The 71,903-nt window shown below is 31.0% G+C and overlaps 7 protein-coding genes across 15 annotated transcripts; 4 read left to right on the forward strand and 3 right to left on the reverse strand.

Moving 5' to 3' along the window:
* The first annotated feature begins 1,146 nt into the window (after positions 1 to 1,146).
* LOC114164450 (amino acid permease 6-like) lies at positions 1,147 to 5,458 on the forward strand. The gene is made up of 7 exons (XM_028049126.1): positions 1,147 to 1,394; positions 1,596 to 1,829; positions 2,518 to 2,611; positions 2,697 to 2,911; positions 3,008 to 3,150; positions 4,163 to 4,390; positions 4,856 to 5,458. Exons 1-7 carry the CDS (start codon positions 1,292 to 1,294, stop codon positions 5,279 to 5,281), a joined length of 1,443 nt encoding a protein of 480 aa, XP_027904927.1. The 5' UTR covers positions 1,147 to 1,291; the 3' UTR covers positions 5,282 to 5,458.
* A 4,731-nt stretch (positions 5,459 to 10,189) lies between these two features.
* LOC114163340 (KH domain-containing protein HEN4-like) lies at positions 10,190 to 15,727 on the reverse strand. 6 transcript variants are annotated; one of them, XM_028047596.1, is made up of 9 exons: positions 15,497 to 15,712; positions 14,617 to 15,317; positions 13,854 to 14,288; positions 13,512 to 13,766; positions 12,908 to 13,213; positions 12,130 to 12,209; positions 11,895 to 12,003; positions 11,100 to 11,256; positions 10,190 to 10,205 (listed from the first exon to the last, which is right to left on the reverse strand). In XM_028047596.1, the coding sequence occupies exons 2-8, from the start codon at positions 15,310 to 15,312 to the stop codon at positions 11,113 to 11,115; spliced, it is 2,025 nt and encodes a 674-aa protein (XP_027903397.1). In that variant the 5' UTR covers positions 15,313 to 15,317; positions 15,497 to 15,712; the 3' UTR covers positions 10,190 to 10,205; positions 11,100 to 11,112. The 6 variants fall into 6 exon arrangements, with proteins under 6 accessions (XP_027903397.1, XP_027903396.1, XP_027903395.1 ...); XM_028047595.1 differs by lacking the exon at positions 10,190 to 10,205 and adding an exon at positions 10,597 to 10,839; XM_028047594.1 differs by lacking the exon at positions 10,190 to 10,205 and adding an exon at positions 10,597 to 10,871.
* Positions 15,728 to 35,090: 19,363 nt separating this feature from the next.
* LOC114163097 (inositol-tetrakisphosphate 1-kinase 3-like) lies at positions 35,091 to 40,789 on the forward strand. 4 transcript variants are annotated; one of them, XM_028047180.1, is made up of 11 exons: positions 35,091 to 35,530; positions 36,045 to 36,126; positions 36,300 to 36,332; positions 38,237 to 38,357; positions 38,484 to 38,576; positions 38,814 to 38,933; positions 39,037 to 39,213; positions 39,696 to 39,751; positions 39,836 to 39,920; positions 40,219 to 40,348; positions 40,424 to 40,789. In XM_028047180.1, the coding sequence occupies exons 1-10, from the start codon at positions 35,334 to 35,336 to the stop codon at positions 40,305 to 40,307; spliced, it is 1,053 nt and encodes a 350-aa protein (XP_027902981.1). In that variant the 5' UTR covers positions 35,091 to 35,333; the 3' UTR covers positions 40,308 to 40,348; positions 40,424 to 40,789. The 4 variants fall into 4 exon arrangements, with proteins under 4 accessions (XP_027902981.1, XP_027902980.1, XP_027902983.1 ...); XM_028047182.1 differs by adding an exon at positions 36,538 to 36,653 and having other exon boundaries at positions 35,373 to 35,530; positions 40,219 to 40,789; XM_028047179.1 differs by having other exon boundaries at positions 40,219 to 40,789.
* A 6,487-nt stretch (positions 40,790 to 47,276) lies between these two features.
* On the forward strand, positions 47,277 to 49,478 carry LOC114163010. Its single transcript, XM_028047054.1, has 2 exons — positions 47,277 to 48,135; positions 48,473 to 49,478. Exons 1-2 carry the CDS (start codon positions 47,513 to 47,515, stop codon positions 49,215 to 49,217), a joined length of 1,368 nt encoding a protein of 455 aa, XP_027902855.1. The 5' UTR covers positions 47,277 to 47,512; the 3' UTR covers positions 49,218 to 49,478.
* Positions 49,479 to 54,678: 5,200 nt separating this feature from the next.
* Positions 54,679 to 55,637, reverse strand: LOC114163699. Its single transcript, XM_028047993.1, has 2 exons — positions 55,411 to 55,637; positions 54,679 to 55,363 (listed from the first exon to the last, which is right to left on the reverse strand). The coding sequence occupies exons 1-2, from the start codon at positions 55,635 to 55,637 to the stop codon at positions 54,679 to 54,681; spliced, it is 912 nt and encodes a 303-aa protein (XP_027903794.1).
* Positions 55,638 to 56,140: 503 nt separating this feature from the next.
* Positions 56,141 to 59,579, reverse strand: LOC114163700. The gene is made up of 3 exons (XM_028047995.1): positions 59,081 to 59,579; positions 58,533 to 58,980; positions 56,141 to 56,372 (listed from the first exon to the last, which is right to left on the reverse strand). Exons 1-3 carry the CDS (start codon positions 59,577 to 59,579, stop codon positions 56,141 to 56,143), a joined length of 1,179 nt encoding a protein of 392 aa, XP_027903796.1.
* Positions 59,580 to 68,577: 8,998 nt separating this feature from the next.
* LOC114162714 (ergosterol biosynthetic protein 28) lies at positions 68,578 to 71,733 on the forward strand. The gene is made up of 3 exons (XM_028046674.1): positions 68,578 to 68,812; positions 70,764 to 70,970; positions 71,367 to 71,733. The coding sequence occupies exons 1-3, from the start codon at positions 68,698 to 68,700 to the stop codon at positions 71,432 to 71,434; spliced, it is 390 nt and encodes a 129-aa protein (XP_027902475.1). The 5' UTR covers positions 68,578 to 68,697; the 3' UTR covers positions 71,435 to 71,733.
* The last annotated feature ends 170 nt before the right edge of the window (positions 71,734 to 71,903 follow it).

Genomic DNA, 71,903 nt, shown 5'->3' on the forward strand with positions numbered 1-71,903 from the left:
GAAGTTGACTCATTTATTTATTTAAAGTAAGAATGGACAGTGATGTGAATTCCTGAGATAGGTTTATATATTATATTGTAGAGCTATGATATGTTGACCAAGTGTTTTTATTAAAGTTTTGACAAATTTTTCATATTTAGGTAAAAAAATATTATTTTATTATTTTATTTTAATTAAAAAGTAAAAAATTAATCAACTTTAGTTTTATTTTTAGAAACTTTGTTAACTTGGTCAAAATTTTATTTGGCAAAAAATAATTTTCCTATACTGTCACTACCAAAATAATGATTTTTGGTTATGTGTCTGTCCATATCGCTGTTAATAATAATCGTAATCCAAATTAAAAGTCACAAATCAATTGATAATATCACAATCCAAATTAAAAGTTTATCTCGGTGAGAAATTAAAATGAGCAAAACATAAAACATAATTCCTGTATCGAGAATCTTCTGAAACATTCAGATCACTGTATCCTTAAACAACAATAATTCTGGTAAAAGGTGGCTAAAAAACGAGTTCAGTTCAGACAGAAAATGAAGGGGTGCATGTGCCTGATGCATTAGGTTCTTCAAGTTCATCATAGCCCCATAATTATTTATGTCAGGAAAATGGAGAAGTTAGGTCACAGCACATATACATGTTTGATAACCAAATCAAAATTTTATAGTTTGCAGAGTGAAATAATAAGAGAACTTAAAAAGCAAAACAAAAACTGAGAGAACAAAAAGGTGAGGGAATCGAGTGCAACGGCCATGCATGGTGCATTAGTCAGAGGGATTTTTGTGGCACTTTCGAGAAAAAACATTGTGAGTGGTTGCCATCAAAAAATTCTCCAAATGGATGAACCAAAACAAACAATGAACAAATGTGTGGGGACCCAGAAATTTGCCACCTTCAATGGTTCTAATACGCGTCAAAAATTCCACTCTGAACCTCCAACTCACCATTAACGCAGAAAAGCTCTCAGATTTTATATATATTACCTTTATCAGCTTCCATGGCCCTTTTCTTTCTCAAAGCATGTCACTTTTCTTTTCCATAAATTCCTCACCAATGGTTTTACCACACGTGCCACAACTTCCACCAAGCACACTTCTTTGACTTCTTAAATTAACCCATTATTTTCATTATTTTCTCTCAGACCATAATTAATGCTATAGTTAATGCCCTTTTCTCTTCTCTGTGCTTAATCCAAACTGTTATAAGTAGTGCCAAACCTCACCAACTATCACCAAACAATCACACCCTTCTTTCTCTATTTCTCCCTTTTCGTTGTTTTCACCACAGAAACATGGATCCTGAACGGTTTCAGAAAAATGCCATGTACGTGGAAACCCCTGAAGTTTTTGACGCTGAGAAGAACTTCGACGATGATGGACGGATCAAAAGAACTGGTACGTGTAAAATTGAACTATCATCACAAAACCCGATCATACATAAAATATTCTATACACCTCGTATCAGTATATATAAAATGCTTTTGTGTACTGTGACGCTGTGCGATCAGTTTTTGTTTGTGATTGAGTTTTGCGTTGGAATATTACGTGGAAACTAATTAAGATTTGATTCTGATTTGTTTATGGTTGTGTCTGAAGGAACGTTGACGACTGCGAGTGCTCATATCATAACAGCAGTGATAGGATCTGGAGTGTTATCACTTGCATGGGCGATCGCACAATTGGGTTGGGTGGCTGGTCCTGCGGTTCTCCTTGCCTTCTCTTTCATCACATACTTCACATCAACTCTTCTCGCTGATTGTTATCGTACACCTGATCCTGTTCATGGCAAGCGGAACTACACCTATTCCGACGCTGTCGAATCCGTCTTAGGTAAAAAAATTCAAACTTTATCACATCCATGCAATTCATCCAATTGGGTAGGCTTTTTTTCCGATTCTGGATCACTTTTGAACACCAAATTATAAAATGGAGTTGTTTTACCGTGTATTTACGTGTATAAATAGATTAGGGTCATGTTGTAGTGATTTCTGACGATATTATAGGTTAAATCGTTATGTTCAGAATAGTTATATTGTGAATTATGAGAGAAGTAAAATCGCTAAGATCGATTAGGATTCCTCTTTTCTAGATCTAAAAGAAATCGTTATAAATCCTAACGACATTGAGGTGAAGTAATTGGAGTCCTGGTAATTATTTTATTATCAATTTATAGAGATCGATCGCTATGTAGCATAACGATTTCACTTTTTCACACAACTTGGCGACTTATGTCTAGATGTCAGTCTGAGTCTGGCTGTCTTCACTCTATTTTGTAATTTTTTAATCAATCAACCCTATTTTTGTAATTTCTGGAAAAAACTGACCCAAATATGAAAATTAACTAATAGGGTATATAGGTTTTTCAATTTTAAATTTCTAATAGTGTTGGATACTGATATTTTGACATTATCTCTCACTATTATTTATTTTCTCTTTTTTTAAATATAAAAATTAATTTCGAATAACTTACTACAACTTTAACTTGTGGTATAATGTGTGGTTTTACCGTTTTGGGTAGGTGGGAATAAAGTGAAGCTTTGTGGATTGGCTCAGTACATAAATCTGGTGGGTGTAACTATCGGATACACAATAACGGCTTCAATCAGTATGGTGTAAGTAAATAAAATGCAGTTTTTAATTAACATTATCGAAACTTTGGAGTATGTGATCAAAGATTGTTCTCTTCTGGTGAACCAGGGCTGTGAAAAAGTCAGACTGTTTTCACAAACATGGACACCAAGCGAAGTGCTCCACTTCAAACAACCCTTACATGATCCTCTTTGCGTGCATGCAAATCGTGCTTTGTCAGATACCTAATTTCAGCAAGCTCTGGTGGTTGTCTATTCTTGCAGCAGTCATGTCTTTTGCTTATTCCACCATTGGACTTGGCCTCTCTATTGCTAAAATTGCAGGTAAAGTATAGTAGCAATCATAAGTTTAACTAAAATTTGTTTGTATAACGTAGTAGGATGCTAAAAAACAATGATCATGTTTGCTGAATGGTGAAGAGGGAGCACCTGTACGGACAACCTTAACCGGAGTGCAAGTTGGTGTGGATGTTTCAGCATCGGATAAGGTGTGGAGAACCTTTCAAGCTATTGGTAACATCGCCTTTGCTTACGCTTATTCAAACGTTCTCATTGAGATACAGGTAAACAATTATAACTTATATTCTCTTATTCTTATCAAACATTCTGCTTTTGCATGCATGAATCATATATACATTTTAATCATCCGTATTTGGAGAAATATGAGTAATCTTAACGAATAAATTATATATCTACTATATATTTTTTTTTATACAAGTAGATCTATTAAATATAGAAAAGATTTTGGAAGTGGTAAAGTGTAAGCATAAATTTCCATGCTTCATTACTATTGCCATTTTTTTTCTTACGAATCATGATTTGAATGCATGCATAATTCAAGAAAAACGTGAAAGTATGGCAGGGGTGGCGAATGGCTTGGTTGGTTTATTGGCCACTTGTCCATTATCAATGATATCAACAACGAAGAAAAAAACGTTTTTCTATTGACTGAAAACCCTTTTATAATTAGAATAGGTGAACTAAATTAAAAAACAAAACAAAAATTGAAAAATGATATTTTTAGGATATGGTATAAGAAAAAAATGGGTATGTTTATCATTGTTTATATAAATTAATAAACACTTTCCATATGTGTATAAACATTGGCACGTTTTGTGTGAAATGCAATTCGTTACTTATCCATTAAAGTGGCAGAATCTATTCTAATCGAAACTAAATATTCTCAATCTTTTTTGTATCTATTTTTTAGTGGAAAGCACACCATATATGATATAATGAATGTCCTTTTAACCAAAAAGCCATTATTATTCTATCATGGGAAAGATACAAAGTCAAATTATGTTATCTTCTCATGATGTTCGTTACTCGGCGTTTATTTGTTACCATTTACCACTTCACTGTAGTTAGTGCAACACTAAAAAAAATCCTTTATACTGTTCATAAAAAGTAAAGACAAGATTTGAAAAAATCTATCTTTTATATATTAAGTGTTCATCAACGTTTTCTGTGTACATGTGTAAATATCCGCTAACAGTGAAAGAAGAATTACTATGATTTGTTTCTACCTATAATTAAGATCACATTTTGGTTCCACCCCATGAAATATAATTGCAGGATACCCTGAAATCGAGCCCTCCGGAGAACAAGGTGATGAAAAAATCAAGTTTGATTGGCATCTTGACAACAACCTTGTTCTATGTACTATGTGGCTGCTTAGGTTATGCAGCATTCGGAAACGATGCACCAGGAAATTTCCTCACTGGCTTCGGCTTCTACGAGCCCTTTTGGCTCATAGACATTGCTAACATCTGCATAGCCGTGCACTTGGTCGGAGCATATCAGGTAACAACTACATTGTCTTCTCAGTATTTAAAAATACACTCATACTCATATATTTGAATTTTTTTAGAATAATAATATTTTCAGAATTTTGATAACTTTTTCTTACAATCTAACAACATTATCTTCTGAGTATTAAAAATACACTGATATTCATATTGAATATTTATTAGAATAATGATATTTTGACAACTAAATTTTGACAATTTTTCTAAATCTAGCATAGAATTCAAATTCATATTTCATTCTACCACACTCAATTGTTTCACATCACTTAGAAATTAAGGTCTAAGATTATTTAAATACTCTTCTTCCTTCCATCCTCCAAAACACTTTTTAAGGATAAAATTGCAACAAAGTTGATGTTTTAAAACGGACAATATTTTATATGCATGGTGATTGATAGCAATTTTATCATCAGAGTTGTGATCGAAAGAGTATATTAATGAATGGTGTTTTATTTGTCAGGTTTTCTGTCAGCCGATATTTGGGTTCGTAGAGAAGTGGAGTAAGGAAAAGTGGTCGAACAGCGAATTTATTAATGCGGAGCATGAAGTGAAGTTGCCATTGTGTGGAATCTACAGTGTGAACTTTTTCAGGCTGGTGTGGAGAACAGCATATGTTATCGTCACTGCTGTGCTAGCTATGCTGTTTCCATTCTTCAATGACTTCCTAGGACTGATTGGTTCGGTGTCGTTCTGGCCATTAACCGTTTACTTCCCCATAGAGATGTACATTAAGCAGTCAAATATGAAAAAGTTTTCCTTCACATGGACATGGCTGAAGATCTTGATCTGGGTTTGCTTGATTGTTTCCCTTATTGCAGCTGCTGGCTCTATTCAAGGCCTCGTCCAAGATCTCAGGAAATATAAGCCCTTCCAAGCCGAGCAATAATTGTTTTTCTCAAACTTTGTTTTAATAAGTTGAAGCTTGGGAATGGGATCATGTATTGTTATCAAGTGCTCATTTATATAACAATATATGAATAAATGGCAGGAAAGAAAATTCAAAGTGTATGAAAGTTACATTCTCATTTAATGAATGCACTCGATTCAGTGGAGTGTGCACTAAGCTTGTGTTGTTTTTACATCAAACGCATTTTGCTTGAAATTTTTATGTCGATGAGATATAAAACAATTTCATAATATATAAAAGAAACGTTAATCTTACCTCATACACCAATTTTCTTAAAATCTTATTTAAACAGCACAGTACAAATTTGGAGTGAGGAGACTCGTATTCACTAACTGGTGAAGAAATCATGTAATGGCACGAGTATAATGATGAAGTTGCAGTGGACAACTATCAGAAACCGTGATTCACATGTCAGTGGAAAACAACCTAACCTCCAGATCGCAGGACCTATCCTTGTGGGAACCAAGTATGCTAACAAAGTCCTTTCTCAACAGTCAACTCATACTCCATATGTCGATCATTTCCAACACTTATTTTTCATGTTTATTTCCTCCAATATCTCAAACAGAATAATTTAGAAAAAAAAAATTGACAAAATTTGATCGATAAACTTTTGATAATGTATATGTGATATCAATTTAATGAATGAAAGAAATGTTTGATATAACTTGAAAAAAGAGAATATTTGGTGTTGTTGAAAAGTAAACTTAGTAAAAAAAGAATGGTCAAGAGGTGTCCAAAGGCCGACAAAACTGGCAATCTGGCCGTTTGGTCTAGCTTGTCCTTAGTCCACAAAAAGTAAGTTGGGGTCCGTCACTATAAAACGAGTCAAAAATTGTAATGTGTTCTATTATAGATGGATCAACAAATTAGTCTGTCACTTTTTTTTAATTTTTATTTATGAAATTTGTTTGTATATGTATTTATAAATGAATATTTAAAGCATATTTAATGATGTAATATTTTTTAAGCTTTTAATTGATTGATTAATATTTTTAATTGGATAAATTAAAGTAATTATTACATTTACATATTAAATTATTTTATTACGACTAATAATTAAAACTTAGTTTGTGAGTGTTAATGCTTTATATTATAATAATATTGTATATTTACATCTTTACAAAAATATAACATAAAGATTTTAATCTTTTTAACTATTTTTAATTTAAAAAATAAAAATAAAATCAGGCCAACAAGACAGGGTCAGGCCAAAACAAACTAACGGGTTGAAAATGTCAACCCGATCCATCTAATTTTGACCTACTGACCCATCAAACCCAGCCCACTTCGCCCATAGTTTAAATGAATTTAAGACTGTAAGTCAAACAGGTTTAAACACCCTGTGTTCAAAAAATATTTATTTTCTTTAGGCTTAATAATGTTTTGAGTCCATAATAAATCTGCTGAACTTTCAATTGAGTTTTTATTAAATTTTTGTGATCTATTGAGTCATCAATATTTTAAAACGTTTCAATTGAGTCCCTGCAGTTAAATGTTTGTGTTAGCTTTATGATGTGGTGCTTATTTTGCACTCTTGTACCCTTTAAATGTTACCACGTAATATTTTGTTACAAGAGATCGTAATGACAAGATTTTTTCCAACTATTTACTGTATTAAAAAAAATATTTTTAAACTTAATTAAAATAAAAACATTAAATATATAACTATAAAATTATGAAATATAAAATTATGAAAAATTAAAACTAAAAAATTTAAAATTTTTTAATTTTTTAATTTTGTATTTTTTTAATTTTACAATTTCATAATTTCATGATTTTACAATTTTTGTAATTTTATAGTTTTATAATTATATATTTATATAATTTTACATTTTTGTAATAATGAAATTATATATTTTCATGATTTTGTAATTTTAAATTTTTTTAGTTTTTTTTTTTTATTTTATAAATTTTTTTTCACAACTTTTAGTTACATATTTTGTATTTTGTTTTATTTTCTTATTTTGAATTTTATAATTTTATAATATTAATTAAATTTAAAAATATTTTTTATTAAATACAATAAATATTTGGGAAAGATCTAGATCATCACGATTTTTGGTAGCAAAATGTTATGTAACTATATCAGGAAGTTAACAGCTAAACATTCAATAAATTACAAAAATTTATTAGACACTCAATTAAAAATTAAAAAATTTCAAATTTATCATAACTCAAAATAAAATTAAAATTTTTTCTTTAAATACGAGTGAAATTGAATTCAACTTAATTAATTCACAAGTTAAACAAATTTGAGATGAATTGAAAATGAGTTACTCATAAATAACAACACAACCTTAATCATTTTGAATCATTTTAAATTACTTTTTATTATAATTATTTCTAATTATATAAATTGAAAATTTAATAATATTTTCTTGACACTTTAATTTTATTATTATTTAATTATAATGTTTGTTAACTAGTTAAACACTTTTATAAATTTTTATAAATAGACAATTAAATTTAATTTGCTCTAACTATATTGCAATAAATATATAAAATTTTTAGTCCAAAGTAATTTAAATTAAATTAACCCAATTTGGAATGCACTATCATGTTGGCTTATTTTGAAACTCCCAAATAAGTATTATACAGAAAATTGTAATTTTGGCAGAAGAATTGAATAAAATAAAACATTAATACGCTGCGTTCAGGTTTATGTAATATTCCCTTGTATTATCATTAATGTACTATGTACATGGACTAATATTTAACGAGTAAAATATGGTTATATGCACAATTTTTACAAAAATTGGGACTAAATTGAGACAAAAAATAAAATATAGGGACTAAATTGAGGATGAGAAAATGACAACTCCCAAATAGTGACACGTGGCACTGTCAGTGTCACATGGCACGATGTCTGCTTGACACGTGGTAAAATTTTAATTTTTTAAAAATTTTAAAAAAATTAATAAAAAATAAAAAAAAATTCAAAAAAAAATAAAAAAATTCAAAAAATCCAGAAGCTGACACGTGGCACCCCATTTAACACCGTCACTCCACTACTAACGGAAAGGACTTGATTGGGTCAAATTTCCCAAAATAGGGACCAGATTGAGATAAAAATTAATTGAGGGACCAAATTCAAATTTTGCTACGAAAATGGAAATTAAAAGTATAATTTAATCTTATTATTAATATATAAGAATAATACTATTAATAATTATTTAATATTATTATTATTATTATTATTATTAGTAATATTATTGTTATTTTAAATGTGCAAGAACTAAACAGTGATCAAGTTTCAACCAAGAACCACTTTTAAACTAAGTTCAACAGGGATCAAAAACATTTTTTTTTCAATTTTTTGTGAAAAACATCGGCTAAACTAAGGCTAGTTTTTTATTTTATAAAAAAAAATTAAATAATACATACTATTTGTTATTTTTAATGTCATTCAAAAATAAGAACATAAACAATAATTTTGAAAATGGAGATCAGTGACCATTTCTAAATTAAAGTCAAATTTAAGGAAGAAAAACATATTTATTTTTCCCTTATATTTGATAGGGAAATAGAAAAAAAAAAATCAAACATTGAAATTCTAGAACAATTGCTTTTAGAGAAACTTGAGTGTTTTTGTTACAAACAAAAAAGGAGAGACAAAAGCATTTAATTGCAGGCTGGGCCCAACGGCCAGTCCGCTCAACACACTACAACTATGGCAGCTTCTTAGGTTAAACCTTCCTGCACCCCTTCAAAATTTCACCTTCCACCCGTCAAAAACATTTGCCGAAAAATGTTTTCCGTACGAGGAGAGTAGTTGATTTCCGAAAAAACATTTCTGGTATGATTCATTATATTCCGGAAAATAAATTTCGGAAGTGATAAAATAACTAATAGGGTGTAGAAAGAAAATAATATGGTGCAGGAAGTAATACCCAGGTTCTTATTGTATTTCGTGAAATGAGCTATTTATCTTTATCTTTTCCTTCACCTCTACCATGCCTCTTTATCCATCTTCCATCTCCACCAACATCCTTCCTTCCTCAATCTCCATTAAAGTCCTTCCTCTACCGACACCACTTTCTTCTTCCTCCATCTCCACTGACGCTATTCCACCTCCGACACCCCTTCCACTAGTAACATCCCTGTCTGAATTGGATAATCTAAAATTGTGTTCCAAAACATACAATTCAAAATACAACTTTTTTGTTTTAAATTTTAGATTCTGAAATGCAATCTTTGTATTTCAAAATATAACTTTTACATTCCAAATTGTTCATTCCTAATCTCCAAATTATATATTCCAAAACTCAAAATGAAAATAGACTAAAACTAGAATTGTAAAGTGTATAGAAGTGCAGGAACAAAACGAGCTGCCTAAAATTATGGACTACACTAAGTAATGCTGCACTTCCCATCTAACTAGTCAACAACCGATTAATTTTCATCAGGTTTACCATGTCTACCTGAAAAATGAAGGCAGTGTTTGCTAATGTTTTCATTTCATTTGAATTCCTTAACATTAACAGATAGTTTTATTGAAATCAAATTTCAATTAAATTATTAATATATTTAGTTATTATAACCAGATTTCATAATTTAAATTAATTTTGTGAAATTATAAACTAGAACTTGTTTCTTTTTTTCTTATTTTTGGGCAGACACCCATTTGCTAGAGGTACTAGGATTTTTCATCCCACTGTTAGCAGGATAGTTTTGCGGCGACCTGATTAGAAAAATGCGTCTCCCACCTCATCTTTCAACTAAAACACCAAATAAATAAACAGTTACAAGGAGATACAGCAAAAACAATCGACTTTGAGAGAACATGATCCTTTAGCTGTATAACTACTACAGGGAAGGCTCACAGTAACATAATTGATTGTTTCTTAAATAAAACAACCTCAACATTTTTTTTTTCAATTTCCCTTTCTCATTGCTTCAACTGCATTTCTCAATCAGTATAGATGTAGGCAAGGAAAAAGGGAATGCCGATGTTAGAAGTCGATTTCATGCAAAGACGAGAAAGTTTCCATTTAGTCAACAATATATAATGTTAAAAACATAATAAAGTAAATTTTCATTACATAATTAACTATATCAATTTATTACTATTTACGTTTTTAATTATTATCATATAATACTAAATAACTAAAAAATATATATTAAAATAAAAATTATTGATAACAAATATTTATCCCCCTTTCCATTCATTTTCCCTATCTTTCAACTAATACAAACAGCTTCACTTTTACTTATTTTTACTCTTTTTCTCTCTTCTTTTCTTTCCTTTCTCACTACTTTCAATCATCTAATCCAAACAAGACATTAAACTCTTAGGATCATGGTAATAGTTGAACTAGTATCTTGTACAGCAGATCAAGTGATTGTACAGAAGAGCAAATGATTGTATCATTCTTTTGGCATTGTCCAAATGCAGAGAAGAGACAGATAATTAGTATTCTTACATGTCCAAGATTAGGAGTAATGCATACACCAATTTGCTTGAGCTAATTATACCAAAGAAGTTGAAACCCCTTATCTTCGCCAAGCCTCAAAACAGTGCTCATTCACTTGACCTAGGTTTTCTGTGAGATTTAGAAGGCTTGGACTTGGGCAAAATGAAATCAATTAAACACAAGTTGTAACTTCATAATTTGAAAAATCAAACCAAATAAATGCACATAAAAGCACATAGGGGGGCATAGTCATATTTCTATAGGATAATATTTCACAAATTATACTACATGCCTACTAAAAATTAAGACAGGAAGAAAATTAAGCAGAAAAGCTCAAGTACAACTTCCAGACTAAAGAAACATACGTATTAGTATATTACCCAAATAGAGAGGTCAACCAGACTCCCTCTCACTCATGACAAATGCCTGAATAAGACTTTGGGCTGCATGAGTTTGCTCAGGGGTTCCAGATATTATAATTTTAGTTTCCACAGCTCCGGGCTTTGGATCAGTTATAGTAATATTTGCATCAGAGATCTGTGTAGATCACATTGTAAATGTCAAACTTCGTAAGGAACTATAGAATGATATCATCATAATCCCTCCCACCATCCAACAAATTATGTTCAAATTAAAAGTAAGGTTAACAAAATTTTCATTGTTCATTTTTACTTGTCATGTTGTGTTGGGTAAGAGATTAGGATGCACTTCTTTAACTTGAATGACTAACGGGAGAAAAATGTGCAATTTCTCTCATTTTAAATAATTAAAGCATTTAAGTGTATCAAAAATGTAAATCATCCAAAGGACAAGATCGCTTAATTTTAAAATAGATGGACATAATTGCTAGAAACAACTAGAGGCACCAAAATCATCCAATACAAACTAATAACAGAAGTCTTGTACCAAAAAGTGATTTCGGCTACATGACAAAACACGACAAACTTAAGGGTCCAAAAGAAGAAAGTTCCTTGAGCATAGTAAACACATACCGATGTATGCAAGAAAGTATTAGTGTAGGTGTGGATGCATGTATGGCCAAGCAGCTTATTTAAATTGTAAAGCACTAAAATCATCTAACAACCAAATACAACAAAAACGTATCCCACTAGGTCTAACCATCAGATAAAATCTATAAAATTAACATCTATAATTATCAGATGCAAAGGGTTCACCTGAAGTATTTGTTTCAGGCATTCACCGTCTTCCCCATATATTACAGGCACCAGTGCTCGAGGAACAACAACTTCAACAGTGGTACTTGTGATAATTGGTTGGCTCCCCCTGCAAGGGGGAAATTACCTCAGTATAGAGAGATAGAGACAATAGAAGACAATTTGAAAATTCGAAAGAAAATATAATAAAGAAAACAAGCTTATTGACAGTGATGATGCAATAGACTAGACAAACCCTGCAAATCCTGAAATTCTTCTAGGAGGACCTCCTGGAAAGTCTGGCAAGCCAATGCGGGAGCCACCTTCAAGTACCCCCTAGAAATCAGAAAACCAACACAGGTAGGCATATCAGTGCATAAAAGAGAGATTCTAAAGAGTGGCATGTCATTCCTTCTGAAGGTTTACATTTGGGAGATACAGACAAGCCAATTTGGCCTGGACAACTGGATATTAGTCCAAAGTCCAGTCCTCTACTCTTCTATTGACTGGTATTTATCTGAGCAAAGCTTACATAAGTCTCAGGCTGTAGCTTGGCAAATGGCCCCAAAATTAGAAATAAAATCCGTGCCAGATATTGATCGATGTTGCAACTTCTTGCAATGCATAAGTAAATAAACAGATTTGAGTTCATTATAATTATTATAACTATTAAAACTGTAAAAGAAAGTGTGCAATTTTGTTTGTATTTCTTAATTATTTAAGTCACAACTGAAAGAAAATATTTTATAAAATAAGAAACTTTAAGCAGTTCAGAATTAAAAATCAAACATGCCTTCACTTGAAAAACAAAAATATCAAATATATTACAATTATATACAATCATCAATATTCATTTTGATGTCAACCAAGCCTGTAAGATCATCCCTCCCACCCTCCCTTATCCATTTCAATTTTTTATTTTAACTACACCAACTTCAACATGTAGCCCAAGTGTTTGATGGTAATTTAAATGACATACAGATACAGTAGCGTTTAAGCCAAAATTGATACAAAAAGTAATAAGAGTCCAATACCTGAGGACCCCAAAGCTTCCTTTCCGATATGTGAGGAGGAATGCCTGGTCTGTGTATATTATTCAGAAATGGAGGACGGTCATCAAGAGGAAAACCCGCATAAGGTGGAGGACCAAGGTCAGAAAACATCCCAGGAGGTGACAGTCCCCGTCTTCCTAAATAAGGTGGGAATGGAGGAAGTTGATCCACAAATGGAGAATTTGAAGGATAATTGACAGATGGATGTGAATCACGAAAGAAATGATGTCTTAATCTAGTAGTTATTTGCATAAGAGCATCATGCACTGCCTCAATTTCTCCATTTACCTGTCAGAAAATATACAGGAAAAACATTAAATAGCACTAGAAGGTAAAAAATGTCTAAACTAACCAACATTGATCGCCAAGCATATGAGGTGCCAATCAATGAAATTATTTACACTACCATGTAATCAACAAGTTAATCTGACTCCTCATTTTGAAAACTAAAGGAATTCATAGTATGACCATATCCACTCTAGTTTTCCCAAATAAATCTCAAAAATTCTATTCTCTTATAAAATTGTGAATCCAAGGATGAGGAGTTTGATTTAATCTTTAAATAATTACAAGATATAATTTGCACCTGAATTACTTCTTCATCTTCTGAAGCACACTTTGGAACCTTATCCTTTCCTAATATTCGGATATGGGCCCCTGATTTCTTCCTCATTTCAGTTATGATGGAACCACCCTTGCCGAGGAGACAGCCTATTTGATTGGAAGAAACAAGAAACCTTGCTAACATAGTATGTTCTTTGGCATCAGGTATAGGCTTGGCTATTCTAGTTTGCACTCGAAATACAGCCTCTTGCACAGGGGATACTCTATCTTCTGGGTGCTGCAAATATTAATCTAACTTAAGTGAAAAACAAATATGGCTCCGTAACAATAGCCCAAGATGAGAAAATGGAAACTTGAACCATACCGCTGGGCCAGATATAACAATAACACAATCATCTGAATCTGGAGGACTTTCTACAATCTTGATTTCACTTACTGTCTCTTGCTGAAGTGTCTTTATGATTGTTCCACCTTTACCAATTACATTTCCTACCCTTTCCACAGGACACAATAAACGAAAAGTAAGCATTTCCTGCATAGGTCTAGTGCGACCATGAATGGCAGCTTCGTGAAACTTGGAAATCAATGGAGGGGCAGAATGAAAAACAGAAATATCATGGGCAGCACCAAAAGGTACTCCTTGACCACCAAAAGACCGGCTGTGAGATGGGAATTGACCAGATGAATGAGAAGGCCCGTTAAAATTGGTGGACAACTCATGATCCCGTGGTGGATTTTCCAATAGTTGATGAGAAACAGATTGAAGAGCTTTCCTGACAACATCTACTCCTCCTGAGATCTACATCATAGCATACATATAAAAAATACCGTCGGAACAAGTAACTCACATGAACAGGTCTTAAAACGAGTAAGCATAACAAACAAGCACCAACATGGAAGTTATAGAACCCCTTTTCTGCACATCAGCCTCAAATTAGGAATCACTCAAAATTCACATGCAAGTATCAATCAAATTAATTTCAGGGTTCAGAAAGTTAACTAAATAACATTTGACAAAGCAAACATTCCAGCCAGATATTTTCTACTTCAAATAAAACTACCTATGGTACTATGATTTAATTAAATAACCCTTAACCGAAAAGGGATAATGGAACACAAACATCTACCTGAACTATCTCATCAGAAGCTGATGCACACGCTGGAAGTTTGTCTTTTGGAAGGATCCGAATATGTGCACCACTTTCAGCTGCCATTCTCTTAATCACACTACCACCCTTTCCCAGAAGGCATCCAACTTGAGTAGTAAGAATAAGTAACCTAAAAACAAGGGAAGAAGATTTATTACTTTCTTCATCCCCTTCACTCGTCTCTTCTACTCCCTCAACCATTCTCTCAAAAACTAATGATATAGCCTTCCGAATGGCCGAATTCCCTTTTTCACTGGGAGAATCTTGAACGAGAACCGAACTTTTATCTTCTTTCTCTTCATTGGCATCACCATCACCACCATCCCTCTCCTCCTCGTCCCCTTTCCCCTCGATTCCAGCATCATCATTGTTAACCTCCTTTACCTGCTCTGCATGAGCTTCTTCAGCTTCTTTATCAGAACCTGAGATAGTGATAACCCTTTCATCACACCCAGGTATAGCTTCCTCAATCTTAACCTTCACACCACTTTCTTGGCGAATTTGTGAAATGATGGCACCACCTTTGCCAATAACACTGCCAATTCTTGAAACGGGACAGAGCAAACGGAACACGGCACTCCCTGGAGAAACATCCAACGACGAAAATCCACCGGAAGATTTTTGGCGTTTCCCTTTCCCGTTGGGCTCTGCATTTGGCCTCTTAGAAGACGCCATTGGAACTGACAATGACAACACTATTCTACGTCAGTTTAATGCTATTTAACAATAATACAAGCATGGTTCTACAAGCATCAAAGTGTTAATAACATATCCTGTGAAATCATTCAATGATAGGAGTCTGTGAGGTTATAGAGTTAACATAAGCAAATAAAAGACGAAGAAGAACAAGAAAAATTACAGTGTTGATCTACGTATGTTGCACACCTTCCAAAACCCAGCGGAAACAAAACAGCGACGTCGTCGATGATGATGAACAGTGGAGACAACGGAAATGTGTCGCCAAAAAATTCTCCCTCTGCCTCTGCACTGTGACCTAAGCAATCAGTAAGCTCTTGCAAAGTTAAAAGTGCGAACGGGCTTCTTCTACTCGAGGAGCCCAAAATCACTAATTGGGCCTCCGCTTTTGGTTGCTAGAGATTTCGCCCTGGTTTTTGAATTGTATTTGTTAGGCTTTGTGAAATTGAGGATAAAAGGGTTTATTGGTTTTATCGGAAATCAAGCATCAAATCCGGAGTATTGGTCGAGGATGAGTTTATTTAGACAATGCTCGTACTTATTTAAAAAACAAAAATATTTATAATTTTTCATGTAATCTTAATAAATAGGTTTATATCTATTTAATCTTACAAAATAATGCTTGAATCTTATTTATATATTTTAATTTAATTTCATCAGATGTAAGATATCCGCATGCATTAATAGAGTTAATTTCTTTTATGTTTGAATTTATCATAAAAATATAAAAGCTTTTCTAATGATAATTATTTATACTGATAATGTGACTTATTATTGGTGAAGAAATTAAAGTTAGATCGGGATCCATAATTATAATGAAAATATACATAAATTAAGAGTTAGGAAGAACTAATATGAATATTATGTATTTTTGTTACTCTTTGAATAAATAATATATAAATAGGTGCAAATCTTATTTTATAAATTGGTTTTATAAGATTAAGTTTTAGATTTAAAGTTTAATTTTTAAAATGGTATCGAAGTTATCCGAAACTTACTATAGCAAGAGTTGTTATTTGTTGAATCTATTATATCATCTTTATAAGGAGATTTGTTGTTTTGGATTTATCGTGTCTAGAGTTGTCAAAATTGATTAAAATTCATAAGTCAACATGACTCACCACAGGTTCAAACTAAATTGGATTAAGAAAAAAATTTGCAAATTTTAGTACGGACCACAAATGAGTCCGGCCCACTGAAAATTCAGCTCACTTGTAAAACGAGTTAGATAATTTGTTGTGACAATTCTACATGTCGCATGTTATCGAATCATTATTAAAGTTTAGTTTTATACTTCAAATATATATTATTAAAAATAAGATAAATTTAAAATATATAAATAGATACAAATTATTTTATAAACTAATTTTGTACCGTTGAATTGACTTAAAGTACATTGTTTAATAGCGATTTTCTTTAATAAAATAAGTGAGGAAACATTGTTATGCACGAATCAGGACCTTCGAATCCACAAAGTGAATGAACATACCCAGAAGCATAACAGGTTTCTCCTTTCCTTAAAAAGATCAAAAGAGAAGCAAACCATCTTAACAGGAAAGGAGAAGGTCTTAGAAAACCTTCAATTCACTTTGCTGTGTGGTTTAGAAAACTACTATAGAACATTAAAGTTAAAATAAGTTCTATAAAGGTTTAGTGTGTTAAACTCAACCATGTTGATTCTCTAAAACTTTTTTATGTTACATCTTTTTCTGTCACATTCTCACAACTTTTAGCATGTGCTTACCTATCATTTATAGATTTTTTTTTTATATTATATATACTATCTTATAAAAAAAATGCAATTAAGTGGGAATGATAATATGTGCAGATAATGAAAAAAAAAACAAGAACATACTCTTAAAAGATGAGATTTCAAATCTTAAATCAGACCAAGTAGATATTTATGTGCAACCTTCTAATCACAAATGACAACGAATAATGCATCTGTTTAAGAAGAGTGACTTATCGAGATACAACAGGGGACATCTTTGAAACCAAAACATCATTTTGTTTCTTTCTACCTTAATTGTTTCATTGCATTTGGCATCTCACTTAATGTTGAAGCGTTTATAAAAGTGTTGTCAAAAGTGTTGTCGTATAGAGATGGTTAAAATTCATGATTCATAATGTGCCTAAGTTGCAGTTGTTTGATCAGAAACCATCAATATTCACAGCTGGTTCATTTCATTGTATGTCAGAGAAGAAGTGCAGATGGATACAACTTTGTTTATAGCAGTGATGGCCTTTTTTTGTGTCTGTAACTGATAAATTAACTCCACAGCATAAGTTCCATTTTTGGCGTTAACTTGTTTGTCGTGTAATTGGTTACTCCTTATCTGTTTGGAATGTTATAATTATTTCATGTTCGGATGTTGTAATTTGTATAATTCTAAGGTTTCCATATATTCTAATGTATAGTGATCCAACACATTATTTGTTAACATTACAACATTAAATTTCAAATGATTAATATCATACGTGAAATATTCAGGCTATGCAATTTATATATAGACTAAAATAGTTGAATTTTGTATAATTTAAAAACTAGTAAAAGTTATACTAAATACATAAATTAAAATTTTAATTATTTTTTTGTATTAGTTTATTCTAGATTCCAATTGTTAAATTGAGCGTTTTTCACCAAGTCAAAAGTTATAACTAATCATTACGATGCAACTCTTACTACTTTAAGTCGAAGGTCAAGATAAACCCAAGGTCAAAACGGATTGTTTTGAGTCGACTCATGTCAAATGTCAAGACAAGTAAGTTCAAGCCAAAAGTCAAGATAAGTAAGTCTGAGGCAAAGGTCGAGACAAATTGGACTGAACTAAAGATTGAGATAGGATAGTCAGGTTGAAGGACAAGAAGGATCGTCCCGAGTCGAGGATTGATACAAGTTAGTCTGGGTTGAAGGTTGAGACATGTTGATACAAGCCAAAAGTCAATATAGGTCAGCTCAGACCAAAGATCTATATAGGTCGACACAGGTTGAGACAAGTTGGCTCAAACTAAAGGTTGACACTGGATGATAAGGCCAAAGGTCAAGAATGGTTATCTCGGGTTGAAGGTTGAGACAAAGGGTCGGACCAAAGGTCAAGATTGGTTGTTCCCGACCAAAATTTGAAACAGGTTAGTCTGACCGAGACGAGTCATCTATGATCGAAAGTCGAAACAAACTAGTCAAACTCGACTTTCTTTTATGATAACAAAATAAATATATATATATATATATATATATATATATATATATATAATCAAATATAAACGATTTTTACAATAAAAAATAGTTTTATTTAATTTTTAGGTATTTTTATAATAAAAAATAGATAAATATTAATTTTAAAAAATGGTTAAATTTTTTTAAAAAATAGTGAAATTGAGAAAAACGATAAAATTTAAAAATATGGCACTTAAAAAATAAAACTTATAAGCTAATTATTTAGTCTGAAAAAACATTTACTTATTAAAAGATAAAATTAGAGAAAGAATGTGTACACCAAACGTTCGTTTTATATAATATTAGTGAAAACACACGTGTTCATCTGAGTTTTTTTTATGATAACAAAAAAACAATGTTTTTATTGTTATGAAAGTAAATTTAAATAATTTTTACAATTTTTTTAAAATAATTGTGAGTTTTTGTTTTAATTATTATTTTTATTATAAATAATTATTTTAGTTTAAAAGAACCATTAACTTTTAGAAAAGAAAAACAATCAAATAAAGAAGAATGGATAAATTATAATATATATATATATATATATATATATATAAAATATAATATAATATAATATAATATAGAAATATTAGTGAAATTATATGTCCTCTTTTCTTATTGTAGTTAACTAATTTAAGTTTAAAAAAACAACTAAATTTAAATAAATAATGATGTAAAAGGAAAACTAATTAATTTAATTTAAAAATAATTAAATCTAAATTAACTTTCATTTTGAAGGTAAGAAATATATAATTATTTTAATTTAAGATCACAATTACTCAAAAGATATAAATTTAAAAAGAAAATATACATATAAAGAATTCTCTTAATAAAATAATAGTGTAAACACATGTATTATTACGTGATTTGTGTTTACACATATTTTAAATATAAACAATATAATTAGTAGATGATACATTATAATGTTATTAAGTTAATAGTTAAAATAAATTTGTATTTACTAAAATAAAGAAAAAATGAGTGGAGAAGAAATAAGAAAATAAGTGTCAAAGAATAAGAAAAAAAAAGGAATGAAGATAAATAGTTTATAGAAAACATGTGAAAATATTTGTTAATTTTTAAAAATTTAATAAATAATTATATTATAGAAGATAAAATTAAAATTGTAAAATGTGGATACATGAAATTCTTTTTATATATAGTTATGGATAAAAGAATAAAGAGGGTAAAATAAATTTTTTAATTTTAAAAATATATATAAATTAATGTCATTTAAAATAAAAAAAAATAATTTAAAATCACAAATACTTAAAAGATAAAATTAGAAAAAAAAATATGTACTAAAGAGAATCCCTTTATTTATTTATATATATAATTTGAAAAAGTTTAAAATAATAATTAAGAAACCTAAAGAAAATCTAAAGACTAAAATGAGTTTATTACCATGAAAATTGCAATTAAAGTGAGGAACTGTAGGTGGATAATGGCATGTGAGAGAGGGCATTACACAGGAAACACGATCGAATATGAAAATGTAGTATTTTGAAGATGCTGCAGCCACTCAAACTTGGTGGTTCTCAGTGCATTTTGCAATAGTTGCTGTTGACTTCTCTTAAGTGTTCTCATGCATCAAGATTCTTCACCCTAATCCTTTCTTTTATACTGTGAAGACAGAACCATAAAAGAATACAACAAATAAACCCACCCCGTACCACTCATGTCCACTACTATATCTATTCAATTCAATTTTCTCATCCACATCACGTTTCTCAATATTCATTACTATTTTACTCTAAAAAGTTCCAACTTTGTCCATCATTTATCCGAATTTAGATTTTTTACTAGATTTTTTGTGTTATTTTTTTCCTTCAAAATATATTAATAATTACTGATTTATAAATTTTAAAATAAACAATGTAATATATTTTTAATATTTGACAGAAAATAATAAAAAAAATCTATTGGAGAATATAAACTCCCATTTGCCTCACATGCTACTCGTCGTAGTATTTGGGGTTTTATTTTTATCTTTTTCATATAAAACTCATAGTTCACCATATGATTAAATATGTTTTTTTCTGAATTTAGTAAAAATTAGAATTAATTCTTTTTCAAAACTTTAGACTAATTTAATCTTTCATATTTAAAAACTGGATAAATCTAATTCTTTTAACCAAATTTTGTTAAATTAATTTAATAATTTATACATGTTTCTCAACTAATATTGAAGTAAAAATGAGTCAAAATGATGTAAACAACTCAAATACTATCATAAAAAATGTTTGAAACGTCAAATAAACTTACAAAAAAATTATTAAAATGACTAAATAATACATTTTTAAAGTTGAAAGCTAAATTGATCTAAAATTATAAAGAAAAATTAATTTCAATTTTTACTACAAATTAAGAGACAAAAATATATTTAACTATTGCCGTTCAATGCAATAAATATCAAAGTGTACCGGTTTTCTACTTATTGAGGTGCATCTGAACCTTTTGGTTTATCCTAAAACTAGTGAAGCACGATGCTTTTAAAAAATTAAGATCACTTTAGCAATTTCTCATTGGGTTAAAACAAGTTGATAATAGTCTATTTAATGACATGTCAGGTCTAGTTAGGAAGCTTTATATACTATATTATAAAATTTATTTTGTAATGTATAAGTTAGAGTTTCTAAAATTCTATAGGCTCATTTTGAAAGTGCTGGAAGATTGTTTTATTGCAAGAAAAATATCTCTAGTTAAAGAAAGTTGATTATTTGAATTAGTCAATTTGTTTTAAATTATATTTGTTAAGTGCGAATTAACTATATTTAGGTTGATTCAGTATTTCTACATCTTGTGATGGAAAATAAATTTGATTTGATAATAATATTAGAGATGTTAGAATTGGTATTCTTGAATTGTACAACCACTATGTATATCTTCTATTATTTACCATCATGATCAAACATAATTTTTCACACACCATACGTGAGATTATGTATACGTTTTTTTATTTATATATAATAAAATACCAACAATTGTCATGAAATTATTTGATTGGAAAAAAAAAAACATGACTACCGAATAAAAGCCAACAATTGTCATGAAATTATTTGATTGGAAAAAAAAAACATGACTACCGAATAAAAGCATTTTATTTCTTTTACTGTATTATAAAAAGTTAAAGTAGAACAAAAAAATACTTGTATTGTATTGAATAGAAATTATTGTTACGCATCAGTTATAGATTCTTTTTAAATTTTCTACCGTATTTTGAATAATTCGTGGTATATATGAGAAGTAAAATGAAACAAGTTTAAGATGAATGATAATAGGGCTGAAAAAAAAGATTAAGTTTTGTTGTAAAATAAATTTCACTAGTTGACAGCAACTTTGAAGGAATAAAAAATAAAAATAAAATTCATTATTAGTCAATTACTCTTAAGGAATAAAAGTAAAATTTAGATAAAATAACAACCGAGTTAATAAAAATAATTACTGCTATTTGCTGGTGCGAAAATCAAATAATTTTAAGATCTTATTTTAATTTTCTATTTTATACAATTATTTGAAAATCATTAAATTTTACTATACATGCTTTTACATAATCTCGATGGAAAAAACAATGCCACAAAATGCAACATGTCTCTTTTCTCGTTCAAAATGAAAATCTTTGAGGATGTTTTACCCTTTATTTCATTCCTTTGTCATTTCAACAAGCAAAGACAACTAAAAAAGTGATTAGTAACAAATATTTCATTTGATTAGTTTAATCTTATAAGAATTGTTTGTTCTAAATTTACTGAAAAACATAAATAATTTATCTAATTGCGATTAGTTCGATCCTAATTTTAATCCAAAGCCAAACAAATCCAACCTACAGATTCCTATAAATTATGGTGTGTGGTTATCCAATGTACCTTTTGAAAAGCATCATATGAAAGGTGCCATAAAAAAATTTCGAAATACAATTATTTTAATTTCAGTGGTTCACAGAAAACACAAACCAACAAAATTTGGAATGTCAAATTTGCCTTTTTCTTTAATTAGTGAATTAGTGTTTGCATAAAGAAGGACAAAGTTCTTTCATGTCTTGTTGATTTACCTTAATTTGGAAGGACTTCTACTTAAGCTTTACTCACATGAACAACAACTCATACTTTTCATGCATCTAGCTGCCCACTTTTCCACTTTCTCAACATTTCATTTGTTAAGCCTCTTAGTAATTATTGACTATATGTCCTATTATGTTAAACGTGCTTATCCACATCGTATAAAACACAATAAATACACATAGATAATCACTTTTGTTAAAATAACTTTCGTATTGGCTTTCAAATATAAAAATGTATCACGTTACTTTAACATGTTTTTTTATTCATGCATACAAGTGGTACGGAATTATGAGCCTGAAATATAATATAAAAAATTACATATCGATTATTTAAAATTGTTTGGATTAAAAATGTTGGATTGATAATAATAATAATAATAATAATACGTCTTGAAAAGTCTCGTATAATCTAGATAAGCTAAGAAGTGAGTGTTAGTGCATATATAATGAGATCTAACTTCATGAAGTTTCTTATCCCAAGTCAAAGACATTTTTAGCTAGTGTTTGACTTTCCTTATTATCTTGTAGTAGAGTGTTGTGAGGTGTAGCTAAATTCTTGCTCTGAAAAGTGTGGGTGTACTTTGGGATCAAAGGGGGTTGAGAGTGTTTCTTGTATGTTGTACAAATGTGCACATACTACAATCGTGGTTTTTCTCCGTATTTGGAGTTTTCACATTATATTTTTGTGTTCTCTATGTTAATATTATTTATCTCTTAATAGTGTGATTCTTGGGGGTAAAGGCATTATTGTTCTTAATTGAAGATGTGTTTTTTTTTTCAACAAGTTGTATCAAAAGCTACGATTCAGTAGGATTTTTTCTTATTATGCTTTATTGTTGCAACTTACTTTGATCTTCTACGTAAGAAAAGATGAATTCTTTGTTGTTAGAGAATAATCATTGTTTGTTGAAGTTGCAATGAGAAATTTGATGGAAGTATCATTGTCAGAGAATAATCCTTGTTTGTTTCCCAAAAAGTGGTATCAAAAGCTACAGTTTAATAGGATTTTTTCTTAGTATGCTCTATGGTTGCAACTTAGTTTGATCTTCCACATTAGAAGATATTGATTTCTTGTTGTTAGAGAATCATCCTTGTTTGTTGAAGTTGCAATGAAAAATTTGATGGAAGGGTCATTGTCAGCGTCGTGTTGGTGTAGTAAATTTGCAACTAGGTTCTTGGAAGTACAAGGATTGTGAGGCGTTGATCTACAATGGAGTTTATGTGTGGTGAGATGATTCTGGATCTGCGAAGGAGGTCATTGGTTGTGCTAGTGTGACTCGCTTGCAAATGGAACTTGCATGGAGTGCGCTTGCGATTTTGGTGATGCGATGTGATGATGAACAAAATTGTTTTGATTTATGTGGGTTGTGACGCAGTAGTATGTGGTTTCCTGCGATGGTGTTGCGAAGAATATGAAGGTTGGCTGTGTGATTTTTCATATCTGTTAGACATGTCAAAGTGAGCTAACCTGGCTCACACGGGTTGGCTCACCACGAGCCGGGTTGAAAATGAGTGAACCCAACCCAGCTCACTTTCTGGTGAGCCAGAAATTTTGTAACCCGGCTCAACCCACCACGGGTTGGTGGGTTAAGTGGGTTGGCTCACCAACCTACCTAAAAAATTATTTATTTATTTATTTATTTTAGTATTCAAATATTTAAATAACTTTTTAAGTAACCCATGAGATGACAATTATAGTAAAATCAAGAACCAATGTTTTGATCATGCTCACCACCAATATATGAAGAATTATTTCTAAGAAATGATCCATTAGTCTAAGAAAGCATGACTAATATTACAAATTTTCTGTCATGCTATTCAACAAAATATAAATAAAAAAAACTATACATTTTTTTCATGCTAATTTAGAAAAAATTATTTATAAAACGGTTACTTGATTAATTTACTCTAAAGGTTATAGTTAAAGATTAAAGTATCAACATATATATAACTTGACAATCAAATTAATTAAACATTCAAATTATTCAAATATAATTAAGCAACATTCTAGCATTTAAAAATATGAAATTGTGAACAAATATAATAGGAGTAGTAAATAATTATTAAAAAAAATTTTAAAAAATGTTGGTGGGTTAAGTGGGCCAACCCACCTTCAACCCGGCTCGAACCCGTTTAACCCGTGGGTTAAGTGAGCCGGGTTGAGTTCAACCCACTTTTAAAAAAGTTAAAATTTTTCTCAACCCAACCCGGCTCGAACCCGTGGTGAACCGGGTTGGCTCACGGGTTGAAACCCATTTTGACATCTCTAATTAAATTTCATTGGATGTTTCAGAATAAAGTGGTTAGTCTTCCAAAGTTTTATTTTATTTTCTACAATTTTATTAAAAAATATATATTCTAATTTTTTTTAATATTGAGATACCATAATAATCCTTATTTATTCTTCTGACACGAATACGAGATGACCAAATTGCAATTTTAAATTAACCAAACATCTCCCAAAACCAGATTCGCTCAACAAATCTTTGTACCCATATTTGCGTATATCTTTGTCCCAGTTTTTCTTTCTATTTTTAATTTATTTATATACTATAATATATAGTTTGTAACTTAAAATATTTGTCTAGGATATGCCAACTGTACAAAATTATAAAATCCCAAGACACTTGTCTCTGTTATGTGTTTTCGGATAGACACATTAAATAAAAACAAGATACAACAAACATTGAAAAGATGCATAATGCTAATTTTTTTTATATAAATAACTAATTAGAATATATGAGTGCTTATCCTTTATATTATATAATAATTACCTTTTTAATATTTAAGTTATGGTTCGTCGAGTCTCATGTTTTAGATGGCCGTAGTCCTTGAGTTTGAGTTTTGAGAACAGAATCTTCTCATAAAATAGCATTTCTTTTATGATTTTAAGGCAGCTTTATGCAATGGCCAATCACTTTTATTCGCTAAATTAATAAATAATAATGTCACAACTTAGGTTATCTTTTATTCGTCTACCAAACATACAACAAAATTTTTGATGCCGGGTCATTTTTTTTACGACTGTGATGGCCATTGAAAAACATTATATCTTTGTGTGTGTTCATACATAAAATAAAAATATCTCTTTTTGTTTTATTTTTATAATATGCACTTAGTTCCAAACTGTGTGCTATCGAGATTTTTTTTTTAAAAAAAAAAATCTATTGTTTTTCGGCTGTAGTATTATTATTTTGAGTTCAATTTCTCTCTTAAATTTGTTGATATTATAGAATTAAAAATATATTGTTTTAATATTTGAAGATATTTTTAATATATTTAAATTTTTTAAAATTAATACTTATCGGTGTATGTTGAATACACAGCATAGAAACAAGAGAACAAATCAGTAAAAAAATTTAAACTCTATTATTTTTATGTCAAAGTTTTGTGAATCTTTTGGAATCAATGAAAATAACTATCATTAAAGTAATTGACAATAATGTTTATGTGTAATATTTTCCAAGTCGTTGTGGAAGACCGTGTTTTGTTTAAAGATACATTTAAAATGAATAAATAATATGTATTTTATTAGTTTATTATATATGTTTTTATGTAATTCATAATTTTATCTTTTTTATTTTTTTCTGAACTTTCTTTAAGTTTAAAAAGAGTTTGACTATCAGCGTGTTTCCTAGTGGCACTGCTAAGAAGGCACAAAAATATAAAGTAAACTCATTATAATGTCTCGGTTTTCATTATTTTTCTTTCTTTTATATTTTATGAGTGTTTTGACTTATCTGGAATTCTATTAAATTTCTCTTAAAGTATATAATATAGAGTTAAATATTACTTAAGTGGTAATGTAATAATTTTTTGATCGTCGATTATTGTTTAAGTGATTGTATAAATGCAAATATCACTTAAGTGGTAATGTAATGATTGTTATTTTTTACCTTGAATTATTGTTTAAGTGATTGTGTAATGCTTAAATGATAATATGAATATTTATTTCTTTTACATTTTATGAGTGTTTTGAAAAGAAAAAGATATTACATGTGACTTATATTGAATTTTATTTAATTTGTCTTAAATATAAAAGATAGTAATATTGAGTTGAATATAACTTAAGTGGTAATGTAATGTTTTTTTTTTTATCGTCGAACAAGTGATTGTGTGAATGCAAATATCACTTAAGTGGTAATATAATGATTATATTTTTTTATAGTGGATTATTGTTCAAGTAATTGTGTGAATGCTTAAATGGCAATATGGATACTCAATATTGAGGTGATGAAGAAAAACTTGTTATTTAAATAAGAAAAAAAGTCAAAACTATTCTCTCTTATTTATAATAAATAATGCTTAAGGGACATTTCATGTTTTTCTCACTTGGAATTCTTTTAACCCTTAGGGAATTAAAGTCTTTACAAGATTGAAAAAAATATATTAAAATCATAAAAAGTCAACTTTTGAATTCAGAGAATAGAAATTTGTTGGATTTTTTTTGAGAAAAGAGATTCATCAAGAAGATTTTTAATCAGTAAAACTTAAGTCTAACTATATACCACATTGACACTATTTTTAATCCAAAATCTTAAGACAATAAATTTATAGGTCATCCTCCTTATATGATATTTCACTTTCTCATTTTTACTCAATGTGAAACTTAGACTCACACTTAAAATTTCCAACAAAATCAATCACATAAACAATCTCATATTTGTAACAAGATATCTCTTTTTCGTTCAAAATTCTCATTTTAGAATTTGCTTGTCTACCTTCAAAAAGTTCACATGAAACTATAAAAGAGAAGAAATTATCTAAATAAAAATGAAAAAAAACTATCCTTTAGAATTCCTACCGGGTTGACTTAAGATTTGTCTCATTTCATATTTCTTACTTGGAAACAAAAGCGAAGTCAACAAATTCTTTAAAATCATAAAAATATAAGCTAATGTTTATTTTTTAAGAAATGACAGGATAATAATAATAATAATAATAATTATTATTATTAATGTTTTTACTTTTTTGTTTATATTTTCAAAACTAAAATTAAACAACAACTATTATTCTTAAACTTGTAAAAATAGTTTTTACATAATCTCGTTTTCATATTTTTACAGCAGACGGTCTAATAAAAAATGTCACTTTTATAACTTTTGAAGTTTCTCTTTCATTATTTTTAATCAGCTACACTTCATTGACTTTTTTTTTCTAAAAAACAACATCAATCCTTTTTCAAAAATATTAAAAATGAGCACTTTATAAACAAAGAAGTTCCCTCAATTTCAACTTTCAATTTTCTAATGTTATAAATTGTTACAAAAAACATGTCATCAATTAAGAACATTAGTGTTTTTATCGTCAATAATCACTATATAAAAGAGAAATAATATTAACACACGAACACTAATGAACACAAGAATGTAATGCAGAAATTTCAAATACGGAGTTAAATCATGATCGCAGAAAATAATCACTATGTGTAAAATACGGAGAAAAATCACCATAAAAAATAATCATTATGTACAAATTTGTACAACACACCGAAAACACTCTCAACCTTTTGACTTCAAGTATACTCACGCTTTCGAGAGCAAAAATTTAACTACACATAACAATACTCTGTTACAAAAATATAAGAAAAATCAAACACTAGCTCAAAGTGTCTTCTACTTGAAACAAAGAACATCACAAACTTAGAATCTATTATATAATCATTAACACCCTCCACTCCTAAGTTATCATGTGCAATATAGGATTTTTTAATTCGTGTTATTTTTATCACCCCAACAAAAATTTAAATACAAATAAAAGTTTGTTAATTAATTGTTAAAGAATTTGTCCCTAGTAGTTATGAATAGATCATTGGTTACATGCATAAAGACAATTACTCCAAAATAATTTTTACCATACAAGCATTCTTCATAGAGTAGTTAACCCTTAAAAATTATTCTTCACAATAAAGTTATTTATTACAAGTTTATATATATATATATATATATATATATATATATATATATATATATATATATATATATATATATATATATATATATATATATATATATATATATATATATATAATGGTGGAAATATGAAGGGAGAGGGGGAGCCACGGCTCCCCAAGCATTTTTTTTATTTTATTTACTTAATATTTAAAAAGTAATATTTATAAATTATTACTTTATTTATATTAATTAATTTTATTTTATTTTATTTTCTATATATTTTTAAAAATATATTTATATATTACTACTTTGTTTATATATTATTACTTTATTTATATATTATTACTTTATTTATATATTATTGTCTTATTTAAATTAATTTAGTTTGAAAAATCTTTTTTAAAATTTAAAAATCACGTTTTTTCTTTATTATAATTTTTTATACTTTTTTATTTGGTTTCTCTCTTCTGTGCCTTTATCTTTTTCTCCCGTTTTATTTTCATCTCAATTTTTACCATCAATTCCTTATTATTTTCAAAATCAAATTGCACTACCACAAAATTGAAGAGTTAAGAAACATTTTGGACTGAACAATTTCTTCTTTTGAGTACATTCATCTTTTCCTTTTTATTTTTGAAGTAATATGTTTCTCTCTTGTATGTGGCTTTTCTACGCTCTAGGCATGTATGTGTTAGAGATCATAAAATCATACTTTAATTGTTGATCAAACTCTTATTTGTGTAGATATAACTATTTTAAGCTTTGAAATTATGTAAGGGAAGAATAAGATTAGGAATTACTCTGAGATAAGGGAAACTAATCATTTAGAAGTTATTAGTTTTCTTAAAATATTGAGTCCTGCTTTTAAGATTTAATTTGAAGTATTCATAATTTTATCTTTTTGTAAATATGTGAGAGGTGAAAAATTTATATTAGAAAAATTATGATAAAGAGTAAAAGAATTGATTCTTTTTTCAAGAGGAAGGCTTGTGATGAAAATGAAAAAAATGCATCTACGTTATCTAAAATTGAGAAACTTCACGAGAATCCAAATATTGAAGAATTTATCAACAATGCAAGAGTTATGTACATATTTGGCAACAACAAAAAAGTCTCAAGTTTACTACATGATAAATATATTACTTTGTCTTATCATGACTCTTCCAATTTCTACAACTACAACTGAAAGATATTTTTCTGCAATGAAAATAATCAAGAACAAGTTGAGAAATAAGATGGAGGCTGGATTTTTAACAAGCACTATGATAATCTATATTGAAAGAGATATCACAACTAGTTTCAGCTCTGATTCAATTATTGAAGATTTTAAGTCATTGAAAGAGCGTAAAGGAGCACTCTGAATAAAGGTAACTTTTATTTATTTTTTATATATTATTGTTGATGACAAACTTTATATTACTCTTTCATATATATTATATATTATTGTTATATTGTTTAGATTCTATTGTTATGAGTGCTTATTTTAAATAAAAAAAAAATGATGTAAAGAAATTAATTTTTTTAATTAAAAAATTAATTTATATATAACAAATATAATTTGATCCCTTAGAATTTTTATCAAGTTCCGTCAATATATATATATATATATATATATATATATATATATATATATATATATATATATATATATATATCACTTAATTATTAATTTAAATATCTTAATCGCATATAATACATTTCTTACTAAGTTATTACTGCGTTTTGTTCACGTGATTTGATGCATGTACAGAGAAATTCCACGAACAGAGAATACACAATTTAACTAACTTTCTGAAATCAACTAATTTTGGTGCAGAACATTCCGTTACGGATAAATATATGCTTATGCTCGTGCTTTATTTGGATAAAGAATAATGGAATACCATGCATGAAAAAGGAAAAAACGGTTACTCTACCATTATATACACTAATAATCATATAATAATCATATATTGTGTATATTTTTGTAATTAGAATTGAGCTTTTTTTTTTCACCTGTATGAGAGTTTGTTTTCTTATCTATTATTATTATTATTATTATTGGTAGTATAAGAATTCTTATATAATCCATCAGTTAAAATTTTGTGCATAAAATATCTACTAATTCGATATTTGTAATTGAATAGTAATATGAAAAACATTAGCACTATCAAAATATTCTGACAGTTGACATTCTAGTTAACCAATGTGCTTAGTGCTATCTATGGTCATTGATTCCTTGAAAGGAGTATGCATTATTTATTTATTCAAGTCCTCTACAGTGAATAAATATGTATATTGTTTTTTTTTTGGAAGGCAAATTGTTAGTGTTGTTAGTCCAAATAATAAATTTAATTACAAATTGTAAAAATGTTATTAGACTTATAATTTTTAATCAATACCTACAAATGTCATTGTTTTAAATTAATTATTTTAATTTTTATCAAGGAAATAACCAAATATATTATAAGGTCTGATTTATTTAAGTTAAAAAATATATATGATTTTAAATAAAATATAAAATTAATACATCTTAAAAAATACATATAAGTAGATCCAAAATATTTCATATCCTAACATTTCATTATTCTAAACTTTTATATAATGCGAATTACTTAATATTTTTATTCATCTTTTTATAACCAAGTTTCTCCTTTGAATAAACAATGAAAAGTAATGATAAAACTCAAATATATATTTGGTTTGATTGGGATACATTGGAATTCATGTTGAATATTGCGCAATTGATGTTAAATCTTGTGAATTTGAATTATAATTAAAAAAGAAAAAATTGAAGTACTACATTTAGACTATGTTAACCACATATATTTTATGTTTTTTTTTTCATTTTAAGTATTAATTGATCTCTATTTTGATAATATAGTCATTTAATTATATAGTTTTGAATGAAAACAGTGTGTTTTTTATGATTAAAATATATTAAAAGTTTTTCGAACTAACAATGTTAAGTTCAATAACTACAATATGTTCTTTTGGTGACGCAAATAGATCACACATGACTAAAAAAATGGTGAAATATATGTATGCATGAATTAGTTGAATATGAATATATATGAGTTGACATAGGTGATAAAATGATATGAATCGAAAGATATAGAATAAGTGGATATATATATATATATATATATATATATATATATATATATATATATATATTTTGTTATATATTATGTTAATGCCTGAACTAATATTGTGGTTAATTATGTATTAACCTTTGTCATATTTTAATTTAATGATAATCTAAATCACACAAATTAAAATACAAAACAGCGAGAGGTCCAAAAGAGATATTTACTTATTGAATTACCGACAATATTCTCAATAAGTTGAATGTTACTATTTGTGGTATCAAGTGAGATCATAAGAGATGTAATTAAATATTTTTGTTGATATTAAATTATGAATTATGTATAGTTTATTATTATTATCGATAGAGTTATCTATGTTAATATAATAATTTTTTCTGCTAGATATGTTTTTTATTTTTAGTTTTAATTTTCAAAGGACAAAAACATATTTGTAATATATTTGTAATATATTTGTAATGATGTTATAAATATTAGCTAACATGTGTATTCAAGAAATTTAAGTTAAGATCAATAATAAATATATAATTATTTTTTAAAATAGTTGTTAAATATAAAATTAAAAAAATAAAATATATAAAAAAAAAAATTTAAAATAATAATTTAAGACAAAAAAGATTTTTAGAACAATAATTATAAATAAATTATTTTTAAAATAATTAATTTTTAAATAATTAAGAATAAAATTGATAATATAAAATGTGAAAAAAAGAGAATCTCTTTATACGTCATTATAAATATAAATATATAATTTATATTATATTTTATGATCCGGTTATTCGAAACTAGTTTATCTTTTTATATTGTGTTATTGTTAGCGTACTTCGTACAAGTAAAATGATATTATAAATATTCACGACACTTTTAAATGTAACGAAAAATGTTATCTATTTTATTCTTAAGATTTTTTTATGTATTCTAGAAATTTGAAATATATATATATATATATATATATATATATATATATATATATATATATATAAATAAAAGAAAGAAAGTAAAAACGCAAGGACCACATTAGCCTTATTATCTAATTTGAAAATAATTACTTGGATAAAATTTAATTATTAATTAAACTCATTAATTATATTGATTTTTATTATTTAAAAATATTCTTCAAAATTCATCACCAAATACCAAATCAGTTAAAATCTTCTTAATAAAACTGAATTGGTGGGAAAAACTAAGATATAAGCATTAATAAAAAAAGTAACAAAAAAAAAGAGAGGATTTTCTTTTCCATTTTGAAGTGATCCTCTTTCTTCTAAATCCCTTATACTCTGCAGACATTTAATTATCTATAATTCTTATTTGGTTAAAATATTATTTTAATTCTTTAATTTTTATAAAAAAATTAATTAGATTTATAACTTTTATTTCATTCAATTTAGTTTCTTTATTTTATAAAATGATTCAATTAAGTTATTATTATTATATTTATTTAAATTTTAGTTAAAATTAATATATAAAATCATTCAATCTAATTAAATAATTTTAAAGAATTAAACGATTAAATTGAATAAAAAAAGTAAAAGATTTAATTGAATTTTTCATGAAAATTAGATGGTCAAAATGAACATAGGATTTTAACCTTTTAAGTTTTTAAGTTTTGAATTTCTTTATATGATCATAACATATGATATGGGTGCTGAGTTCGTTGTGTAAAACAATGCATAATAAAACATGTTTTTGGATTAAGTAGATATAATATCATCCAATTTTATTTTCACTTGTTTTTGTAATTTCTAAAATGTTTATATTTTTTATCACAACTGGTAATATATTGTTAAATATTTGAGTATTGATTATATTAACCTAAAACTGTTATTAACATGCCATAATTAATAACATAACACGTCACTATTAACTAACATTAATAACACAACACGTCACTATAAATAACGCTCTACCTAAATATATGCTGTTATGTATTTGATATTCACCATACATTCAATAAAGAAGACACATGTTTATTTAATATAATTAAAATTCACAATAAAAAATATTTTAAATATATAATCACACCATATTTAAAATTCATAATTATTTTAACATATCAAATCTCAAAACTCTTGAGATCGATTTCGTTTGAAATGAATTTGCTCCTCGTGTTGTCTCTACTCGATTACGTGTACACCTTCACGAATATTAAAAGTTATAAACTAAATTTAATATTTTTAAATGTTACAAATAAAAAAAAAATAATCAAAGGTGGAATTTGTTTGGACCAAATTTGAAACTGATCACAAGTCATGGAAATAATTTATTTCGCTATTTATGATCAATAAAGATGTTACAGTTACAAATCGTAAATGATACGTGCACTTATAAATATAGATATTCAATCTTTATTTCCTAATATGTAGATTTAGAGTGGTTATACCACCTTAATCTCAATTGAACAATACACTAAAATAATATAATAGAAAAACTTACGTATGTTTTATTTTCTAACTATATTTCAAATTTAATTTAATAATATACAATACATTAAATAAGATATATAGAATGGCATAAAACTTTAAATTAGAGATAACATCATGAATTAAGTTGTAAGAACTGACTCATCTTTTTAGTTCAGATAAGCCTGTGTTGTGTAACTTATCTGGTCAAAGAAGATCAATTTCTCTAATTCCGTTACTTATATATATTATTTTTCAAATATTTATTGGTATTTAATAAGTATTATAAGTGCTTATTAAATACTATTAATAATTGTTTGTCTTTTGTTAGACGTAGGTTTTGTTGTAATATAAATATAAATATTATTAACATAGATTTGCGGATTTGGTAGCAATATACAAAGAGCATAACATATCGGTGCTGATTCAGCTTTCATTTGTTTTGTTAGCTAGTACAATATATAAAATATTTTAAAATGAACACAATAACATTTTACAACACTATAAACTAAATATGAAATAATTCATATCAACCCTTAAATCTTATTAAACACGTTGTTTTATTAATCTATTTATCAAAGGCTTTAAATGAAATTAAAAAAAAATTGTTTAACTTTATGCGATTGATTTTTAAAGTGGTCGGTGCATGGGAACGTGGGAATGCTTATATATTTAACTGAATCACATTTTTAATATTTTGAAAATACATAAAACTAAGAATTAAATAAAATTGTAAACCTTTTAAAACAAAAAGGTCAAGCGAAGACTTTGGAAGAAGTTGTTTTGTTGTTTTTTTTTTTCAAATTTAAAACATAAAAAACAGAGTTATTTAAAACTTTGAAGACTAAAAAAAATAGTTAAAGTGATTAAATTAGATGAACGGAGAGAGAAATGAAAAAAATAAATAAAGAAAGAAACTAGGGATAAAGTGCAACATAAATTCTCACTCACTCGTAACCCGAAGCAACAATGAATCCGAACAGCGCAGCGTGATTCTAACGCGTGGAATGATGAAAACTGAATTCATCATCGTGAGTACTATCTTCAGTTTTCTACAGCTCAGCATCACAGAAAGCAATCCCTCTATAAATACCCCTTCTGCGGTCCCTCTTCTTTCCATTCACTCTCACTCTTTCGTTACCTTCGTTTCATTCATTTCCCATAACACCCTTTCTCTCTTCAATTCCAAATCTCTTCTCCTCCACCAACCATTTCCACCTTTTTCGCTTCCCTCCTCTTCCAACCACTCAACAAATACCGATTTCGCGACTCTCTCTCTCTTTCTTCCTCTTCCTTCTCTTCGAAATTAAGCTTAGATAGGGTTAGGTTTTCGGTGAGAATATGAGGTTGAGGGAGAACGACGACGGTGGTGAGAAAGAGGAAGTGGTGGAGAATGATGTCACCCTGGCCCAAAATCAATGGTGTCCGGTGGTCAATGCGGGGTTTTCGTCGCCCAAGAGACTGGTTGTGGTTGGTTATGCTCTCACTACTAAAAAGATTAAGAGCTTTTTACAGCCTAAGCTTGAAGGATTAGCTAGGTAAACAGAAAGCCAAAACGGTTAATTCATTCATCGTCGTGTCTTGTTGCGATTTAATTGATTGCGTTTAAAAAAACGAATTATTAACTGGAATAAATCGTTTCTTCCTCGGATAACTGCCTTTATGTGAATTTAAACGAGTTAATTTTTCGTGAAAGGTTATTTTCAATTTTCAATTAATGAGGTTCTTCCAACGCGCGTCGTTTTCGTTAGGCTGGCGAGAAAGCGAGACGAAAATATGTGATCCTCAGAGAATCTGTTACGAATGGGGAGATATTTTGCCGATTTTTGTTGTTTTTACGGAAACTACATCAATCGTTGTTCTTTCTGAAAAACTTGTCTGAGAGCCTGCTCTCAAATTCTGAATACATGGATCGTACTTGTACCTTTTTTGGTTTCTTGTGTCAATCCTGTTTTGTGGTTCAATAATGTTGTCCTTTTTTACCTTCAAAATATGACCGTGTTGTGGTACTCGGTTTGTTGCTGATTTCAATTTGTACGGACTTTCGTGCAGGAACAAGGGAATACTATTCGTGGCTATTGACCATAATAGGCCACTTTCAGATCAAGGCCCTTTTGATATTGTCTTGCATAAGGTTATGATTTCCTCCTGTGAATTTCGTCGTTGTCTTTCTCAAATTATTTCTGTACTGCTTGTTATCCACTGGTAACTTATAAAAGATTCAGTGTATTTATGTCAAATTCTCAAATGATACCTGTTCGGTTTAACTGTGGCTGATTTTTCCATTTTGTTTATTGGAAAATGCAGTTATCAGGGAAAGAGTGGCGCCAGGTTCTTGAGGTTTGTCCCCACCCACCAGCCACCCCTTTTCAACGCGTGTTTTTATTCTATTTTTTGTTGTGCTAGTTAGTCCAACCATAGTAGTTATGTTTGCTTATTGTGTTGTTTCTTTATATATTTTATGCTAACTGGGATGTAAAAAGAAAACGATGAAAGGCTGGTCAACGACTAGCTTTTTTAACTTGCTGTCTGGCATAATTTGCAGAGTGAGTCTTCCCCTCTCTCATTATGAAACATGAACCAGTAGTTGAGGTCGAGGCCTCAAGGTTCCTGCAAGTGAGGGTGTCGCTACTTTCATGGACATCTAGCTGTTTTTGTCAGGTTTTACATGGCAAATAAATTTCCACAGATTTTTCCTTTTTGAATCCGTTTAACTAGGTTCCATTTTTTCTGGATGCGCTAAGATAGACTTCTAGTTGGTTAAAAGAGATAAATTAAATTATTAGTTCCGTTCTTAATTTCTTATATAGCAATTCTCAGCGCTGTTGTGTGTGTTTTCTATGCTTCTAAACTGGATTTAGGAGTCATAATGACCTAAATTTGAAGGTTAACGTCTCTAAGATTTTCTGATGAGGGGACTTAAATTGTGGTCTCTGTTTCATTAACAGTAATTGCTGCCCGGCCTATGATAATGCTTGTCGATTGTGCTATACATATGCATGTGTCAGACAATGTCTGCCGTAAGCTCCAAAATATTGTCCGCGAGTCTACAAGTAATTGTACGAGTTTACAGCAAGTCTTGAATCTGATTCAAAAAAATTACAATCTTATACTTTATACTGTAAATACTGTAATAATAGGTGCTCTACATATGTGCTTTCATTACTTAAATGATTCTGTATTTTGATCTTCATATTTTACGATGGAGTTTTCAGATTATACCTAAAATATTGAAAAGTCTTATATAACCGACTGATAAATGAAAAAGTTTTGCATTATCTTTTCAAATTTAAAGATTAGTCGCATATCTTATCATTTCACTCAAGCCTGACTTCCTGGATGGTATATTTTCTATTTTGGTACAATATTATCAATGTTGAAAATTCCACCCATAGTTTTCTGAGTATTTGTGAAACTGACTTAATGGTACTTTCCTCTTGTAATCTTTTATATGATGTATCGTGGGTAGATGTCAAATAAACTCACTCTCTGTTTTTATTACCTTGAACACGAATTTATTTTATGAGCTGTTGAATTCCTACAATATCCATACTTCGTACGATGTCTTCTATATTAATCTATAATTTTAAAATTTTTATAATAAAAGGATATGATGAAAGTTATTGTTCATGCTTTAAAAGTAAAACTTTTTTTGTACTGAGAGGAGTTATTTCTTTATGCTTTGGACATGTGTGAAGTGTGGATGCTCAATGTCACAGAAAAAAAAGTGATCTCCAGAAATGATAGAGGAAAAATAATAGGCTGGCAGTGTCTTTAAGGAAAGATGTGAATGCAAGTTCTTTGTATATAGCTTGGGTAAAGGATTCTTGTAGAAATTGAGGCAGATTATCGTGTAGTCTTCTACCTAATTTGTTGAATTCGCTATCTCGTGATTATAGCTAAGCTTACACATTTCTATGAATGAGACTTGAATCAAGATCCCATATATGTTCTCTGAATTGAATAGTCTAGGACATTGCATTCCAGAGTTTGTTGCAGTGTATTTATTATGAAGGGAACATCAGCGTTGCTTGTTTATTGTGAGAGCAGTTTCTTACTCTAGGAGAAGCTGTGAACTGAACTAAGGGTTCTTTTGGATGAACACATTTTCTTAAGGAGAAAAATAATGTTGAACTGCTGTTTGGCTATTCAATTCACAGCCTATTCTACGTATTTATTTTTACAAAATGTAGAGAACTGGTGTCCTCTTTTTCTTAGTTTTTGTACTTCTGGATATATTTCAGGATTATAGGCAGTCACATCCTGAGGTTACAGTTTTGGATCCTCCAGACGCCATACAACATTTACGCAGCCGTCAGTATATGCTTCAGGCTGTAGCAGATATGAACCTTTGTGATTCATATGGTATTTTTTTTTTGTCTCCACCTTGATTATAAATTGTGGCTCTATGGAATTACTGTTCAGTGATGCTGTATTTGCAGCCATGTTTAGTTATTAATAGGTATTGAGTTTTCCAATATCATCATGCAGGCATTGTGGACGTTCCTCGGCAATTAGTTATCAAGAGAGAGGCATGCGCTATTCCAGAGTTGGTCAACCAAGCTGGCTTGACTTTACCCCTTGGTATGTATATGTTGGTTTTTCAACTACTTTTAGATGCTGCAGTTATGCGATTTCTCAGAGCATGGACGCATGGACATTTATTGTTACGAGGGTTGTGTTTTTGAGGCAAAGTCATTAGAACTTATGAAAATAGGCATGGTAATCCCATTTATTTTTGTGTCTAATCCTAGTACTTAATTTTGTATTGCTTAATTTTGAACTTTCCTTCTTATGTTTGCAACTTCAAAATCATTTTAGTTGCAAAGCCACTAGTTGCCGATGGAAGTGCAAAGTCACATGAATTATCCCTTGCTTATGAGAAGTTTTCCCTTCAAAAACTTGAACCTCCTCTTGTTCTTCAGGAATTTGTCAATCATGGTAAGCAATTTTTATATATTATATCTATTTTTTACCCTTAAATGTTCAATTACAAATCATTATGGTAAAGTGAACGAGAAATGCTACTTCACTGTTTGTGTAGGGGGTGTTCTCTTCAAGGTTTATATAGTTGGTGATGCTATAAAGGTAGTAAGGCGGTTTTCATTACCTGATGTTAGCAAGTGGGAACTCTCCAAAGATGCTGGGATATATAATTTTCCAAGGGTTTCGTGTGCTGCAGCTTCTGCAGATGATGCAGATCTGGATCCTACTGTTGCTGGTAATTATCGTGTCTTATCTTTCTATAGATCTCTACTTTCTAAAAACAAACAGGTCTTCACAATTCTCCCTCCTCTTGTAAGGGAAAAAACCAGGCCTTGTCTTATTCATTCGCAGACGTAAGAGAAACCACTTCCTGGTTGGTTCTCATCTGTTGATAATGTCCCTTCTTTAAAAACATTTTTGGTTTGCTGTAATAATTCTCTATAATTTTATGGCTATCTATTTCAAACAAAATTCTATTTCATAATCTGATTGACTATAATAAAACTTTTGTCCGGCCTAAAATATGGGTAGGGTGGCGATCCAAAGTCAATTTCAAATCTCAGCACATTCACATGTGCGTGGATGAAGGAAGTGTTTGTTTTACGGGTGCAGTCATCTAGAGAGAGCTAAAAAGATATATACGCTCGTGCATATTGAAAGTCTTATCGACTAAACTGTATTTTAGTCTTCTGATTTTGTCATTTTCTCTCCTTGCAGAGCTTCCTCCAAGGCCATTACTAGAGAAACTAGCTAAGGAACTTCGATGGCGATTGGTAATTTGCCCATTCTTTTGTTTTAAGGTTTCTTGTCTATACCAGGACTATAATAATGCTTTTTTGTCATTGTTCTTATTCTAGGGTCTTCGTCTATTCAACCTGGATATTATCCGTGAATATGGAACAAGAGACCACTTTTACGTCATTGACATAAATTACTTCCCTGGTAAGAGCATATACGTAGGATCTTACTGTTTACTTTATCTGAGAGATGACATCAACACGATTTTCTGATTTTTTAATGTTCCTTGTTATGTCCATGAAATCCCATAACCGATTAACTGATATTATACCCAAATGAAGTTTCACCTGGTAATAGAAAAAGTGTTGAAAAGAAAAATGTCTAAAGAGGTCGTTTTCAATCATTATTCCTTATCTTACGAAATGGCTACAGTCTTAAACTACTTGAGAATACGTTGCGTTTCCTTTGAAATTATTGAGCGTTTAAATACTTGGTGTTGCAGGATATGGCAAAATGCCTGAGTATGAACACATATTTACTGATTTCCTGTTGAGCCTGGGGCAGGGGAAGTACAAGAAAAAATCAGGCTAAAATAAATCCTTTTAGCCCTTTGATTTATGTCCTCTCACAACGTAAGCAAGTTCGTCTCTATCGAGTCAGGCTTATGGGTGTAGGAGAGTATCTTAGAGTATTAATAATTTTTGCAGTTTTGGTGTTCCATGGAAGTTCCGGGGAAAATAAATATGAAGAAATGTGTTTGGGATCACCGACCTGTACAGAAGAACTGCTGGTACTTGTATTGTGCGGAAAGTTGTGGTTCCCTTCTAAAGTAAGTAATGTTGTAGGTTGATGAGTGAAGGGATGAATTTGACGGGAGGTGAGTGGATGTTGATATGACGATGTTGGATAAGTAGAAGGATTTCAAATGTACTGACCGTTCTTTGCTGTATATAGAAGGCCTAAAATTACTTTACAGTAGGGAATCTATAACAAATGTTACTCCAACTACATCTTTTTCATGTTCAAATTTAAGCCATGTTGTTCTACATTTTTATTACAATCATCTTCGTCCACAATATGTCCAACATAGTAGGGGAAGGTGGAAGCAAAATCTTTACATTCAGATAATCTATGTCATTCCGTTAAACTTGATTTTAGATGTATAATTTAACATACTGTTTATGAAGTGATATCAGTGCATCGGAGAGGGATATGAAAGGAAACTCGAACCTTTAACCTTTAACATAAACACTTAACCGTATTTCGCATTGTATTTAATTCGGTATTTACATGGAAAGAATCGATTATTCCTTTCATATAGTTCTTGTCATTATATATTTTTATTATAATGAGTTATATTAATTTTAAATTTTGATATTTTCTAAATTCACTTATTTTTCATGTATTATTATTTTGCAATGATGTTATCCGTTGAAACTTTTTAATAACTTTTTATTTGAACTTGAATTTATATTTAAACTTTACTTTTTTATCAATTGTTTTACACATACATATATATATATATATATATATATATATATATATATATATATATATATATATATATATAATTTTGTAATTACATCAATGAAATCAAACTACAAAAATATTAATTTTTTTTCACACTTTCACCTTCTTTCTCTCAATTTAGACAATTTTAATTTTTTATTCTTATTTTCAGTTTTACTTTAATCCATAGAAAGCATAAATATTTGAAATAAAAAGAATTCAGGAAATTTGATGGAATTTTCAGAAAATGGGGTTCTCTTTCATTACTAACGTCATTTTCAATGAACTGTAAACAGACTTGGGAGGTAGGGGCTTCACGTGAATTAATGTCTCAGATAAATTTATTTTTACCTTTAATAGTTTGACTTATCACCATATTTATCAATAAATTTTATTAATATATTTTTTTTCAGTTTTCTTGTTCGTTTTAAACTAAAACAATTTTTATCAAACAAATTACAAATAGTTTCTAATTTAATTTTTAAGCTTCCATAATATTTTAAATATTTATAATCCTTTAAAATATATTATGACTTTTATTTTTATAAACCATTTATTTCTATTATTTTATTTTAATGAGTTAAAAATTAATATTTATACCAATTTCAATTTTATGTAATTTTAAAGTAAAAATATTTGTTTTAAAATTTGAAATTCAAAAATACACATGGCAACATGACAGCAAGCTCCACCTACCACAACTGCACAGCACCCTATTTTTGTTAAACTCTCATATTTCTCTCCTCCGCATTAGACAGTGCCGCAGTTGTTATAAGTAACATAAAATATGAATATAAATTATTCGAAAAAAACTAAATTATCCTCTTCTGATGATTTTAATTCTTTTTCCTTTTTGTTTCACTCTGTGGTCTCTTCTATCTTCTAATTTTTTCATTATACTCTTTCAGTCGGTGTTAGTATTTATTATTTTTATCTTGTATGAAAACTTGAAATGCATATTTGCATATTGGAATTTCATCACAAAGGTAGTTTTAAATGTTCCATTATTGAAAGAAATTAAAAGAACACTAACAAAATAAATTAATACTTCATTGAGTTTGAAGTCGTGTTATATAAAAATATTATAATTTCTTCCAAATATATAAAAATAGCTTTAAAATGAATTACACGTAAAATAATATTTTTTGCGGAGCTCGTGCTGGAGAAGAAAGCTGGGCCATTGATAGGCAGCCCAATGGGAAAACTGAGGCGTGCGTGGAATCAAAGTTTAATTGGACCAAATTTCAGATTCAAAACAAAATTTCCCCTAATATATGAAACTATTAACCTCTGGATTAAAAAAAATTAAATTAAAATAACTTTAGCTTATTCATGGTTATGTATCCGTGTTTAATTTAATCCTACTATTAAACTTAATATTGCCCTTCTTATTGGCTTTGACAGACAAATAATAAAATAGTTCATTAAAAATCCTAAAAAATTAAGCAAATAAATGCAGACTTTCAAACTTTTGTAGTGGAAAATAATTATGTTTATAACTTCTATAAAAGCGTATACATAAATTATTATTACCAGTAGTATAAGTAAATGAAAAATCCACTAAATTTGGTATAGATACCATACAACACACTCAACACAAATATATTACTATACCATATAAGTTTTAAAAGAATAAAATACAATATAGCAATAATGTAAAAGCATTTTAAATTTAAAATAATGTTAAAAACAAATCTTTAATTTACAATATATCTTGAGGATAATGTTTTCTCCAAGCACTAGACATTCAATCACTAGAGACAATGAGTAAAGACTCGTGTTTAGAGAGCCCACACGAGAGATAGATCAAGCATGAGCAAGTTCAAACTTCTGAGAAAGATAATGGAAAGAAGGGTAAATGCAAGAGGAAAGGGAAATTAGCACTCGAATAAAGGAAAGAGAGTGAAGATAGTTCCGACTTCTCAAGTAGAGGATTAGGAAATGGTAAAAGGAAAGACGGTTTTAATAAGAAAAAAAAAAACAGTGTTACAATTACAATTGTGTGAATGGGGTCATTTTGCTTCTGAGTGTTGGCATGCAAAAGGGAAATAGACCAGTGAGCAAAAGACAAATGTGGCTCGAGATGATGATTCTGATGAGGATCCAGTATTGTTGGGGGTGATTGATTTCCCTATTCAGAAGTTTGGTATCTTAATACTGGTTGCTACAACCATATAAGTGATTATAGAGAGTGGCCAAGTGAATTTCATGCTAGCAAAAGAATTAAGATCAGAATTGCATAACTAGCACTCTGTTAGCACAGAAGGAATGAAAATATTGTGATTAAGAGAAAGAATGGGAAAGCAGCACATATACAAATGATAAACTGATTCTTTAGACTCCACTTGCAAAGAACACGACATCTTAAAATAAATAAAAAAGCAGCTGAAGTATGTTGTCTCAGTGTCTGAATTTGTAAAACTGAGAAATGAAATACGAATTGTTTCCTTTTGAGAACTTGTATCAAGGGAGAGTATTCTGTTTAATACAAGTGTGTGATAATTAACAGCTTTGTTCTGTTCTGTTTCTGCAATAACTACTTTCCACTACAAATATTTACACAGACCCTTGGTTAGACTGTACATTCAAGTATTTCTCCAACTACCTCGAGTCTCAAACTAACTTAATAAATTAATTTTGAGTTGAAGGTGTTCGATTTAAGTTCTCTAGTATATGTATACATGCGACAGAATATCTAAGTGGAGAAAAAAAAAACAGTAACAAGAAAAGTAGTGTAGAAAGAACATTTGTTTACAAATATTCAGAAATTTAAAGGTAGAGGAAGATGCAAAACGTTCCTAAATGTGTAGGAAGAGTTTCTAGTTTTAGTCTAAAAATAGAGGTATACTAAACGAATTCAGAAAACCTAACCATTAGTTCGAAGATTAATCGAATTCTCTATAACGCATGCTCACCGTAACTAAGAGAGTTAATTAATCCAAAACAAATGCACAGATGAAGGTTTCATTTGAGATGTAAACACGAAATATAAGATAAGATGTTTAAAGAGTAGCGATTATCAGGATTGAAGAAAACAGAGAAAGAAAGAAACATGAAAACGACGACGCAGTACCGAGTGAGAGTGGCTAGGCAGAGGGAGGCGGAGGAGCAGCGGGAGCAGAAGAAGCGTCGGCGGGAATAATTACAGTAAAATCCGGAGGAAGAGGAGGCAAAGGATTGTACACAGTTGGCTTGCGGTTTATATCCCATGGCTGCGTCTTCCGCGGCCGAGTCTTCATGTGATGCGCCGTCGCTTTCTTCTTCGGCCGAGACGAACATACTATCGTCAATCCTCCGTCACTTCTCTTTCCGATTCCCAGTGCTTGTGGTGGCGCCATCACCACTCCACACCCGAACATGCTCGACAACGAAGACATTCTTCTCTCTTCTCTCTTCCCCCTTCTCTGTTCTGTTGTTTCTCAAACACTCATCTCTTACCGGTTTATCCCTCTCAGATATTTTTCCAAACTTCCCAATTTACCCTTCGGATTTTGGGTTTGGAGGTACAAGGCCCAAATGCATTTGCTTTGATGGGCCTGGTTTTTTCTTTCAATACCTTTTGGGCTTCACCTTCTTCCAGACACCTTTGCTGAAGTTAATCCATGATTCCATAACAGTATATAAGTGTTGCTGAAGTTAAATTTTTGTTTTCTTTACATCGATAGAATAGAAAAATAATTTCCAAACAATTTAGTTAATATTGATGTGGCTTCTCTGAAATATAGACGAGGAAAATAATAAAATAAAAAATAGGAATATTTCTCGCAAACTAAAAGTTTTTCATTGATTAATCGATGAAAGTTCTGAAATAATTACTTAAATCCTTAACTTTAACTTGCATTTTAAATGGTGCATGAAGATAACACTGTTAAGATTTACATCCGGAGGAGGAAGAAACATTGGCAAAATAAGGAACTTAACATGATAAAAAATAAACAATAATGACGAGTTAATGATGTTGAAGTGACCGAATATATTTCTCACTTTACTACAACCTCCACTCTCCTTTAGCAGGACCAAATAAATCTAAATCAATTCTTTGATTTGTGGTAAAAATAATTACCCAACCATGAGTTACATACAATGAAATTGCATGCACAATAACAATGTTAAAAACATAAAGACAAATACATTAAATAAATATTTTTTCAACTTTTTCAAAAAGAAATTATATGAGCAACAATTTTAAAATTCCATAAATTTATTGTAAAAAATTATTCCTGACAACAATTTCTTTCACCATTCTCTCACATGCTCTATATATCCATTTATATATATATATATATATATATATATATATATATATATATATATATATATATATTTTTCATTTTAATTAACTACAAATAAAATGGTACTTATTGGTGTAAAACCTTTTCTTTGTCCGTACTTTTATTTGTTTGTGGATTTAAACAAAGATTAATTTCCCTTGTCCGTTAATTCAGTAGCTTAGCTGTTTTCAACAATGTTTAAAAGGAGGCAAACAAAATCTACTTAATAGGGAACATGGCGACACAAACACGAAGATTTGTTATCACTCAAATCCAAATTCGGACTTAGGTGTGAGAAAAACCTTCCTTTGCCCAACAAACAAATATGCATATACTCATTTTCATCATCTATTAGAATTAAAAAACTAGGTATGGCACATATTTAGTCAATGAAAAAAAATGGGACAAGTTTGCCATGCATATTACTACTTGACTTTGAAGTTGTATTTTAATTATAAAAGTTGTATTATTTTTTAATTTAAGACTAGTTTTAATAATGACTTTTATTTCTAAAAATTATTTCTTATATTAAATTATATATATATATATATATATATATATATATATATATATATATATATATATATATTAATCAAACCACTTATAAATTTTGTACTTATTTTTCCATATTTTTTCCTAATCAAAACAACTTCACATCTCACTCTTTTTCTCTTTTTACAGGTCTCTCAAATCTGTCCATGAATATAAAGAAAACCTATTTTTACTCTCTTACGTACTAACAACTTTATCAACTATATTTTACAAATCAACTATCAACTAAATAATATCCATAAAACTCATCCATCTCATAAATGTTTTACACATCATATGCGGAAGTTAGTACATCTTTATCTTAATCTAGTCCTTTTTATTTGCCCTTTAGATCATGTTTAAGATGCATATGCCATGTCTCATGTTTTATATATAATATTTTATATTTTAGTCCAGGACATGCCATCGACGTCTCACTATGAGACCATCCATGACAATCACTTCACCTTGTATATTCTTAAGGGTTGAATCAGATTTTTAGTAAACATTGTTTTTAATGGACTTTACTAACTATACCTCATATTCATTATTAACCAAACATGCACAAATAAATATTAAAAAAAACTAAATCATTGACAACACTTATACAGGATAGTAGAATCCCTAATTAAACCCGAAATGCGACTTAAATCCTAATTGGAAAATCCTGAAAGGTGAAAATTATCTTATTCTGAAACTTCTAGATTTGATATCCTATTAACTCAACAATCTAAAGATTAAGGGATAAAATCATTGAAAATGTGAAACCTTTTACGAATTAAGTTAAGAAAAAGGATATTTTTAATTTTTAATATAAAATAAAAAGTTAATTTTGCAAGTATGAAAAAGGAGAGGTTGGATATAGGATTCTCTAACAGTACCGTGCAGTGTGGGAGGCATAATGTAGAGCAGCTCCACGTGTAGTGTGCAGGTGCGCCTCAACCTGCTTTACCCCTAGGCAGTAGGCAACAAGAGGAAACAAGAAAATGAAGGGCAATTGAGGAATTAAAAAAATTTAAAAATAAATAAAATAAAAAAATATTAATATAATAATGGATAAATCCAATGGGCAGTGACTGGTAACAACAGGTAGGCTGATATCACAGAGAGTGGAGCCCAGCAAAGTGCAGCGCAGAGAGAGAGGGAGAGAGTCACAACAACAGCAATAGATACCGTCAACATGGGTTCCCCAGCCACTAGAGTCACGACACCCTGTACCCAGCTGTATCCCACCCTCCCTCTTTTCCTCTTCTCCCTTTATGTCACCTCCCCTCAACAACTAACTCATTTCACCACACTACACACAAAAACTCTTCCCCCTTTTCTGTTATTGCCCAAAACATAATTCCAACTCTACCTTCCCTCCATTCCCCCATGAACAACACTCTCACTAATCCACCTTCCCCGCCCCTCATCTTTCTTCCACCACCACCACCTTCACATTAGCATTACCCTTTTTTCATCAACCAACCCTAATTACTCTCCATGGATCCCTGCCCTTTCGTCAGGCTAACCGTAGGCAACCTCGCCCTCAAAATCCCCGTTGCTTCCAAACCGGCGCGCTCTGTTGTCCATCCTTCTTCTTCACCCTGCTTCTGCAAAATCAAGCTCAAGAGCTTCCCTCTACAGTCCGCTGTTGTTCCCTTCATCCCTCCCGAGAACAACCTCCCCGACTCCCACGTCCACCCCATCGCCGCAACCTTTCACCTCAGCAAGTGTGATCTCGACAAGCTTGCTGGAAAATCTATCTTCGCCGGGAAGCTCTGCCTCAAAATCTCGATCTATACCGGCCGTAGAGGTACTACATGTGGCGTCAACTCTGGGAGACTCTTGGGTAAAGTGTCTGTGCCTTTGGATCTTGCCGGAACAGTAGCGAAGACAACCGTGTTCCACAATGGCTGGATTAGGATAGGGAAAGACGCCAAAGGCTCTTCCGCGCAGTTCCATTTAAATGTAAAAGCCGAACCCGACCCCAGATTCGTCTTTCAGTTCGATGGCGAACCTGAATGCAGCCCCCAAGTTTTCCAGATCCAGGGCAACATCTCACAGCCAGTTTTCACCTGCAAGTTCAGTTTCAGAAACACCGGCGACCGAAATCACCGTTCCAGGTTAGTTTTTTTCACTTTCACGTCATTACTTTAGCCTAGAGTTATATAGGGTTTAAATTATGCCAGTTGCTACTGTTGGGTAATTCACTGTATAGTGGCAAGGAAAATTGAAAAGCCAAGCTCAATTGAACATGCTGTTACCTCTATAGGAATTTGAATGCGACTGCTTCTGAAATACACAAATTTTGGTTTGATAGTTCGTTTTAGGATTGGCTTAGTTTAGGGATCAATTTTAAGGATTTGGATTTGTAAGAGTGCAACGGTTTTAGTAATGTGAGTGTGTGTGAATGCTGTGTGTTCAGTGTTAACAATGGGGTCATTATTCTCTTTCGTTCAGGTCGTTACAGTCAGAACCGGGAGGTTCTAGAAGCTGGTTGAGCTCATTCGGAAGTGAGCGCGAGCGTCTGGGGAAAGAGCGCAAGGGATGGTCCATTACGGTTCACGACCTTTCCGGTTCGCCGGTTGCGGCAGCTTCCATGGTCACGCCTTTTGTCGCTTCGCCCGGTTCGGACCGGGTCAGCTGCTCCACTCCCGGTTCGTGGCTGATTCTTCGTCCCAGCGACGGTACATGGAAGCCCTGGGGGAGGCTCGAGGCATGGCGCGAGCGTGGCGGCTCCGACGGCCTTGGCTACCGCTTCGAGCTCATACCGGACACCAACGGCGGCATGAGCGCTGCCGGCATAGTGCTTGCAGAGTCCACACTGAGCTCTTCCAAAGGAGGAAAGTTTGTCATTGATATGAGTTGTCATAGCGGAGGAAACAACAACGGCGGATCGAACGGCCGCGCCACGCCGGGGAGTGCAACATCGCCGGCATGCAGCCCGAAGAGCAGCGGAGACTATGGATATGGCCTCTGGCCCTACTGTATGTATAGAGGTTTTGTGATGTCAGCGAGCGTGGAGGGCGAGGGGAGGTGCAGCAAGCCTAAGGTGGAGGTTAGCGTGCCACACGTGAACTGCACGGAGGATGCGGCGGCGTTCGTAGCGCTAGCCGCCGCCGTGGATCTGAGCGTTGATGCCTGCAGGCTTTTCTCTCAACGGCTTAGGAAGGAGCTGTGCCAGCAGGTGGAATTGGTTGGGTGATTACGGCGTTTTTTCTTTGTCGTCTGGTGTTTTGCCCCTTTCCGTTTTTTAAATTTTTTAGTGGGGTTGTTCATTTTGAGTGAGGCATTTTACTACTAACAAACAATTTACAGGCTGTACAGAGGGATGAGAGTAAGGAAGTATTAGAGTGGGCTCAGTGTATTCACGTGTGGCTTTTCATTGATTTTCTGTCTTTTTTTTAAACAATTATGGGAAATCAAGAAAAAGCTTTTTTTTTCTTAAATTTATTTTTTAGCAGAACACTCACCTGCTTCACATTGTGTTTATGATGTATTATTTTGTTCTATTTTAAGCTGTAAATGCTAATCTATGAAAGTATTGCTTTGCCGACTATGACTAAAATAGACAACTGACAACTCATTACATAAGTTCGTTCATACTTTACTTCTTTGCCAGGTTGTTTAGATTTATTTTTCGTCTGCATGGTTACATGTTTTTATATAGTGAAATAAGATGGTTTATTATATTTTCCAGATAAAATAAATGGATGGAGTAGTTGAAAAGAGTAATTGCCCAAGTCAAAAAATATTTATTTTGAGTAATGTCTTTGTATATTACTGTTCCTTTCCATAGAGAATATTTGTAGAAGTTTGTAACCATGACAAATCTCGGGTCAAAATTGGTATTTCGATAACTTTAAAGTTGAGTAAAATCATGTGTTTTTTATATTTAATATGGGTGTTCTTATATTGCATCCTCTTACACAATAATGAACATAAATTTTTAATGTAAATTTCAGATATTAATTGTAGGAGAGAAAAACCTATACATTTTTTAAATAATACTAATTCTAATATATTATCTTAATCTTGCCTTATTATTGACTTAGCACTAACTCTCTTATAAAAACTGAAAAATCATATGAAAAGGATAATAATTCATTTGAGTTGTGATGAAACATTCAGTTAATTTTTTTATTTTGTCCGTTACAATATTAAAATCTTGATTAAGTTTAGACTACTTTAGATTAATACTTGAAGAAGAATAAAAATAAGAAAAAGTAAATAAAATTAATCAGGCAAACATTTAGATTTGTTTCTCTACATGTTACTTCCCATTGCAATAAAAAAAGACAAAAACAGTGAATAAGATTGATAACATAAACCGGTTTTCTTGATTCACCGTCAGTTCCAAATAATATGGATTGTTTTGGTCACAGTACACACAGTTAATTATTATGTTTTTAAAGGGTTTCAAATGTTAAAGGATTAGTAAGTAGGAATAAAGTTTTGGATCAGATATTTTCTTTAAAGTATTACACGTTATTATATACCAAAGCGAAGTTTGATTGGGATATCCATTTCAACACGAATCACCTCGGAAGATATTAAAATTTTATTTAATTCTTAATTATTTCAACAAAGGCTGTGAAAAAGTTATTTGAATAGAAGAATTTCCTTTTAAGAAGTTTGCATAATTGATAAGTTGTAGAATATATTAAGTGAACAGGTGTTGGCAGAGAATGAAAGTGGTAATGAATTTGAATGAAAGGTTTTAGATTGAGTGAGTGGTGGGGGGAAGAAAGAAGGATTGTGTTGAATTTAAAATTTGTTAGAAGGCGAAATTAAGTAATGTGGATGATAGCTGTAACGCAGAGCGTGCAGTCTGAAATTCAGTTGCGAGCGTGCTTTAAGGGAGGTAATAATAATAATATTAATATTAGTAGGCACATAATCATATAACTTCCTGTTTCTGTTCTCTTTTCTGCTTATTTTATTCAGATTATTAACACTAATCTTCTCTCTTCTCTCTTCACTTTCCAACGAAGCACGTAAGCATTACGCAAATTCTATTCATGGATTTCAAAATGTGATTATCCTCTCGCACGTATTATTAGTAAAGAATTAAGAAATTCATGAATAAATAATTGTGTGAGAGTATATATAGAGTTTGGTGGTGGCGCACTTGCGTGTACTTGTGTGGAGTGGTCCAATCCAATGTTAATTTTGTCCTCTGTTATTAGGGGCACCAAACTTTGGGCACGGGACCAGCATCAAATTTGAGTAGATAGATGGAAGTTAAAAGGAAAGCTAAAAAGGGTTGTTTATGTGGAAAAACAGAAAAGAAAAGAGAAGAAGAAGCGTTGTTATTAATAAAAGAAATGGTAGGTTGTGGTGGGTGAAGGAAGATAGAGTAGGGTGTGTACTGCTACTATACCACTTAGTGGTGATGACAGGGTCTGAATAATGAAGTTGCAGAGCAGAACTTAACATTGTGTGTGTGTGAATACTTGGAAGCTAAGGCAGGTGTAGGGTGTGGTTTAAGTTATTTTGGTCCCCACAAGTTGTGTGTCATGTAACAGCCTTTTATTGGAAAGTGAAGAGGAATTTCGAGTAATGGTTGTTAAAAGAACTTCTTCACACAAGAACCACAACAATACACCACCGTGTTATCGCCTTCATGCCATAAGAGAAGACAAAATAAATCAGATTAATCCGCTTATCTGTAAATAAAATGAAATCTGAGACAAATAATATTTATTATTTACGAATTTCCTATTTTCACGTAATTCTACTTTCAATCTATTCATTATGATTAATCTCTTATTTTCAAATAAACTCGTATTATTAGGGATGAGTTTCTTACGTTTACCAGAAAAGCAAAATTACTTTTTTCTATATTCTTGTTTCAGGTGGTCCATTTTGAATTGTTAATAAATTTTTCTTCGTGGTGTTTTTGATTCCGCACTAAAACAGGGGATTTTCTTACATCTGCCATGTTCCTTGGCTACATCGCCTACCTTTATAAATTGCCAAAATTCCGCATTGTTAGTGACACTTTATTTCGTGTATATTAATTAATAATGATATTAATCCACATAATTAGCCTTGTGTTGTGCTAATTTAACTTCCTACCAACTTATTATGCATTGAATGGGAGAAGTGGGTAAACTACTCAAGCTTTACCTATGACTGTCCCACTTGCTATACATAACTCAATTTCATTTATTATCGTTGAATTTTGGGGTCTCTCTTAAAAGTTAACTTTTAACTTGCCGTTAAAATGCCTCGGTAAAAAAATAGATTTATTTTTTAAATTATGCTAATAATGTTGCGGGTTATATAATTGTTCCGTAACAGAAAAATATATGGAGTAAGTCATAATTCTAAGTGAGATTTTTAGTATTGAAGGAGAAATTGTTACAAGTAACATTAATTATTCTGGATAAAGACTAAATTGACTGGATTACATTTTTAAATAAAAAGAGTTGCGCCGTAATTAACTGTTATAGTTTTTTGTCTAATAATAAACACTTAATTCTAACAAATGATGTCAACTTTTCTATGTACGATTCATTCTGTTATTCCTAACATAATACCATCATATCTAAAAAAGTAATTTGCATAGTTACATGACATGAAGAATAAACAAGATAAAATTCAGTGGCAACTAAACTTTAAATCTTCGTTAAAATTGAATGATAAAAAAAAAATTCTTCAAGGAGTATATTCTATCACGATAATAAGGAACATAAGGACACAAGACAAAGTCAAAAGGAAATAAGGAATCCAATATTCTACATGAACCCACCTGCATTGTCCTTATAACATTCCAACAACCCCAATGGAAGCAAGTGAAAGAACATGAAGTATAATATGTTTTTTTTTCGTGGGAAAAAAATAATTTTTGTACTTGAAGCCTGTTATCTTAAATACGTTTATTGAGAGATAGCATTTTGAGAAAAATAGTCTCAAAAACAATTTTATGTTTTAATACTATCATTATGTGAAGAGTTATCCAATGTAGTCATTAATTAACTTTAGAATTAACGAGACCTCTTTTTTTTTTTTTCAATTTGTGATTTTTTTCCCGTTATTTGACTTAGATAAATGAGTCATCATGAGTGGGATCTAACAACTGTATTTATTATTATTTTTTTTTCTAACATATGACATTATCAGAAAATAATTTCTAAAAATATCATTATGGATAAGGATGACCTTTCATCAAGTCGTCGTCATGGTTATAACTGTGTCCAGCTCACAAACTCAGAATGTTCCAATAAAATCCAGGTTTGTGAAAGCATATAATAATTTTACACCCGAAAAAAACAAGAAAATTGTGCTTTTATGGATAAGTTCTTCTACAAATTGTTATTGCGAAACAAAACAAGAAGTCAGGGTACATCAATCGTGATTAATTGGAACAACTAGCGATTGACATTCATGTGAATAATATATAGTTTCGCCTTGTACTTTTACACAAATTACAATTCTCTTAAATTTACTATTGAAATAATTCAAATTTTCTTTTATTTATTTGGATTAATGCATTTTTAAATTTGTATGAACTACTTTGGAGGAAGAAAATATTTATGATTAGATCAGTGTATGTCACATTAGATTCTTTTTTAATAATTACTTAAAGTGGAAAAAAAAAACTCTGCCCCATCTCATATTTTCATCGTTACTGTGATTATTTTTCCTTGGAAATGTTTTCTTCCCATCTTTATCTCACCTACTTCATCGTTGTTAACATAGTTTTAAAATATCAGAATGAATTCATTGAGATATCTGTTTCTAATAACCATTTTCATTATTTTATTTTTTTTCATACATTTAAGCATAATTATGTTTTCATATATATATATATATATATATATATATATATATATGTTGGGATTTTTAGGACTTTTGAAAATATGAGAGATATGAAATATATGAGAGATATATGTGATATGTTATACGGAGGAACATGTTTTTGTATTTTATTGATATACTCTATATATAGAGCAAAATATAACAAATATCAAGTATAAAATATTTAGAATATCTCACTCCTAATATAAAATAATAACAAATTTCTAAAACTGAAATATTTTCTAAAAACTAATTTAAATAAAAAAGATATTAAGTAATATTCTCAACATTCCTCCTTGCTTAATATCTGTTTATTTTATATCTTCAGATTTGTTCTCCATCTTTTTTTTGTGCTTGCAATATTTGTTTTTCTCCTTCTTCCATGGCATCACATCTTTCTTCAATTTAGCATCATCCTTCATAATTCTTCTTATATCAAGATCATTTTCTTTTTCTTTGTTCGGTGTGGATTTCATTGGAGTGGCATTGGACTTTTTATGAATATTAGAATGTGAACCTCCATCTACTTTCTTCACTTGGACATCTACTTTCTTCCAGATATATTTATCTTCTGATTTTGATCCTTCTTTCATACTCACTTTATTTATAGCAAATTCCTCCTTCATAAAATCCAGCGCAAATCTTTTGTCTTTCATGTGGACTTTGAATACCTCTATGTTGTTAGTATTTTTTATCACACATACTTTATTTCCAAAGGAGACCTTATAACCTTTATCTAACAATTGAGCAACACTTAACAAATTTTGGGTAATCTCAGGAACATATAAGACATCAAAAATTAATTTGATCTTGAATGAGTTTTAATTGAAATTGTTCCTGTAGCAAGTTGTTCTCCATTCTCAATTCTTACCTTGGACGCATGATGTTGTAAATAGTAGATCTTCCTCTGATTTATCCTCATCTGATTTATTCTCCACAATTTGAACATCTTTTTCAGAATCTTTAGATTTGCATACCTTTTCCACATGTCCCAATTGACTGCATTTGTGACATTTGACATCTGGCCTCCACCAACACCAATTGGGTTGATGACCTTTTCTCTTGCAATGGGGACAAGATGGAAAAACCTGTATGTTGTTGTATTTGCTCCTTCTATTTTTCTTGACTATGAGAGCATTATCTTCTGTGTAATTTAAATTACATTCAACCGCCTCATGATTTTCTCTCATCAATCTTCGTTGTTCTTGTGCTTGCAAGACATGTATCACCTCTGTAAAGGTGATTGTAGACAAATCTTTTGTATTTTCTAAGGAAGCAATAGATGCCTCATATCTTTCCGGCACCGTCACCAGAATTTTCTCAACAAGTCTGGAATCTGGAAACTCTTTTCCCAACAATTTTATCTTGTTGGCAATATCCAACAATTTGTTTGAGTATTCTTTAATCGTCTCTGACTCTTTCATTCTTTGCATCTCGAATTCCCTTATCAAGTTTAAAACTTTCATGCCTCGAATCTTCTCGTTCCCTTCATATTCTGCTTTCAAGTATTCCCAGATTTCTTTGGGAGACTTTAGAGTCATGATCCTGGTCATAATCATTTGTGAAACACCTGCGAACAAGCATGATTTTGCCTTCGCCTTTCTCGTTTTCTTTTCTTTATGCGCTTTGTTTTCTTTTCTTTATGCGCTTTCATTTGAGCCGCGGTGGGATTTTTAGACAAGGGAACATCATCTTCCTCCACAACGTCCCATAGATCTAGCCCATCTAGATATGTTTGCATCCTTACCGCCCATAGATCATAGCTTTCACCATCAAAGAGTGGAATAGCGACGTGTGACATATTCATATTTCCTTCCATTCTATCGGCAGTAAGAACAATGGCTCTTGATACCAGTTGTTGGGATTTTTAGGGCTTTTGAAAATATGAGAGATATGAAATATATGAGAGATATATGTGATATGTTATACGGAGGAACATGTTTTTGTATTTTATTGATATACTCTATATATAGAGCAAAATATAACAAATATCAAGTATAAAATATTTAGAATATCTCACTCCTAATCTAAAATAATAACAAATTTCTAAAACTGAAATATTTTCTAAAAACTAATTTAAATAAAAAAGATATTAAGTAATATTCTCAACAATATATTCAATGTAGAGAGGAAAAATCTCAAATCTCATAAAATGAATGCTAATTGATATCAAACCGAAGAAAGAAATGGAAAGTAGAATAAAAAAACGAATTTGAATTTTTTGCTGAATTTTTTGGTATTGTTTCTCTACTGTGTATTCATAATACATTGATTATCATTAATTTTGATATTTTAAAATATATTAAAAATATATTAAAAATATCAATACAATATATTTTCAATAGAGGTGGCCATATGGGTATGGCTCGTTGGACCAACCCGCAAACCAACAAAAATAACACGGGGCGAACTAGGATAGTGAGCTTGAGACCCGCATTGGCCCGACCCACATCGGCCAGCAACCACGCGGGCTGGTCCGTAGCCCGCGCGGGTTGGTCCGCAGTCCGCAGCCCATGCGGGTTGGTCCGCAGTCCATGCAGGTTGGTCTGCTAGCCTGCATAAATAAAATAATAATAATAAATAAATTATAAAAAATTGCACTTGTGTATATTATATACTTTTTTATTGACTCTTGCATTAACGATTCAAATTCTTATATGACTGAAAAAGACAAGTATTATGTATTTTTGAATGTATTAAAATTTAAATAATAGATCGTGTATGTCATAGTACGGACTTTATGAAAATGTTAAATTATCAATTTATCATCAAACTCCCCTAAAGTTTTTGCTTAATTTTTTGAACTTCCTAAAAATAAAAAATAAAAATTTGCGTTTGTGTATATCGATTACTTTTTTTATGGATTCTTACATTTACCTTTCAAATTCTTATATGACTGAAAAAAATTAATATTATATATTTTTTACTGTACTAAATTTTAAAGAATAGATCGTGAATATCATAGTACGAACATGATGAAAATGTTAAATTATCAATTTATCATCAAATTCCCCCAAAGTCTTTGCTTAACTTTTAACTTCTTAAAAATAAAATAAAACAAAAAAAATTTGCGTTTGTGTATATCAGTTTCTTTTTTATGGACTTTTGCATTAACATTTCAAATTCTTATATGACTTAAAAATACATAGGTATTATGTATTTTCTACTATACTAAAATTTAAAGAATAGATCGTGCATGTTATAGTACGAACATGATGAAAATTTTAAATTATCAATTTATCATCAAATTCTCCCAAAATCTTTACTTAATTTTTTGAACTTTTTAAAAATTTTAATTTTTTGAACATCGAAAATTTTAACATAAAAATTTAAAAAAAAAATAAAAAAATGATTGGCTCGCGATCTTGCAGCCATGCGGAGCAGGCCAAACATTTTAGGATTTTTTTTCACATGTAGCACACTTTTTATAAAATATTTCCTGGATAGCACACTGTATACAATATTTACAGGCATAGCACGATTTTATTCTACGTTTAGAATTCGGTTTCCGGGCAACCGAATTCTAAATCCAATTTTGCAATTTTTTTTTTGTTATACCATTCTGAATTCGGTCCCCAGGGACCCGAATTCTGTACTGGTTTTTTTTTTTTTTTAAATATGGAAAGATAAAGTTTTTTTAAAATAAATATAATTAATTTTTATTTTTCTTATTAATAAAATAGAAATAATTAAATAAATTATTTTAAATAATAGAATTATAAATGTGTTATTAGTTATTAGAAAAAAAATAATTTTATTTATTTTTGAATTTGTTGATTTTAAAATTGATATAATTAATTTTTTTTAAATAGATAAGAGTCAAAAAAATTAAAAAAATCGAATTAGTAATGTTTTATTAGTTATTTGAGGTGTTATTTGAAAAAATAGTAAAATAAAGAATTATTTATTGTGTTTATGAATTTGTAAATTAAAAAAATGAATTTGTATTGTACAGTAAGTGATTTTATGTGTAATTTGAAAATATAAAATTCAATTTAATTTTAAATTTTGTTTCATAATTTGTGAAGTATGAATTTTTTTTAATGTGTTAACAAAAATTGGAATTATAAGCTTCTTTTAATTTTGGATAATTGTTAAAAAATTTATATTTTAAACATTGTAAATTTGTCTAAATTAATTTAGAAATGAAGGAAATAATTAAAATAATTTAAAACGATTTTATTATTATATATGAAATTAATTTTTTTATGTTTTTGGTTTATGTAAAATAAGTAAGAATAAAAGATAATAAGAAAAGATGTGACATTGAATTGAATGAAGTTTACATTTATTGAAGACAAATCAAAGTACAACATAAACTAAGTGGTTTGATGCAGATCATGAAAGTGCAGGGTTATTAGGACAATGATTTCTTGTGTGTCCTTCAGTTCTACAATAGGAACACTTTCTTGATTGTCTTCCTTCCCTAATGTTAATCTCAGTCCTAATTCTACTTGATTTAGGACGACCCTTCTCAGTCCTTTTTGTGGCAGGATGAGGCCAAACATGTGGGCCTTGGTATGGTGGCCAATATTCTTCATGTCTTAACTCGCCAAATAAATTGTCATATACTTTGACGATGACATCCAGCCTGTAATGTGGACTTATGTACATGCTGAAGTCGTGATGTGCATGCTTGCAAGCTGCAATAACATGTGAACATGGTAGATGTAGTTTTTGAAACTTTCCACAATCGCACCACCTTTCATCTAACCTGACTACAAATTTTCCTACCGGACGAACCTCTCTGGGATTGACCATCTCCTCCACTCTAAATCTTGTGGTATTTCTATCAAATTCAAGGACATGGTGCGTGTTGGACTTGGAGTCCGCATCTTGTAGGAAGTTCGTCGCATATTCAGAATACACATGACCAGCACTGAGCATTGTAGTTATTTGTCTACCTCTTTTGGTAAAGTATGTGTTGCACCTGGTGTACGTGGCCAATACTATGGATGAAATTGGTAAATTTCTTGTCTTCTTCAAGACATAATTTATTGCTTCAGCCAAATTTGTTGTTAGGTGACCCCACCTTCTTCCTTGATCATATGCAAGACACCATTGTTCCCTTGGAATTTGGTCAACCCAAGCTGCTGCTTCTGAGTTGTCTTCTCTAATGATGTTGTAGTAGTAGTTACAGCGTGGCTCCGTCAATGCGTACGCTGCAAATATAATTTTAAGAATAATTTATGAGTTAATATTGGGTGTGGATAATTGACAGCCAAAAAAATGAAAATGACATATTTACATGTAATAACTTACCCATGTTGATGAGGTCCTTTTTTAGAGTTGTATTCTTGAATCTTTTTGTAAAATTTTGTGCAATGTGTCGAATACAAAACACTTGCACACAGTTCCCTTGAGTCCAGCCACTACTCGGTCTGTTGAATGCTGCACTGATGGAATTGTGGCGGTCTGGCATTAAGCATAAATTTTGTTGAGGCGTAACGTGTGTCCTTAGGTTTTTAAGGAAAAAAAACCAAGCTTCAGCGGTTTCACCCTCTACTATAGCAAATGCGATGGGGAAAATGTTATTTCTCCCATCTTGTGCAACAGCTACTAGAAGGGTGACCCTATACCTTCCGTAAAGGAAGGTCCCATCGACTTGCACTATTGGTTTGCAAAATGAGAAGCCATCAATGCATGGTTTGAATGTCCAGAACACCCTTCGAAAGTGTTGTTGGTTTTGTAGGACGTCGTCCCCGTCTGTAATTGGACTGGTTTTCAACTTGTATACAAATCCAGGCAAATAAGTTTGCATGGCTTGTAGTAGGCACGACAATCGGTTGTATGACTGTTCCTAGTTTCCGTACACATCTTCAATTGCTTGTTGTTTCGCCAACCATGCCTTTCTGTAGGTTGTGTTATATCCCATAGAGGTCTGGATGGAAGAAATTATTGTTGTAATTGGTGTGGATGGGTCTGACTCCACCATTTGTCTTACGTGTTGAGAAATTATTCTTGAGCTCAGGTGTCTGTGGTCTTGCGTTATGAGTTGTGTGGCACATGTGTGCACACCTTCAACTTTTCTAATTTCCCACACTTGGTCCCTTGTACGTAATATTGCTTGACATTTCCAAGGACACAACTGTTGTACACATTGCACCCTCAACCTTGTGGTGTTTGAGTGTGTCGTTTTGTAGGTGCAATGGTTTGTTATGTGGTACCTATTTAAAGCATCTAGAAGTTGTTCCTTTGTTTGGAACCTCATTCCTTGGGTCAGTGTACCAACATCGTGGTCAATGTTGTCATTCAACATTGTGTGGTGGTCATATGCGTTTGGGAATTCTTGGTGTGGGCTTGGGTTGTATTCCTCATAGAATTGGAAGTGTTGTGGTGGGTTATAGGGGACATGTGTCTGAGGGTGAGGGTCTTGTTGTTGTATGGGGTGGACATCTAGTGTTTGGTCATGGTCATCATGTTCATTAAAAAGTATATTGTCCTCATCTTCACTAAATGCGTCTAAGGATGCTGGAGGTAGACCTAGGTTTTCAAGTTCTACCATAACTGGAGGAGAGGACCTTTGGTTGTTGTGACGTGCGGGAGTTTGAAAAATATTTGAGGTAGACGGACCGGTTAATAGTTCGGTATATGATTGTATATCATTTCCCCAATCCCCTAGGTAGGTAGTGTTAAGGTCAAATAGTTGTCGTGGTTCAGTGTTTGGATGTGGATGTTGCGCATCAAAATGTGTTAAAGAAATATTTTCAGAAGGTCTCGTACCTGAGTTGTAGGTGGTGCAGAGTTCAATAGATGTAACAGTTGGGGTGGCATGTATCATGTCGAAAGCGCCATCCAAGTCGTCGTCATCTTGGATCTGAGTGGTTGTGTATGTCACATGTTGGCCACAAACTTTAGTCGGAAATTTAAAGTGAATAACTGGAACTCCATCCCTTGGATCTCTATTTGCCTTCTCCAGTATTATGCGAATAAGTTTGGATAAGCCAAAACCTCTATGGATGCAGATCATGATTGTCTTTGTAGATGCAAAGTAGGCACCAATTTGAGCGTCACTAGCGATTTCTCCATCGTCGTATACACAGACAAACATTGACCCTTCCATCTTAGGTTGTAGTTGAACCTGACTTTCGATGATTTTTCAAAGTGTAGAGAAATTGCAAGATTAGGATTGTGACTTTAGAAAGTGATGGTAGTCTTTTATACCGAAATTAAAGTTATCATGTGACTTTCTATGTGAACATGTGACTTGCACGAGATTTAATGTTATCATGTGAGTGGCACGAGCTTTTATGTACTCATGTGATTCACACGACTTCTTATGTACCCATGTGAGTGGCACAAATTATTATGAACCCATGTGACGGGCACGACTTTCGATGTTAGCATGTGACTTGAGAACATTTTATAAGAGATAAACATTTCATCATCCCCATTATGTAAGTTCAAATTCATTGAAATTAAAAGTTGCATAAACATATATGAAAAAGAACGTCATAAAGAAAATTACATACTTTAAATAAGAAAATATAAACCTCAATCTAAGTTGAGGGACATGTTGAAGTTATTAGAAAATTCAAAATAAACTTCGTCAGGGATTGCACTTCTATGCTTTGTTGTAATAAAGGTCATTATCTCAACTGGAAGATGACATGCTTTTGTCGTTCCCATGTAAAAAATGGACTCAACATCGTCATCTCCACACATCGTACAAGATCGATAGTGCGTAATGTCGCCCGATATGAAGATCGGTAACCTGTAACGTAAGTCGACTTCATAGTCGTCCAACGTTGCACCATTGAATTCCTTGAGGATTGCCTGCTTAAGTTGGGACAGCGTCATAGTATTTGTTATGGTCACCCATGCCGTCTTGGAGCTAATGTATGTATCAGAATAGTTATCTTCAGCATAGATGCTGCCATAGTAGTACACCAACACAGTGAATGTTGTAGATGTCATTGAGGGGTAGGAGTGATATCGCACTGACTTGATTGGATTGATGAATGAATTTATGAAGGACATTATTTATAGCCTCATTAGCTCAGCGTGGGATACAACAATGACAATTTTTGTTTGTTTATGTTAATGGTTTAGATTCAAAGTAGACAAATCGAACGGACTCGATTTAGATCCACTTTGCTGATCAACCAATGACTTTTTGATAGTGGTTTGTTTTGTAGTGATCTTTATTATGTGTTGCAACTTTAATTATTTCGCATGTGATATGTCAGGTTATAATAAAAAGCACTGCACCTGATGAGTAGCATGCTCTAGTCAATGTCATCACGTGAAAGCAACATCACAGACACAGTTCATATACACACTGCACGATGAATTCTAATCAGACTTTATCCCACTTTACTTTGTCACGTGAACCCACTTTATTGCAGGGGTCAACATTTTTTTTGACCATGAAGTAACCAATCCGCTTATAAATTATTAGGTCGTTCAGTTCACAACCATAACTGCTTATTACCAAAACAAGGATGGTGCTCCATCACGAAAATAACATTCACAATAGTTTTCTTGTTGCTGTTAACTACGAAGGTCGCATTAATTGTGCTTTTTATGTGTCAACTACTATGAATTTACAAATGTTGAAAGAAGAAATTGCAAGCTATCGTTGCTGCAGCCAAGGAAAAAGAGTCAAAGATGTATGGTTTCACAAGCCTGTGTTAGGACGTTGGGACCAGTATGAAACAATTAAGCTCCTTACGGATGATGATGTTCGCGACATGGTTGCCTTCTTCCTTCCACTCCCACATGATCTCCCAATGAAGCTTTCCGTGACCCTACATCCTGCTGAAGGTGACAATTTATTTGCAACAACCTCAACTTCAACCAGTAATGTCGATGACTAAGGCTTAGTTCGTTATGTGTTTATGGAAGTCTTTAAATTATGTGTAGTAATGTTTGTCATAAGTACTTAATTTCCAATAAAGACTTAGGTGTGTGCAATGTAAAAAAAGTATTTGTGTGTAATGGAACTTTTACTGAAGTACTAAGTACCTGTTTTTGAAGGACATTATCTATGGTTTAATATTTGTTGTCGTATCTTAAACTTCTGTCATTCATTCGATTCCATAAGACACTATTGTCATTAACACAAGAAATATAATTTACAAAGTCATTCACTTGAATTCGGTGTACACCCCCGTTTACACCTAAGCACCTATTGTCCTTGCACATTAATCCCTTGTCAGATTCACATTAATGACCCTTTATTAGTACTGAGCACCTATTCTGAACCTAATTTATGTAAAATTAAATAAAATATGTTGGTATTCACAAATATTTCGTTGTTTGGGCCATAGTTCTGAAAAGGTCTCTGCACTGTGTAGTCAACATCATGCAGGCTTTAGTCAACGTCATGCAGACTTTAGTCACCATCATACAGGCTTTAGTCACCAACATCGGCAGGCTTTAGTCACCATCATGTTGTGCAAAAAACATGTAAGGAATGTCATTTGTTTGTGTAATCCAACGGTTAATGTTTTCCTTTGCAAGTCTTGAGTCGTCTATAAATGTCGAATGTTGTTGTTTTCAATTCAAGTTATCGTAACCAAATCTACAAAGAGTTTATCAAGATGTTGTTATGGAAACAACAACAACACAGTGCCACATACATTTCTGCTCGGGTATGTTAATTGCATTTTTAATTTACACACGTAATTATTAAAAATAATCACATCTTTTTATTTTTTTGGTTTAGGACACGGAAGGGAGCATTGTGTCGTCTTATTGTCACTCAATGCCAGAACCTCATCCAAGTATTGTGCCTGTAATACAAGAAGCAGGGTTTGGCGGTGTGGCTAAATTGCGACATCTAAAGGTTGACCATGGTTTAGTCACTGCCTTGGTTGAAAGATGGAGGCCTGAAACACACACATTTCATTTTCCAACTGGAGAATGCACCATAACCTTGGAAGATGTGTCACTTCAATTGGGTCTTTGTGTTGACGGACATCCTATCATTGGTCCAACTATGTTGGATTGGGACGAGATGTGTGATAACTTATTAGGTTTAACACCAGTAAAGGGGGAATCCATTGTCGGTTCTATGATAAAACTTAAATGGTTAAGGGATAATTTGTTGCCTATAGATGAAAATTCTAGTATTGAGGTCATTCATGCACATGCTAGGGCCTATATATTAGGAATCATAGGTGGTGTTTTAATGCCAGATAAAACTGGAAATAAAGTACATTTAATGTACTTGAACTACTTGAGTAATCTTCGAAGAACCAGTAGATATAGTTGGGGTTCAGCCTGTTTGGCTGTCTTGTACAGGGAGATGTGCAGAGCAACCGATGCACGTGCAAGGACTATGGGTGGATGTGCTTCGTTGTTACAATCATGGGCATGGTTTCACATGCCTTTTCTTGCACCCATTTCAAGAGTTCCACCAACTTTCCCGCTAGTTTGCCAATGGAGCGGCGATCGAGTATTGAACTACAGAAATGTCCCCCACAATGATTTAGTCGGATACCGAGCAATGATAGTTCACATGCAACAAAATCAGGTAACATTATAGATTTGTGTACCGATAAAGTGGTTGTAACTTAATGATTGACATTTTCAATGATTGTTGTAGTTTGTTTGGGTTCCTTATGAAGGATTGGGCTCTATCATTGATGTTGGAGCATATCGCGACCAAGCAATATGGACATCATGCACAAGTTTAATTTGTTTTGCAATTGTCGAATGGCACCAGTCCGACAGGATCAAGTTACAATTTCGCCTATCACAGGACATCCCTGAAGAACCCAACAACCTTGATCATTTACATAAAGTAGACATGAGGGGGCGACAAGATGAGAACTGGGTTACTAGACATTCGCAATGGATACATGTATGGAATAACCGGCGTGACCTTACGTTGACTGGAGTACCGATGCTTGGCCCACTTCAACACACAATGGAGTACATGTCATGGTATACTTCAAACTCATTTTTATATTTGTCAGTTCCACAAATGTTAAATGATCCTAGAATGCATTGTCAATCAACATCGACAAATGTCCGTCCACCACCACAAACTACGCATGACTTAAACACTCCTCCTCCACCACAAGGTATGGAGGGAACAAGGAATTCAGTTTCACCAAACTCAGAACTAGGCATACCAAGTATGTTTGCAACTTATGATGAAACTCCACCTTCTGCACAACCGTGGTTGCATACATATTCCCAAAGTCCAAATTTCTTTGAAGGTCTGCATCAGCCACAACAAGACTCAGTTTACTACGTCCACAATCCTTACACACAAGCATCATCATCTGCTGCAAATGATGATCATGAACCTGATGAGGAACATGAACGACAACCTTCACTGGTTGAAGAACCTAGACTTGAAGTGCATAGGAGGAACCCCACCAGAAACAGGCGTCGACCTCGGTGTGGAACTGGACACCACTACGGTGATTGAAAGGACAAATATGTACTTTAATATTGTATTACATATGTATTAGGTCGTCTTTATGTGTTTGTAAGAGTTTGCCATCTTTAACACAAATTCGCATATCAATAATGCAAGAACTTAATCATTCCAAATGCTTCATTGCTAAATAGTGAACAACAACTTCTTTAGATAAAGTGAACAAGTTCAACCATCTTAAAGTACAATGTTAAAACATATGAAAGATAACTAAATATGAACAAAGTTGTCACACTTCTCAAGGCATGAAAGTGCCACTATTGAAGTTCATGTGCAAAACATTGCACTTGGGTTACCATTTATTAAGTCACACGTTGACACATAGGGAATGAATTCATATGTTGTTAATTAAATTACAAAAATTTTATTCCTTAACTCACCAACATATACTCCCCACTGGTAATGACGAGAGTGAAGATTGAAATAAGTTTTGTACATCCTTTCACACATGTTCAAAATGTATACCACAGGTTAGCACTTATGTAGCAATGGGTAACCAAAAATACTGCACAATGGTAGTGAATAAGAAATATATACACCTTTATTTTCCTTTTCCAAACAACAAATAGGGACAAACTAGACTCACTTGAAGGAATATGAGTATGAAGATTTAACTTTATCATATGAACTCAAGGCATGAAAGTGCCACTATTGAAGTTATTGAAGAAAGAAAAAATTCATGTGCAAAACATTGCACCTGGGTTACCATTTATTAAGTCACGGGTTGGCACATAGGGAATGAATTCATATGTTGTTAATTAAATTACAAAAATTTTATTCCTTGACTCACCAACATATACTCCCCACTGATAATGAAGAGAGTGAAGATTGAAATAAGTTTTATACATCCTTTCACACATGTTCAAAATGTATACCACAGGTTAGCACTTATGTAGTCATGGGTAACCAAAAATACTGCACAGTGGTCTCACACATCCTTTCACACTTTCTGCTTTTTCCCTTCCAATTTGCATTTTCACCTTTTATTTTTTCTCTTTTTGCTTGCTTCCAAAGAAAATCAACGTGAAAATTCAAAAAAATTAAAAATAAAATAGAAAATGACAATAAAATGTCAACTTGTGAGTGAAGTTCTCAATAAATGGATGTTAATATATCATTTACCTTAAACTTAATACCTACTATAAATTCTAACCATAAATTTTACATTATTTATTTTTGTGTAAAAATAAATATTTTATCAATAAAATTCTTATAAACAAATCAAAATATAAATATATAAATAAAAAATAATTCGTATTTCAAACAAATTTTTTAATTTAAAATATTTAATAAACATTAAAATATAAATAATACAACACCACATTAAACATTATATATTAAATAATTTATTTAATTATTTTTATTTTATTAATAAGAAAAATAAAAATTAATTATATTTATTTTAAAAAAACTTTTTCTTTCCATATTTAAAAAAAAAAAAAACCAGTACAGAATTCGGGTCCCTGAGAACCAAATTCAGACTGGTATAACAAAAAAAAAATTGTAAAATTAGATTTAGAATTCGGTTGCCCGGAAACCGAATTCTAAACGTAAAATAAAACCGTGCTATGCCTGTAAATATTGTATCCAGTATGCTATCCAGGAAATATTTTAGAAAAAGCGTGCTACAAGGGAAAAAAAATCAACATTTTAGCCCACATTTTAAATGCAAGGCGGGCCGGTTAACATGCATTGTGCATAAACCAATTTAAACAAGTTGGACAAGCCCATATTTTCTCTCTAATTTTCAATATACGAACAACATAAAAAAAAACTATTAGAGAATCTTGATTAAAAGAAAAAACACTACTCTTTCTGCTGAGTGTACATCACATCACATATGAAGATGGAATAATTAACTAGAATATTTTATTTGTAGGTTTTATTATGATTTAGGCCTTTTTCTTAAGTATCTGTCGGAGATCTTTTATTCTGGATAGCTTTCAATTATAATATGGGTTTAGAATTCAATTATAATATAAGAAAAAGGAAGTTTGGAAATAGAAGAGTGTTACCATATTACAAATGGGTCCGATTTTTATACTTTGGTTTAGTTTAATTGTTTTATGCTTTGATTAGTTTAAATGTTTTATGCTTTGATTAGTTTATTTTTTTCCCTCAAATGAAATTTAGAAGCAGTTCGGTTCGGAATAAGAAAAAGAAGTATGTTCATTTGGAAACAATTAAGTTCGACCCAGTTTTTTGCTTTTTTTAATGGTAAAATATTTTGGTTACCGATTATATTTACGTACACATATAAATGATTGATAATTAATATGTTAAAGGATTTTTCAGTATTTTTAAACTTAATTTAATACATTAATTATTTTATTGTTGATTTAAAATTATTAAAATGGGTTAATTTTAGGAAAATTATGCTATATATATTAAAGACCTAGAAAATAGATAAAGAGTATGAGTAAATTTTTATAAATGAAACTCGATTAATTTACTTTTAAAAAGGTAAAAGAAATTCATCAATGATATTTTAGTGATACTTTAATTTATAAAAGTTATTTTCTCACTACAAATTGTTCTATAATATTTTTCTATTCTCTTTCCCAGTATTAACATGTGAGAGTTAGAACGGTTAAGAGCCAAGTGTTATTTTTTCATTTATATAAAATAAAACATTAACATAGTCAACACTTTACGTAATTAATTTAAAAGAAAATAGAAAAACTAAAAATCCAACATATAAAGGTCTAAATAGTAAATATACGGCGCAGACAAAATTAAGTTCATCCAACTACAATTTTACTTTTATTATATTATTATTATTATTATTTCAATTATATTATTATATATTAATAATATAAAATAATAATAGTAATAATAATAACATTATTAATATATATATTGTATATATATATGTTAATTATGATTATTATTATATAATGTTATTAATTTGAATAATATTAATAATATTATTAATATTGTAATAATAATTTAATATTATTATTAATATATAATAGTTTAATTAAAATAATAATAATAATAATAATAATGGAAAAGTCACGTGAATCTATTTTTGTCTATACTTTATGTTTACTGTTTCCGTTTCATATGTTCAACTTTTTCTTTTAAATTATTCGTGTAAAACGTGGAACAGATCAAAATTAAATAACATGTACTACCATTTGTCTTGAAATTTTTTTCATGCAGTTAAAAATATATAGGGACTAAAATAAATTTTTTAAAATACAAGAACAAACGAAATATAAGTTTGGACAAATAACTATTTTTCAATTGTAAGTTAAACTTAAAAAAAAACATATTTTTCCTTTATTTTTTCTATGAAAATTTCAAATTTTAATTTTCCTAAGGACTGAACAGTAATTAAAACTGTTGTTTGCGTATTCACAACCACGTTTAGGTTGCAAGTTTTCGGGTTTGGGGTTGTTTGAGACGGCATCGTTTTAGGGAAGTGAAGTTGAAGTGACAGAGGAGACTGTAGAGGCGCAGTGAGAGTTCAGTGAAGAGGATGAAGGCGTTGGGATGGTGGCTGATAGCGGTGGGCACGCTTCGATTGGCTTCGGTGTGGTTCGGTTTCTTCGACATTTGGGCTCTTCGACTCGCCGTCTTCTCCAAAACCACAAGTAACTAACTCTTCTCTTTCCTCATCTTACTCCAACACACAAAGTTGCTTTCGCATTTCGTTACACAGATTTAGGCCATTGATTCATTCACTCACATCAATCAGTTGTAGTTGTAAGTAGATATTCACTCGTTTCAATGGTAGATACTGTCGGTTGAGTGTGTAGTGAGTTCTGCTACTTCATTTGCGTACTCTCGCTGTTTCAGCGTCTGCAACGGTGCTTGTGTCATTAGATTTAATGAGTTTTCTGAGGTAGACAAGATAATCGAAGCGTTAGATCCGATGTATGGCAATGAGATCTTCTAGATCCCAATGCTCCGGATATTGTTATTCATCTTTTTTGGCTTTCACAAGGAAATGTCGTTGTTCGCCCTTTTGCGTTTCACAAGCTGTCATCATGTTTCTAGAATAGGCTCTACATTGGTTGCATCTTCATTTCTGGAATTCCTTTTTTCCATGCTAACTATGTGTATGCATCACGCAACCTCTTCAGTTTTTTCTTTTTTGAAAAATATGAACTCCTTTTTGGCAATGCAGGAGGCGTTATTGATTTTTATATTACTAGTTTACTTGAAGTAATTGCCTGGGTTAACTGCTGTGCATTATGTATTTGATTTCTACTCTCAAAAAATTTGTTTAGTTTTCCAAGAAGGTAGCTGACAACTAGTTGGGGGCTGTGCAAGGTACACAAAAGAGTTTAAATTGAGGGAGAGGTTCTTAATGAGAAGAGAGGAAGATGAAACACTCTGTTCTGAATTATAATTTTGATATTTAGTTTTAGCTGGTCACATTTAGTTCTTACAATTTTGTGACTATATTTTCATCTAATAATTAACTGGCTTGTACCAAAGGTATGATATATCATTAAAAATGGCTTATATTACTCTGTCTACTTTTTATTGGTTTAGATATTGTATGTGCACTGTTGTCTTACTAATATATAAAATATGTTACATCCTTAGTTTGATTAATTGTAAAATTTTGGGACGATAGACTTAGTTTGAATAATTGTAAGACTATGAGAAGTAAATATGAATAATTTAAATTAGTAGACTCTGATTGCACAAAAAATATAAGGGGAAAATAAATTGGCCCTTATCCATCATCGTAAAGCATGGTTTTAGAATTTTGGAGTGGATGAAGGAAGCAATTGACCCATGAAATGCCATTATCATCTTGTCCACTGCATCTCATTTTCTTGCACAACCTTTTTGAGCCCTGGTTTTAACCGGCCAGAGTCAGCTTTTGAACCTTGGCAACGTGGTTTTGAAATTCGTTCACATGATCTTCCCAAGGCTACACATATCCTTTCCTGAATAAAAAAGTTGTCTCAATTATAGCATATGAATCTTTCGAATTTAAAGAGTGTGTTTGGATGGCCATTTAGGATCCACGTTCTCTTACCACATTTAGGATACTCGTGATGTAGAGTGTGTTTGGTATCGCGTTTGGAATCTTAAATTCACATTATAAATGTAAAAAATGTAAACTACTCAAAGTAGCATTTGCTTATAGATCAAATTGGACTTGATCCCACATTAAACCAAACATCCACTAAGTATATATTGCTTCAAGTTGGATACATACCCAGCACAAAAAAAAGCTGATAAAAAATGCTGAGTCCTTTTATCTACATTAACCCTCTCCCATGGAACATGTTTATGACATGATCACCCAATTAGTAAAAATAACTAAGCCTGCATTTTTAAGTTTAGTTGAGTTCTTACCGTAAGTAATGTCCTCGACTGTATGAATAGACTTTGTTTTCACCTTTTTGAAATTATACGATAAAGTTTTGTTACACATCTGATATGAGAATAGATTTTACAACTTCTGACAACATTCATTACAGCTTTTTATATATATATATATATATATATATATTATAATTTTAAACATAATCATGTGAATTTCAAAATTATCAGAATTGACCAATTTATTCGTTATTGTAGTGACTGAAATTCATGGGCGCACATTTGGAACTTGGACATTGTTGACCTGCACCCTTTGCTATATTTGCGCATTCAACCTTGAAAATAAGCCTCTCTACCTGGCTACTTTCTTGTCATTCATCTATGCATTGGGACATTTCTTGACAGAATACCTAATTTATCACACAATGGAGATTAAGAATCTAACTACTGTTGGCATATTTGCAGGTATGATACTTTTTTCTCGTGCCCTATCAAATTGAGACGGGTTAAATTATTTGTCTTTATTGTGTTTTATCTGTCAATTATATTTCTACAATCACGCTTCCCGTGTTTAATTATAGGTGTCGATTTTCAGGCTTTCTTTTTACATCTTTATATTTAATATGCTTGACTATTTCAGTTGTCTTTTCGTTGTGAACATTATTTGCTACTCTCTTTCTGCTCTCCCCTAAGTCAAAATACTTAAAGTAAGGAAAAGAATCTTGTACGCCATTATATGTCCTCTAGCCTTTCGGTCCATTATTATTCTGAAACGACCTTGGCTTGACTTATTATTCCTCCTGTGTTGGCATTATTTACTTTAGTGATGAAATACATTATAACATCTTAGTTTATTAACAGGAACATCGATAATATGGATGCTATTGCAGTGGAATTCTCACTCGAAAGTCCACTTGAAACACTCTTAACAAGCAAAAAGAGATGGGGACAAAAGTGTAATATTACAATTGGTGGTGTTGGACGGTTTAAAATAGAAGAAGAGACACAGCTTTAGATATCTCTTTTTTTAGAATTTATTTATCGACATTTCGTGTTGATACAAACAAGTTAGGGCACCTATTGCGGTTTACAATGTCATGGATGCTGCGCTTACTGTATTAACCTATTCTTAAAATGCAAATCATTATTGTTTTTGCACTAGTTGATTTTAAGAGATGCGAACCCCGGTGTTTAGAATTTTGAAGATGAATTATACTTTTCTATGTAATCTGTTTAATGACCTTATATTGCTGAAGGGATTGCCTCTGTAATTAGAAGCATGACAAATTTGCAAACATAACTGTTCCTGCAGAAGAACAAACAAGAAGTCAGGCACAAGAGTCACCTTATCATGTAGTCCGCTATCTCCTCAGTTGGCCTCTTCCCATTCGATAGATG

The sequence above is a fragment of the Vigna unguiculata genome, chromosome 9 (genome assembly GCF_004118075.2).
Source record: "Vigna unguiculata cultivar IT97K-499-35 chromosome 9, ASM411807v1, whole genome shotgun sequence".
NCBI classification, from domain to species: domain Eukaryota; kingdom Viridiplantae; phylum Streptophyta; class Magnoliopsida; order Fabales; family Fabaceae; genus Vigna; species Vigna unguiculata.

Coding starts and splice junctions, on each gene's coding strand:
- LOC114163010 (XM_028047054.1), top strand. CDS start 47,513: ATGGATCCCTGCCCTTTCGTCAGGCTAACCGTAGGCAACCTCGCCCTC. Junction 48,136..48,472: donor GACCGAAATCACCGTTCCAG/GTTAGTTTTTTT, acceptor TCTTTCGTTCAG/GTCGTTACAGTCAGAACCGG.
- LOC114163699 (XM_028047993.1), bottom strand. CDS start 55,637: ATGGAAGGAAATATGAATATGTCACACGTCGCTATTCCACTCTTTGAT. Junction 55,364..55,410: donor AGAAAACGAGAAAGGCGAAG/GCAAAATCATGC, acceptor GATTATGACCAG/GATCATGACTCTAAAGTCTC.
- LOC114163700 (XM_028047995.1), bottom strand. CDS start 59,579: ATGCAAACTTATTTGCCTGGATTTGTATACAAGTTGAAAACCAGTCCA. Junction 58,981..59,080: donor AAAGGACCTCATCAACATGG/GTAAGTTATTAC, acceptor TTATATTTGCAG/CGTACGCATTGACGGAGCCA. Junction 56,373..58,532: donor GTAGGAAAATTTGTAGTCAG/GTTAGATGAAAG, acceptor TTATTTATGCAG/GCTAGCAGACCAACCTGCAT.
- LOC114163340 (XM_028047596.1), bottom strand. CDS start 15,312: ATGGCGTCTTCTAAGAGGCCAAATGCAGAGCCCAACGGGAAAGGGAAA. Junction 13,214..13,511: donor AAGATGAAGAAGTAATTCAG/GTGCAAATTATA, acceptor ATTTTCTGACAG/GTAAATGGAGAAATTGAGGC. Junction 11,257..11,894: donor GCCTGAAACAAATACTTCAG/GTGAACCCTTTG, acceptor TGATCTACACAG/ATCTCTGATGCAAATATTAC.
- LOC114162714 (XM_028046674.1), top strand. CDS start 68,698: ATGAAGGCGTTGGGATGGTGGCTGATAGCGGTGGGCACGCTTCGATTG. Junction 68,813..70,763: donor CGTCTTCTCCAAAACCACAA/GTAACTAACTCT, acceptor TCGTTATTGTAG/TGACTGAAATTCATGGGCGC. Junction 70,971..71,366: donor TACTGTTGGCATATTTGCAG/GTATGATACTTT, acceptor GTTTATTAACAG/GAACATCGATAATATGGATG.
- LOC114163097 (XM_028047179.1), top strand. CDS start 35,334: ATGAGGTTGAGGGAGAACGACGACGGTGGTGAGAAAGAGGAAGTGGTG. Junction 39,752..39,835: donor AGGAACTTCGATGGCGATTG/GTAATTTGCCCA, acceptor TTCTTATTCTAG/GGTCTTCGTCTATTCAACCT. Junction 39,921..40,218: donor TGACATAAATTACTTCCCTG/GTAAGAGCATAT, acceptor TTGGTGTTGCAG/GATATGGCAAAATGCCTGAG.
- LOC114164450 (XM_028049126.1), top strand. CDS start 1,292: ATGGATCCTGAACGGTTTCAGAAAAATGCCATGTACGTGGAAACCCCT. Junction 2,612..2,696: donor ACGGCTTCAATCAGTATGGT/GTAAGTAAATAA, acceptor CTGGTGAACCAG/GGCTGTGAAAAAGTCAGACT. Junction 2,912..3,007: donor CTCTATTGCTAAAATTGCAG/GTAAAGTATAGT, acceptor TGAATGGTGAAG/AGGGAGCACCTGTACGGACA.